Source organism: Metopolophium dirhodum, chromosome 9 (assembly GCF_019925205.1).
Source record: "Metopolophium dirhodum isolate CAU chromosome 9, ASM1992520v1, whole genome shotgun sequence".
Classification (NCBI taxonomy): Eukaryota; Metazoa; Arthropoda; class Insecta; order Hemiptera; family Aphididae; genus Metopolophium; species Metopolophium dirhodum.
Window position 1 is genome coordinate 19,704,308 of NC_083568.1, and position 51,331 is coordinate 19,755,638.

The window sequence follows — 51,331 nt, forward strand, 5'->3', positions numbered from 1 at the left end:
TTGAATTCAAGGACATGATATCATTGTATACGAAAAACGATTCTGAGCGGAGACGGTTTGTCAGTGTGGATATTTTATATATTATATTAATAATTTTGTTAATAACACTGTACGCGTATTGTAGGTGTTCATTAGTTACAGAATTTATAAAATACAAAAAACTGATCTAATTGGTTATATAACATGTTTTTATTGTTCTTTACAACAGGTTTTTTCAAATTGATTTTTACTATTTTAAACATGAGGAGGGTAGGGTATAGTATTTCTTGATTTTTAATTTTTGGAGAACTAACAAGTAACAACTATATTATTATGTAGGTATATTATATTTTATTACAATCGGATTAAACCAAATTGTACTTTAAGCATTGCCCTAAATAGAACATTTTCTAAACGAAAACATATTTTTAAGTTGGTAGGTACCTATACAATGTTATAGTGGTCCGTTTCTAAAATGTTAACTCTTTTTAAATACTTTAATTGTACTATTTTTATGGAACTCACCTCATACTTTTTAACCCTCTTAACATTTTAAACAAATTTTTGCTTTTGGTACCTACTTATAATCTTATATCTTCTTATCTACCCATCATGGGTATCCCTGGGGGGGACTGCCCCCTCCATAAGCCATTAGATGTTTTGTTTTTGCTAATAGATAAATACATTTTATAAATGTTGTTAAATTTGTTAAGCGGTATTCAAGACAAAAAATGTTTTCGCCCCCTCCCCCCCCCCCCTAGGAATTGAACTGAAGACGCCCATGTAACCCACGTATCTATGGGTGTGTGTGTGTTATTTTGTAGGTACAACCATGAACTAAAATATAGTATATCTTAGTTCGTGGGTACAAGTACAACATTAAAGGTCTGTAGAGAATGAAATATTAAAGATGAAGGAAGAAACTCTGATAGTCTTATATTTCTGCACTCCTAGCCAAAGATGATTCTAACAAGTACAAAACCCTAACCAACAAAATCTGTTTTCCAGTTTCAGAGATCTAGGAAGAAAAATTCTAGCAAAACTTTATATTTTTTTTTAATAGTTAAAAATCTAATAATTAATTATTATTCAAATTACAAATTTCACAGTTTGTAAAACTACTTGACAAGCCTTTTTTAATGAGTTTATAGTGTAAGATAAAAGTTAAAGAGTTGTCAGGCCTAAACACAACGAAGTTTTTCTAAATTCAAATCAAATTTATGCCTCTCGGGCATGATATTAGATTTATATTTTCATTACCTACTTATAGTCATTATATAGTCTCTTATGTAATACAATTTAAAGCTAACTTAATTATCTACCTACTCATTACTACTGAGTTACATTTTTATTATTTTATTATTTACCACAAACTCTTGAAGTTTTAAAAATTCTGTTTTTTTTCATTCCAATTCCCATACTTATAGGTAGGTATTTGATTATAAATCAAGTACCTAAGTAAAATTTATAATCTAATATAATATGAACTTAATGGAGTATACATTTATCAAATTATCTATAATATACTTGTAATTGTAAATGTATTGTTAAATTTTAGTTTTGTATTATTTTATCTTTACCTACCTATTTCATATATATATTATAACTATTATAAGACTGGGTTGTAAACTAAATGTTTACACTTAATTATAGTTTATAGTAAGTTATGAGTATTTCGTTGTTTTACTATAGAAAAGATTGAACTTATTAAATAGTACATATTAATTATTATTTATTTAGCAATAATAATATTGGACTAATTGTCTAGTTTATTTATAGAAATATACAGTGTTCTTAAATAAAATAAAATAAAGTACGTAGTTCAATAAATTAAAAATGTAATTCGAAATATTTTGCCGCGTCCGACATTTTTCCGAGGGTCATTGACCGTATGAATATTGCCATTTATAGTGTGATAATCAAACCATTAAGAATTCGTGCCTACCTTCTAAAAGTCTAAAACTTTGTAAAGATAAATTAAATAATATTATAACGCCATAATAACGGGTTAGATAACGCATGTATGTTATATAGATACTAATCGTGAAATTTTTTTTCAGAACACTTTCATTTGCGAGCAGTAAATTGACTTTAAAAAGTATGTACCTACCTAACAATGATTTGACTTTATGTCTTTATATATACGGTCGCTTCTAGACCGTTTTAGTATCCATCATAGTATAATGCACGGCTAAAAAAAATAGATATTAAAATCAATAAAATCTACTATACGCGTCTAATACGTATGGGTATGGTGTTTATTTATATTATTTTGTAAATTTTTACGACCGCTCGACATACGTCGCAACAACGGCGGCCATTCCGTCAAAATATTTCGTACTCTTTCCGGTTTTTTTTCAAGAAATAAAGTCTGTCGGCCCTACATAATATCTGCATAATAATATATGGCCAGATAAATATTATATACAACGACTCGTCGGAATTTTAATACCTATACCTACTTGTATTGTATATTTGTATTATTATCTACATATACGTTCGAATGTGCCGGGTAAATGTACCTAATATGCATATAAATGTATATAAATAAACACTGTGCGATCAGATGGTATACCTACGTATTATGTTCAATATTGTGTAACGCGTTGTCATCATCATCATCATCGCATCGCAACGGTTACCGAATAAAAAGAAGGCCGTACCCGTGTTGTGACCTTAAGGTGTGCGGAAACGGAGGAAAGTGTTTTTGTAGACGGAGAAATCTGCTCGTGTGTGCGCAGTGTATATATATATAGGTTTATACCGGCATCTACCTATATATATATATATATATATATTAATATATAATAGCAATAATAATATTATACACATTTATATATACGTCGTATCGTACTTGCACGCGTTACACAAGCGGTGGCAGTCGTGAAGTAGGTAGGTAGGTATTATTATTATAACAGCCGCGGTCGACGACGTGAACCTATATAATACCTGTATAATAATAATAATAATATAATGTACAGGAAGTTTTCATGACATGAACGTCGTTTTATAAAAACCGTCTGCGCATGCGGTTTTGTCGATGGTAATAATATTATTGTAGTTATTATTATTATTATTATTAGATATTAGCTAGTATATCTGTATATGAGGTCTGTGCGGGATAAACAGCAGTTGAAAAAAGTAACAACTGACAAATATATATGTAACTAACTGTATATTATGTTATCTATTAGCATAATATTGGTAATTGCATTAATTGTTGTCGGTGACTTCTGTTCCAGGTCTGTATGGCTGACGGCTATATATTATGGGCAGGGGTTAAAGTGGGAAAAATTTTGAGGGGGAACCTACCAAAAATTGAGGAGCGTTCTCGAGTTTTTTCAAAGTCTATATTTAACCGAACTTTTTAAAGAAACCCACTACTAACTAGGTATAATTTGTTTCTTTCACACACCTTTGTAATTTGTTCATAAAAAGTTTATGTTAATAGTATGTAATATCAATTTTTCTCTTAAGGAAAATGATTTAAAACATATAATGCCTGCTAAGTAAATAATAAATTGCAATTCATTGCCTAAAATTTAAATTTTAAACATTTCATTAAAAAAACAAATAAAAAATAATTTGTAGTAAATATAACTATTCATATTCTTTCAGTTTAATAATGTATTTAAATTTATTATAATAAATATTATATCACATACGTATAGGTAACCTTTTACCTTTATTAAAAAATTACTAAAATTTAGTAGCGTCCCCCCGGACTTTGGAGACTTAAATTAAAGGGGGGACGTATAATTTTACCATAACCCCCCACTTTAACCACTGATTATGGGTAAACAAGGTGTGATAAAATGATCTGAAAATGAAATAACTTTTATTCTAATCAATATCTTTCAAAAGAATTGTTACACCCTGTATATTTAGGTAAGTATTTTGAATTTTATCGGCTTTATAACTTATATTTATATTATATTATGTATATTGTGATAATATAGGTACCTACCTGATGCGCAGCAGCAGGTCCACCTTTATAATATTATATATATATAGGAAAATAATGATTTTTTAACGGAACTACTTGAGAGACTCGTTATTTTGAAAACCTACTAACATTTTTGCATTTTTTTTTTGTACATGGGTACCTAATATATTAAAATCACTGAAAAATAACATATAATATAGGTCATATAGGTACGCCACGCGAAGACTTGACGTATATAACAGATATTTTTTCGGTTTCTGATTCGGCGAACGAAAATTTAGGGGTGACATTCCAAAACGTACTATTGCCATATAAAGTTGATTGTTTTTGTTAAATATTACCTCCTATAGTGATACTGTGTAAATAAGTACGTTTTGGATGATTTATACATTTATGAACCGATTTTTTTCATGGAACAGATGATTAAAGTTTAATTCCGATAGCGTCAATCGACTTCCCGCTTTTTCTTCTATAAGAATCGATGCGTATCTCGTTGTGTATATTTTGGCAATAGTGCGTTTTGGAATGTCACCCCTAAATTTGCCATGCAATACGTGTGTAAGACGGAGACAGCATATGCGGCTACGACATCCTCTTATGTAGTTATTTGTTGACTCTGCATTCATTGACGTCTGCTTCAAATGTAATCATAATTTGTGTGTATAGTTCGATATTTTAGTATTTTATAATATGCGTTTTTTAAGTAATTTATACAACAATAGGTACTTATTGGCTATTGGCTATTACGATATTTTAAGTTTTTACTTTTTTGAATAAAAGAATACCTACATTTTAGATCCTGAGTGGAGTGCCGAGTGATGATTGTATTGTGATTGAATTGGTCCATTATATGTGAGTATTTTTGTCTGTCATCACATTTTGGGACAAATCATTTTTTACTGTGGATGGTTTTTGGTATTTGCCAGATTGGTAGGTAGGTACCTACTTTGGGGATCAAAAGTAAAATAGTTCAAGTAAGTATTATTCAAAATAATCTGGAAAAACACAAAACAAATTTGGCAAAAAGGGTGTTCTTGTGCAAAACTTGTTTTTGACTAACTTAATAAATTTAATAATTAATGCAGACATTTAAAATTTTCACCAAATATTTATACGACGAGTAGCATTTTTTAGACTTGTTATAATTTTCAAAATATGTTGGTTCTTTTTGTCATGCATTTGAAATGTTTGACTATTTCTTTCGATTTATGTATGATAAGTGATAACATTTTTAGTTTTGAGAATATATTATAGTATAGAATATTTATAATATTTAAAGTTCCTCATATTAAGTTTAACTTATACCAATTTTTAAATATCAAAAAATAAATACCGTCGCATTTTTTTATAATAAATGTTATTGAATAAAAAATGATCAATACATGACTCCCATACCTCGTAATATAATATTATGTACAGCAATTGAAATAAGTGTATTTTGGTTCTTTTGGATTGTTGTTTAGTACCTCCTTACTATCTACCTATAATATCGCATATTAGACCTCATTGTTAATGGTGAATATGGATACGTGTTAATATAGCTATATATTTTTATAACGGCGGTGCGCCTGTCTGCTTAAAATGGAAAGTATAATAATAATTGTACTAATTAGCAATTTGTATACACGACTATTATAATATACACATACACAGTCTTGTCGGGACTAGAAAGACGGGAGTTGGTACTTGAAGAATATTCGTGCGCCGAGCGTACTGGAGGTACATCACACGACGATAGGAGTATTTACAAAAAATACATTTTACTATTTTAGCGTGTCTCAACCTCAACACCAGTCCTCGTGAACTGATTTCCAATCATATTTTATATAACAAACAACGATTTTTAGCCTTAATTTTATTGAATAATTTATTATATATTATGTAGAATTTATATACCTAAATTATATTTAACCTTAATTTATTTACCTAGCTATCAGTAAATTATTGTTCTGTTAGTGACTAGGGAGTGTATTATACTTTATAGCAGCACTGTATTACTGTATAAGTATTATAAATATTAATTGATTCGCATAATATAATAGATAAGTACCTATGTGAAAATACTACAGGACTGTCATTATTCTTTGCGGTGTTAACTGTTAAAATAATGTATAATATTTAGAAGAGTATTTTCCTTTTGGTAGGATTTAATTTATTTTATATATACATTAAGTAGCATACCATAGTGACTAGTGAAGCATACTGCATGGTCAAATTTTGCCTCGAAATAATTAGTAGGTAATGGTAAAACTATAGTCTCGTGTTATGCATTCAATGATAATTTTTTTTTATAAATATTTAATAATATAATTATTATCAATTAGGTATCTTACTCATCTATACTTGGATAACATATTGGTTTGGTTATATCAAAAACTTGTGGACAATTTTGTATGGCTAAATTTGGCATGTGACAATCAGTTGACACAGAAAGTCGGATGACATAAGTTTAAAGAGCTCTAAAAATGAACTTATTATGATTTATATCTATCATCTAAATGGAATATTGCAAACGTCAGAGAAATTCCAATGATATTAAAAATAAGCTAACGATGACAGACGGACAAATCGTAAAACCTACGAGCCCAAGTGATTGTAAAATTAAAATATGTACTCGTGTAATTAGTTCCATTCGGGTTATATTCATAAAATATCTTAATTATAATATACTTTTAGTGCGGGGCGGCAAAGAGGACGCGCTGTAACGTTCCCTCGACGGCGGTGCACTGCACTCTATATAGGTATATTACAAGTTTCAACGGAAGATTCATTATTTTACGGAAGTTTAGTTTGTACGTAATCTGTTGTATTATTTAGATTCTTAATTTGAAAAGAGGATTATTAATAGTTCGTTTATTTATTATGAGTGTAAAATATGCAAATTATGTGCATTAATAATAAAATAGTATGATATAAGTATATATATTATATATATATTTATATATTATATACACCCTTAAGATTAAATCCATATTCAAAATAAAATTTGGTCTATGAAATCAATTTGATTTGAAACGCCCATATTTCAAACCCTCATGATCGTGCATACACTTAGTAGGTATGAACATGCAAATGCATAATATAATTCCCGGTATCTAATGATGAATAATGGTAATAAGTAATAACTAATAACTCAATAGGTTATATAAATAATAATAATAACAACAATTATTACATCTCATTATACATTTATTTAATGTATTCGGTATACAGTTGTATTACAAAGTAAGATCAGTTTAGTTAAACGCACCGCCAAGTGAACAACTTGCACGTTCAATCTATTTTTTAATGTGAATATTAAAAACACAGTGCAAATGAATGAACAACTGAAGAAGAAAATTCCATCATTATATTGGTATTACCATTATTTTAAATAATTATCAATGCTGTCATATTTCTATAGTCTTAAATCTTAATACTAACCAATCAAATATAATATAATATAATTGTATATATTTATGTTTTATATATACATCGATTATGATTTTTTTTTAATCTTTGTATTTGTGCAATATCATTGTTGGTAGGTACATTTACCTATTATTGTACACTTATATAGAATTTCACAGTTATATTTATTATTTATGAATAAATTATGTTTAAATATTGCATCTCAAAGTAGATACCTAATTTAAATAATGAGATACATCAATAATTACTCAATACTATAACCAAACAATCTAAAAATAATAAACACAATTTTTTTTATAGATATTTTAAGTTAAAATTTGGACGAAATTAGATAGGTAATTAAACGATTTCAGTCATTATGTTATAATTTAAAATATTATTCGTGGGCAATTAAAACTTTTAACGTATATTAATATATTTCACAAACAATAACATTTAAAAAAAAATCAACCTACTGCGTTACTAAATTAATTACTTACTTTAATAGCAATATATATGATATATATATCATAAAATATTACCATAAACTTAGACGATACATGGACAACCTTTACTCAGAAACGTTATTCAAATGCAAACTATTTATCATTGAATTCAAATTTGACTTATGCACCACAGTGACTTACTAAATGACGAGGTACACTCGACACCCACTGTACAGGCGTACAGCAGAGCAATTACCTACTTAGTACTTAGCCCGTTTTTATATTTTTACTAAAAAAATTAACCATACGTAGTAAAAAAATTTCTTTATTCAAAACCATGATAATAACTTATAATTTATTATAGTTAATTATATTATAACTTTTACATACTCGAATTTATTATTAAAATGAAAGTTAATTTCAAAAAAGATATACTACAGATATTTTTAAATATTTTATTACCATTATATCACATCAGCTAATAACACCAAGCCATGTACCCAATGGCTGCCATAGGAGGCAGTGGCCGCATCAAAACATTGAAACAATATAAAATTAAATTATTATTGTACATTTTTGAGTATTTTTCTTTAAATATTTTGGCTTTGCTCCCCTCTCTCCATTTTAAAATCCTGGATACGCCATTGCATGTGCATATTTAATTACTTATGTGTTTACTGTTTTGTTAACTGTGGTCAGTCACATTTGCATATAAATTTATAAATATAGAATCAGTAACATCAAACATGTAACTATACAATGAATGATATGTATATACTATATATGTCTATATATAATATATATATATATTGGATTTATGTTTAGGTACACTGTGGGTATAGGTCATTTAGTCTTCAGTTGTTTATTTACCCATGTACGTACAATGTATCAATCGTAATCGTAAACAACAATACGAAATGTAACCTTAACGTTGCGTATTATATATTATTATTTATTATGACCATGCGATACACCAATTCGTTCCTGGCTTAATATTTTTAATATAGGAAGTTTATCAACGATTATTTTGGGTAGGTACCTGTCTCATAGATCTCAAGGATAAACTTTCTAAAAGTATCTATTCATATACTCCAGTCTCCAATAGTCCAATGCATTTAAATAGTTCTGTTTGTTTCAAGGACAGCTGAGTGTCTTAGAACGGCCTACCTAATATTTTTACACATATTTATGCGATATATAAATATTTATCTCTACCCAAGGTTATAGGGTTCTTTACCCAATTGTTTAAGAATCATAAGTTATATAGGTAGTTATAGCAGGACATTCAGTCTAAAAAATCTGAAGTATCCTATAAGTATAATTATTTTTATATTATTATAAGGCACACCGTGCATACATTAATTACCTACATATGTGATCGTTTTTTTTTAGATTTTTTTTTGTAGATTAGTAGCTATTTTTCATATGCCTATATGTTATGTGTGTTTGTGTGTATGTGGGTTTTACAATAACATGACGTTTTGTTTTTATAATGCATCAGTGTATAGTTTTTGGGTAGGAATGCTCCAAGAGTTCAGTACAGATTGAAGATTCGACACAGATAATTTTAAGAGGTCACTTTTAAAATTGTCAGTAAATCACAAAGCCTTATAGGTAGGTATTTGCAATGTTTGTCTATTTATGTGTTTTTATACTTGGCCCGTATCATACTTAATGCTTAGCTGCCAAAAACAAGCATTTCAGAATATTCGAAGATTTTGAACCAATAGAGTTAATCTTGTACAAGTTGTACGATAATATGGTTGAACCATGACATAATTTATTTCATATAATATTTCTACACATGTAAGCAGTTGGACAACTTTCCCCTCTTCTGTTTTGTGGCTTTTTTGTATTATTTGTATACTTTTATATACATAAAAAATTCATTATATATATATTATGTGCGCAGTTACTTTTAATAATAAAAAAAAAAACTTTGAAGTACCCTATGATATCATCTCTTTTACAATATTACTATGTACCTATGTTTTACACGTATTAAATAGAATATATTATATACTATTTTAAAAACTGTAAACCTCTTATGTGTGTATTTTAATTCAGATATTTGTACGGTTATAAATCATAATTTATTTATTATATTTATTTTATTAGTTTAAACGGGCTAGAGACCGATAACAGTTTTAAACAAGCATAATAACAAGGTGCGTTTAAACAGATAGAGAATAATACAGATAAATAAATTTAACATTTAACAATTATTAATGAATATAATAATACAATATGGGTATAAGTGTATTACTGTATGACTGTGCATCTGTGTGTACCATATTATAAATATTTAATTGATTTTCGTATCATTATTAATTTTAATAGGCACATATTATTATGTTCCGTTGATTATATTTTGTTATCTTTCGACTAGGAGTTTTAAACTAGTTATCCTAAAACCTCTGTAGCTTTGTTGCGTGTACAGTATTGTTTGTGTAGTGTTTTAACTTCTAGTAGGTAGGACGTAGGTCCTTGCGGTAGTAAGTACCCACAGTGTTGTACTGTTGTGTCTTGTGCGCATTACAGTGTATAGTAAGTTAGTTGCCAACTTGCAAATGATATAACTATGTCAAAAGGAAAATGTCTAAGCACCGACGAAAATTATAATATTATAAACCACCTAGTAACTGATGAAAAACAATCAGATGTAGCTAATTATAGTGAATTAAGCTTAAGTAAATATACAGTTGTATATGTATCGACCATATTATACTGAGATCATAAACATGACGTTTTACATTTAACAAATCTTTAATTTTCGAAGTTCCAAGCAGTAGCTTTCGAGAAATACAAAAAATCGACGGAGAAACTCATCTCACAAGTGTCATCGACTTCTTTCAACATTTCGACCATTTTTGGGTAATATATTAACTACGTTGTATTGATTTTCGTATTCATTGCATACAATCGACTTTCGAGCGCTTTTTAATTTGAAGACACTAGCCGGTCGCCATACTGCAGAAGTAACCAATCTGTTAATATCTTAGTTTTTTTCTTTTATTATTATTTATTAATCAATGTATTTATCACATTTAAAAATGAATGATAAAAATGTAATTACTGTATCACAATGGTATTTATTGGATTACATAACTCTAAACAATTTTTGACATGACGTATAGTATTGTAGAATATTGTCTATTGTTACTTATTAATTGGTTATATTTAATATCCTCCAAAACAGTTTATTATTTTTTTAAATACTTAGATTTCTGTTAGTATTCGGGACCCGATGATCATTTGATGAGTGATGATAAGTGATGGTAAAAATGATTTGTTAAGACGTGAAAATGGTAAGCAATATGAAATATGTTATACACTAATAAATAATAATCAAAAAATAATTGATACATTTTATACGTAAACCCGTTAATTGATTGCAGATATTATAATTTTTTAATAATATATAATATGCACGGTAATAATGGTGAGATATTATATTTTGTTTATGTCATAAGAAAAATGATTAAATTTTCAGATATTTGTGCTTGTAGTATATAATTATAGTAAATTACAATTTATAATATTATAATTCTAAGGGTTAATTTATAAAGACACCCAATCCCTCCCCCTAAATTTCACTCATACACGTACAATTTGCACTCGCATATATTATGTATTTATGTATTGGTTTTTTTTTACTTACATTAAAAATAATTGATATTTTTACTTGTATAAAAAATAATTAATATTTGTATGATCTAAATCAAAATATTGACGGAGGGTCAACATTAAAGAAAATAAGATAATTGATCGGTATAATTTATTATTCGATATAAGATTTATCTGAAACGTAACTGAACTTAAGTCCATGGACTCTGTTAAGTTGTTAACTGACCATGTATCATTATTAATACCTATATTATGTTATCATAGTCCCCTGCAAATTGCAATGTCCTGATTGTAAATACTGCGCCTTTTGCGTTAAGACGAGAAATATTTCCTACTATCTCCCTTCCTTGTGTTTATAACAGAACTACCTTAAGAAGGACGCGGTAAAAGGGTTACGTCATTATTCCGAGCTACCATCAACAGTTGGTTATCCCGTCACATGTATCACAGTATACGTATTCTAGTCTTGTAAGACACACGTGTAATCCGGACGATCTTTCTTACTTGTTCCACCCTTTAATGGTACGTAAGTAATAATTTTAATTAACTTATTTTAAACCGTTAAAATTATATTTTGCAGGCTGTTTTTTCATGCTAAAATAATGATTATCGATAATAGTAATTTAATATTGAACTGTTTATAAAAAGTTTTACAATAATTTTGACGTCTGTTTTTGATAAGTAAATACAATGTTGTCTCTTATTATTTTTTTAGTGTTTTTACTTTGAATAAATTGAATTTCTTTTTGGCATTTGGAGTATCTATGAATAGTTTGTAAAATATAATGTTTTCTTTTTAGAGTTTTATAGTAGGTACTTTAAATTAATTAATTCACACATAAATGTATTATAATATATCAACAGATAATAAATACGATTAATTTATCCTAAATATATAAAAGTATAAAACAATGATGATAATCGTACAAAATCATGAATGGTTTCACATTAATTGTACACATTAGGAATTTATAGGTAGGTACTAGGTACTGTATATTATACAATTTATATTATGCTTGCAATATTTACTAGACGTCACTATACTTCGGTTCAGATCGCACTTGGATCTCATACACGTATTCTAAACCGTAAAGTCTTCCTAAACTTTAGCGAATACGTATACACTGAACGATTACTATAGTCTATCAAAATCATAATTAAAACATCTCGTTCATATTCAACTCGTGTATATTATAGATAGCAAAAAAATATTGTCACAATATCATAAATTCTTAAACATGAACGACGCTTCGGTAGATTGAATAACATAAATCTTGAACGTTTTCCAAATCAATCGAGTACCTATTCGTGCATTTTATCATTTATACGAATTCTACATTAGGTCTGCGTTTAACTTAATAATGATTAAGATATACGATAATCTTCTAAACACACGCTCATAGAGCTCGAATATGATATTATTATTCAATAACATAATATATAATAGTGCGGTAACAGCGTTTAAAATGTTTAATTATAGGTTGGCATATACACATATACTATAATAATAATTAAATAATATCGTGTATTAAAATCATAATCGGATACCGGAAATTCTCATCAAAAGTCGGAACCGCCGTGTGTTCAATAACCCGATCGAGTTTGTTAATATTAGGTCACTTGCTCTCTGGATATTTTGTACACAATTATGTAACGGACGTGGTTGTTATGAGCACCCAACTGGTTTCTTACGCGCTGACCACTTTCACTCAGAAATCATTCCGTATACCAGGATATATAATAATAATAATATAAAAAATACCATCGTGTGTGTGTATGTGTGTAGGTAGGTACCTACTCGTAATATTAAAACAAGATATAAAATACTAGTTTTTTTCCTTGAGTTATATGTCTCATTTTATTTTATTCCTGTACCTATATAATATTATGTGTATACCTACAGTTGTTGTGGTTTTATAGTTCAACAGTACAATAGGTAGTACATTATTGACATTCATCGTCACATTTGATGTATATCGAAACGAATAGAATAATATGTTGTATGTACGCGGAATATTATTATTATTCAATATTCAATAACGATTTGTGCGTATATTATAATAATAAATATAATAATTTTCAAATGTTTTTCTAATGTGCTGTATTATACGCGATCAAATTGCTGTTGGAATTATAATGATACACGGCAGATTAAACGATACTAAACAAAAAATGATTTATAGTAGGTACCTACCTAACTTACATAACACTAAATTGAATTAAAATTGATCTATAAAAATTAAAGTCTTATTTAGGTATAATATACGAGTAGTTATTTTAAAATGTATTTTGATTCATTCCCTATAATATAAAGAAAGAGGACTAAGTATGAAATTTTCAAACTTCTAAGTTCTTCACGGTTTTGTGATACCTATCGTCCGTGTAATTTATCGTATTTTGCTAAACTCTTCATTCCAAATGTCAATTAAATATCGATGGGTAGTATGGAGTGCGCAAATTAGATGAGAACATTTTAATTGAGAACGTATTTAAGATTCGTATACGGTAAATTATCTTTTAATTTTATGCATTTTTCCTATTCGTCAACTCGAAGAAGTTGAAAACATTAAACAATAAAGTAAATTTTTGTTTAGCAATGGATTTAGAGTCCTTTCGTTTGAGTCCTCGAAATGTATTTTAAGAACTTCAATACAGAACGATAATAATATGTCAGTGAATACTTATGTGAAATACAAAATGAAATAATAATAATAATAGTATTTTTTACATTCAAACTGACTTCGAGTTCGATTAACAAAATATGTATACAATGCTTTATGACGTCATACACGTATTGTACATGTGACATGCATAATTATTATAAATATCAATGTAAAAATCGACAACCTATCTAACGCATAGATTGTTTCATTCGGTAAAATCATAAAATTGCGAGTTTTTGTTCTCGTTGAGTCGTAAAACGTAATAATCAATAGAACAAAATATATTATACCAATATTCATAAATTAATATAAAAGCATTTTTTTAGTTTAATAAGTGAATCTATTCTAATAGTAGGATTTTTGGCATGCAAATATTGTTTAGGCACCTACGTGTTCAATGACGTTTTTATTAGGATAATCTTCGGATTCTAGGCCATTGGCTGATATTTTTTATTTATATGATTTTATATTAAAAATAAGTACTGCACATTAAATATCTACTAATCAACGATATTCAAATTAAATATTATTTTATTTCACATTCAGTTACGAATTATACATTTAGTTATTTAATATCATAATAATGTTTGTTTATGTTTAAAATACCTATCGTTAAAAAATAAACCATAAACCATCATTCATCACTATAATATTATATAATATATTAAAATCCAATAGGTATTTAATATTAAATTTAATATATCTAGGTAAATATGTCATTAGCAAACTCGTAATGTGGATGGGAAGGCGATGCGAATATTTAATGAAACAGGAAATTTATAGGGTCCACTTACTCTGGAGGGGTCCTGCAGTGGTAGTTTGATAAGTTTAATTTACATAGTAACACATCATAGAATAGGTACAGAGAAGGAGAATGTACAGTTTTTGGAAGACTTATGGTGTATCTTATTTGTATGTACTATATACTATATATTCATGTAGGTATATGCCGTATGTACCTATACTATCGTTTAGTCACTAAATAAGTAAAATTTATAAAATATTAACCGAATAGGTATAGGTATCAATAGTATATACTACAAAATAGGACGAATTATAGCAACAAAACAGTGAATATGTCTTTTATAAAAACTTAAATCTGAGTACCTACTTATATTAATTAAATTATATAAATAGGCGTGCATTTTTATTATTTGCAGATTAATAACTATTAGTGTAGATTTTTCCTCATAAATTATAATATGTAATTTGTGAATACACATTTAGGCAACACAGTAATAGATGTTAATATGTTCATAACGTAATATTTTTTTTTTCATTTAATAGGAGTAATCGCGTTTTTTAATTAAATTAGTACATAGTTTAACATACTTCATATTGAGGTAGGTAGGTACTTGGCATTTTTATTCAATTGAAATTTAGCATTATTTTATTGCAGTAAAATATTATTTTTATTTCGTAGTATGGTTTTATCGATTAAATCTATTTGAAAAATGCCTTTTTAATTCCGAAAAAAATGTTGAATAATTTCTAGATTCTTATTTTTGTCCACAAGCTTCTCCACTAACACTGCAGGACCCTCAGATAATAACATATTTACATTTAAAGCATTATATAGGTACTAAATATAGCCGGTAGCTGTTATAAATGTACAAAATAAAAAGGTTAATTGATATTGAATTTATTTTTAATAATTAGGTATATCAGGTATCAAATTAAAATATTACAAATTTACGCGTGCGTTGTTTTTGATAATATACAGCCTTGGATGTGTTTAAGAAATTTCAATTGAATTAATCCTAGTGATTACCTGTGCATAATGCGAACCTCCGGTGGAGTTTGCGCAACTATACTAACTGTAGAAATTCTGAAATTATACGTCATAATAATTCTCACGTCGTTTCTCAATGATTCGGCTTGAAGTGACAAAGAAAATTTTAAGAATATTAATGAAGTAAATGTTGTGAAAATGTACATATTAAAATATTTTATTAAAAATTGCTCATTAAAAGCTTTAGACTCTATAGATGTGTGTGTATATTAGAACTACGTAGATAATGCTCAACCATTAATTTAGATATTAAATTATGATTATTTAATATCTCGACGGGGAGCAGTAAATAAATATGAAATTTCTACTCCTCCCTACTACATGTTTGACTAATTCTTAAATAATTATATGATTGATAAACAATAAGTATTAAGCACTAAATTAGTACTTAACATCATAATGTGACGAACATTTTAAATTAATAATGAAGACGAAAATATTAGACGTTGAAGTCGCTCTATCTGGAGGTTTACTGAAAAGGGTACTGTTTAATAATACGAAAATAATATTGTAATATTGTGAATGTTTGTTTGTATCATAATTTTAATATTTATTTATATTTTTTAAACGCATACAAAAATTGAAAAATGTATACCTTTACGATTAATTTTATTTTAGGTGATGAGTTGATAGTATAATATTGTTTAAAAATGGAATCACCCGGAATGGCTCTAAGTGACAAGTATGGAAGCGATAACCCACCAGCTATTATGGTCAGAGGCGCATACAAGAGATACAATCCTCACAGTGTCGTTCTTAGAGGCCTCAACATGACTGTACCCGAAGGAACTATGTGAGTAAATAAATAATAAATAAAAAAGTTCAAAATACAAATATTATGAGATTACTAAACATTTTTATCGAATATTTTTATTTTTATGTTACCATACTTGCCATACACCTTATACTTAAAAAACTATTAGTTTCGATTTGTTTTAAATAACTTATTATGTAGCCATAATACCGGATATAGTTATAATTGTGACGAAACCGACGAACCTAGCTAAGAACTGAACTCATCTATATTATAGTGGATGTTGTATCTAAAACCTAGGTATTCTTAGGTATTATTTAAATATTCTGCAGTTATGTAAAAATTAAAACAAATAATGACAATGCACACACTACACATTTATTTTAATATTAAACTCTGAGTGAAATCAAAAAAAATACATTACCTGTTGCTATTTAAAAAAAGTACTTTGAATCTTACTTTCATAGTAATAATAATTAGTAGGTAATACAGAACGGTGTTCGCTGATTTGGGAACAAATCTCGTTACCTATCGTAATATATAAGTACCTATATAATATTATATTAATCAACAATTTTTGTGTTGTGTCGAACATATCTATATCTTATATCATAGCCGGAGAAAGGCGATTACTATTTAACCATACATCAGGGTCATTGATGCGATGCCATAATACAAATATATGTTGTACATCATAATGTCTTTACTAATTATGTAAACTTTCTATACCTATCAGTAACGTTTTATACTGTATACCATAAAATCTAAAAAGTAGGTATATTTAATAAAGTTGATACAAAGACAATGTAATTTAAAAAAATCTTAAACAATCTCATTTAACTTCAGATAATAAAACAATACACATTTGGAATAGCAGTTGATTAGAATAATTTTCAAGTGTAACAATTAAATATAACACTGATTGGTGGAAATATTATGTTTGATTTTTGGCTTGTATAATATGGTTAGGTTAGGTATTAGATTAGTATGATAAGGATATGATTATAATTTAACTTTAACCATCTAGGAGTTATATATAATATGTGTATAGTGTATATTGTATACGTAATAAATAAGTTATATATATGTATGGTAATATTAAATATTTTATTGCTAAACATAAATACCATATTTTAACCCATTAGGCAATCATTGAGATTACATAGAAAACTCTTAATGTTACACATCATCTGTGTGACTGTATGCAATGAGGATGATATTTAATATGGATAAAACTTAATTATATTATATTCATACGCCAACCAGAAAAACTGCCGAATTTTTGTAAATACAGACCAACATCTAGTAAAAATATTAAAAAAATAAAATATATAATTATCTGTATAATTAAAATTGAGAAAGTAGAAGGTTCCTAACTGTTTATGGCTGGATATTAGGCTCAAATCACTATACAAATACTTAAAAATTAATAAACAAATTACGGTCCTCAATTATATTTATAACAAAATGTTTGTAAATAAATTATACCCATATGAGTTGTATGATTTATTGGATTAATTTGGTTCATATAGATATGGTCTTCTCGGTCCCAGTGGTTGTGGTAAAACTACCTTACTCAGCTGCATGGTTGGACGGTGTCAGCTCGATGCTGGGGATATACAAGTCAAAGCTAGGACGAAGTCCAACATCGGATACATGCCTCAAGTAATTGTTGTTAAAATATTTTAGGCGTAGATATATTTATTAAAGTGTTTTGTTAATTTTTTTTTCAGGAACTCGCTCTGTACCAAGAGTTTAGTATTAAAGAAACAATGACCTATTATGGCCGTTTATTTGGTATGAGTCATAAACAAATAGAAACCAGAACATATGAACTATTGAAATTTTTAGAACTACCTCATGAAAATAATATTGTTAGTCGACTAAGGTAAATTTAAACATGTATTATATTGCTTATGCATATTGCTATCACAGTATTGAGTATTCAAATAATTATAATTTTAATTTTTAAGATTGATTATTATATCGCTATGTTTTTAAAAACCGATCAAAAAATTAAATCATATTGCATACGAGTCTTCAATGAAGTACAACATTTTATGTCTTTGTTGTCCTTGCTATCATAAGTAGCACATACCTAGGTAATATTTATATAGCAATTGATAAAAAAAAAAAATAATAAAGACTCGACTGCTATTGGTATACAATTAGCCAGTCGGCAACGATCGCCAACTTTGGTTGCTATAGTTACATCTGTTGTTATGTCAACTGGGGTTGCTATAGCAACATATCCGTTGCTATGGTAACGGTTGTTGCTATGCCAATATCGGTTGCTATGGAAACGGTGGTTGTTTTGGCAACAATGTTTGCTATGGCAATATCAGTTGCTATGGTAACGGTGGTTACGCAGTTCAAATCTCGTATGATAAAAATGATATTTAGCAATTTTTTTCGTAAAGTAACGTTTTTCGATTTCGATTCTATGTGCCAAAGCAGACATAAAATGTCAAAAAAATATATATAAATATGCATATTTAGGTATTTAAATAGAAACTTATTTATAGCTTTAGCACGTATTATACTTTATAGACAGCTATAGTATATATAATATTATTTTTTAGTGGTGGTCAAGAAAGAAGAGTGTCTTTCGCGGTTGCATTGCTTCACGACCCTCAACTTCTTATATTAGACGAACCTACCGTAGGTGTAGATCCAGTGCTGAGTGCTAGGTAAATACCTACAATCTACATAAATAAAATGTCAATAAAAATGCCATTTTCTTCATTTTTATTTAATTTGTATTTTATATTGTAATAAATTACCTATTGTATTCTTGTAGCATTTGGCAACATCTTCTAGACATGACAGCTAATGGAAATAAAACTGTTGTGATTACCACACATTATATTGAAGAAGCCAGACAAGCACATACGGTTGGTAAATCATTAATTATGCAAACGTTTAAACAAGTATGCAAACAGAATATGTATATTATGATATAATATACAGGGGGGTTATAACAAATATCGATTGATAATTTTAGATTCTGATGTGTGTTTTATATTTTTTATTTTTGTGTCTAAAGACACTAATATTTTAGTAAAAAAAATGCACTGATCATCAACTTTGAGAGCCGGGAGATTTATGGTAGAAAATTGTATCTAATTGGTACTTTTGGGAGGTCAAAATTGAAAATTCTCTGTAGTACATACCTACCTACTTTTTAAAATAATCGGAGGAGAAGAGGGGGACGAATATTTGTTAAAATTGTAATATTATTATTAAAATAATATATTAATAATAAATTTTTTTTTTTTTTTTTTTATGAGTATTTTTTATTTGTGTGTATAGATTCTAATATTTTACTTAATATTTAGTTTAACTTAATTGTTTGTTTACAGATTGGGTTAATGCGAGATGGTACGTTGTTAGCTGAAGAATCTCCCAATCAACTTCTTTTAAAACACAACTGCTCAACTTTGGAACAAGCTTTTCTGGAGCTTAGCAAACGCCAAACTAGAAGCACCATTATGGACAGAGAAGATGAAAATTGTGTATGTCAGAATTATTATGTTTAGTTATAACTATAGTAATTATTTATTAATAATTTATATTTATTTTTTAGAATATTGAAACATATCCTGTACCAAATAAAAAACCATTGACACCACTGAAACCAGATAATATTTGTTCAAAATCGAGAATTTTAGCACAATTATTAAAAAACTTTTACTGGATGAAAAGAAATATACCGTGAGTACTAAATATCTTAATAGGTACCTATATAGACGTATAGTTATCTTAATCACTCACCACAGTTCAATAATTGCAATTTTTATAGTAATCATAAACAAAATGTCTCTTGTGTTTTTACCATTCATATGATAAAACCATAAAATATTATTTATACCGTAACAGCGGTCGCAACGTTAGGCATACAACGTTAGTTATATAATTTACTGTTATATATAAAAGTAATTAAAAAATAACTAATACACATTAATATCGTTGTGTGTTAATTTTGTGTAGGATTATGTGTTTCCTAATGATCTTGCCTGTTGTGCAATGCTATTTATTTTGCACCTGCATTGGTCGTGATCCCCAAGGATTGAAACTAGGAGTGGTCAACGAAGAGCTTAAAAACGGTATGTCAAGTTGCAGTAATTATCCGTCAAGTGGATGCAATTTCAGTATACCGCTAAGTTGTCGATATTTACAAAACTTGAAGGATAAAAGTTACAAATTGGTTAGTATTAAAATTTAAAACTATAGTAATTTTTACTTATTAGTTAACTATTGCCAATGTTGATAAAAAAAAGCCAAATAACAATATGTATAATTGATAAATCAGATAGAGTACGATTCTCTGGACGAAGCGAAATTTGCCGTCAAGAAGAATAAGGTTTGGGGAGTGTTATATTTCGAAGAAGGTTATTCAGAATCGCTCGGCGCACGAATAAAAATGCCCGAAAATGTAACCGAAAGGACCTTAAATATCAGTGATGTCAATATATGGCAAGACATGTCCAGTAAGTACATACCTAGTATATTATTATTATTATTTTATTATTTATTAAAGCCGCAACAAAAATAGTTATTGGCTTATGAAATTATACATTAATAAGTTATCTACAATGGTTTACAGCACAATTATGATACAGTAAATATAATATTTTAAATTGGGTTGTACAATTTAGTTAATTTTAGATATTTGAGATTTTTTTGGGTTGTCTGGATCCGATTTAGTGCTTTATAAAGGTTTTCTGGAATTACAAGCTGGGCTCTAATGTTTCTGAAGTTACGGCAGTGTAAAATTATATGTTTGACCGTAATAATTTCTCTACAATATGTTTGGCATAAGTCTGGTTCATTTCCGTTCATAAGGTGTCTGTGAGTCAACCAGGCTGATTTGTAATCTGTTTAGGATTACTTCCTTTCATCTGGATAGTGGTATGGTTGGCCATGGGAGGACTGTATTTTTTATTTCGTTAAGTTTGGCGTGGCAGGTTGACCACATATAAGCTGCTACTGGTTTATAATGTGCTTTTCTGTAAGAAGTTTCGTTTTTTTCGTTGTATACCACCGCAGCTCCTACTCCGGCATCCATTTTGGATCCATCGGTGAAAAACTTAGTATAGGTACTAAGGGTACTCGTCGAGAATTGTTTGTATTTCGTTTCTATATACGATGGGTATAATTTCACCTTTGGGTAGTATTAACAGTGCGACATATATATTTATATCCATTATCCACGGAGGGTTGATGGGGAGTTTGTGTCTGATGATCCTGGAAAAATCAATACTGTTGATTTGAAGTATGCTTAGAAAACCTTGATGGAAAGCGAGGTTGTTCTGGGCCCATCTAGCGGATAAAAACATGGCGTTCTTTTTTCTTATTAGGCTTATAGGTGGTCAGGTGGAGTATGGGAAATATTGAGTAGGCTTCGGATTGGAATTCGATCGAAATGCTCCGGAGACTCACTTCATGAATAATTTGAGAATATTTGTACGTGTCGTGTCTTTTAGAAGTTCATACAAGTGCGTCTTCCTAATGCATCTAGTGTCGAATACGATTCCTAAGATTTTCATGATTTTCATAGTGTGTATTTGCGTTATTTATTTTTATAACTAGTGCATTATACTTTTTACGTTGTGTGGCGTTCTGTGATTTTGGTGCGGAGAAACAGTATCGAGTAATAGCTGATAAATTTACAAGTGATGATAGTGTATTTTGAAATTGGGTGTTGTATGTTGTTTGTGTTTTTTCCGCAGCACCAAATTTTTAAATCATCGGCATATAAGGTGGATTTTACGGGGAATTTAATTTCTTCACATAGGTTGTGGATGACGATGAGAAAGAGTGTAACTGAAATGGTGGAACCTTGAGGTACACTATTTTCTTGCTTGAATACTGATGAGAGGAAGCCGTTTATTTTTACTTGGAAGGTTCTATCCGATAGAAAATGTATTATAAAGTTAAACATGTTGCCATTACAAAGTATTTTAATTTTATATAATTTTAATTGTACGCAATTTGTTATTTATCAAAACGATAAATATCTTTCTACATCATTGTTACAGACCAGTACGTGAGTAACCTATTACGAAGGGATATGCTTTCGAGATATGTGATGTTCCTAGAAAGTGTATTCAGAGACTGTAAATGGCCCGTTGCGATGGCCGATATTCCGATTAAGGTAATATTTAATGTAAATAATTGTTAGACATTAAATAGTATAATAATATGTTTCTTCGCTGTACTGTTTAGTTGGAAGACGCAATTTACGGAGACAACAACCCGAGTTTTGGACATTTCACAGCTCCAGCTATCATATCGCTGTTGGTTTATTTTCATATTATTAAAAAATAAATACCTAATTAAACAGCAACGCACACTGATCAACGTGTTCTTACGATATATACAATATTACAGCAATATAGCCAATAATGTGCTTATGTACATTGTGTGGTATTATTCAACTAGCACGCTAATCCAAAATAATTAATGACTGGGTGTACAATAACCTTTTTAATATGGCAATATTTTGATCCACAGATTCGAGTTCTATCTCCCGATGGTGTTCACCGTGGGAGCGATACTTATGGAAAAGATGGGAGGATTGTTGGAGAGGAGTCTCGTTGCAGGTATAAGTTATTCAAAATAAAATCATATTATATCTAAATTGTAAACGGTCCGAACGCCGCCCTGTGCATCTAATATGACTTATCGAATCTTTATTGTTTTCAAGGCGTTACGGTGACGGAAGTGATATTGTCTCACATCGTGGTCCAGTACATAGTTTTGAGCGTTCAAACGGCGTTGATGATGTTGGTGTTATTTGTGTTTTTCGATAATCCTATGGTGGGGAGTTTAGTGTGGTCGCTATCGTTGCTATTCTTGACAGGGACCAGTGGCATGTGTTACGGTGAGTGAAAACTATATAACTGTACATAAAACGGCAGAACACCCGTACAGAAAAAAAGCGGTTACTGGTGATGGAAACGTACTTACGTAGCCGCATTCTACACGTTCTGGTCTCAATGACTCAGCATGATTATTGTTTTTTATTTTATAAAGGATTTATGGTCTCGGTGTTCTGCAATACCGACACGTCTGCCACGTTTATGGGCTTGGGAAGTTTCTTCCCTCTAGCCATGCTCAGTGGGATGATATGGCCGCTGGAAGGCATGCACTGGATATTGAGATCAGTTGGATGGATTTTGCCGATCACATTGTCGACAGAATCGTTCAGAGCCCTATCCGCCAGGGATTGGTCGATAACGCACCCGACAGTCTACAAGGGATTTTTGTCCGCATCCGGATGGATCGGCGTATTTATGTTGGTTACCATAATCGTGGTGAAGAAAAACAACGGTTTACGAAATGTAACCAAATAATATTTGTAAATAAAATGTAAATAAATGTATTATAAGCCATGTACCTACAAGTAGAGATTACGTCCGTTATATTATATTGTGTCAAAATGATGCAGGTTATGTTTAATACTGTTCAAAATTATGGTTACCGACATTTTTTCATCGTTTTTTATTAGTTTCTTGATTATTTAATAATTATAATGCATTATAACCTATAGGTATATTATACACGATACGTATATATATCATCATATAATATATTATAGATTATAGAACTACCAATAAGTATAAGTTTTGAACAAATTATACAACTTTATTGATGATTAATGATTATTAGTTTTACTTGATTTGAGTACACCTCAAAGCAGGGGGTCACCAGCCTTTTCCAACAAGTGAGCCACGTTAAACATTTTGAGTGTCTGGTGATCCATCACTATTTGTTTAGGTGTACCTACAATTTAATTTATTACATGTAGCATAATAATGGAGCAAATAATGCAGCATAACAATATTCCTTTAAAGATGATGAGCCCTGCCCTAAAGTATCTAAATTATAAATCTAATTATTTTATTATATTGGTTCTTATGTTGTTACGGATATAGATAGTTATGTCCCAATGAAAATGGACCGTATCTGCAGGAACACAATATATAAAATATCTCCCACTAAGTAGAAGGTAGGCAGTCACAAACACTAGTACACTATATATTCTATCTAGCAGAATTGGAACACAAGGAATTTTCAAGTTATGTGGATTAGAATTTAGAGTTATGGTTTATAATTTATAAATTATCGTGTGAAGATGAACCTGATGAGGTCGATCATACAGGGATTCCCATGATTTCTATCGAACACAACTAGGTGGATTGTCCAAGCCTATCCTTCTTGAGCTGGGCAGCCGGCATGTCGAACACGAGGCCCATAGGCCGAATTCGGCCTCAGCCGTTTTTTTATGGCCCTTGGGGCTGGGTACCAATATTAATGAAATTGAAGAAAAAAAAATTATAAAAAAATTTTACAATATTCCTTACATGTCAGTTGTCACAACTCCGTTAGTGAAAGGTGTATACTATACAATATAAATAATGTTACTTTTTTGTCTTAGCTTCTGATAAACTGAAATTGAACAAGTATTGTATAGTATTGAAAGTAATGAATAAAATAAAAAAATTTTATGAAATGTTTTTTTTCGATACATTTTTATATGCATAGTTAACTATTAAATATATTTGGACCAGTTAATACTTTGAGTTTGACATGCCTGCTCTTGAGTATGCACGCATGACTTTGCGGAAGAGCCAATGTGTAGAACGAGGAGCCGAACATTGCGTTAGACGGATGTTAAAGGGTGCACCGAGTGGTGGTAAGATCAAAGGTGTGGGCAATCTTCGTGGACATTGATGGTCGAGGTTGATACTTTCGGCTGTTGATAAAATGGATGGTCGTCGATGATCTGAGGTCATGGCAAATGGACGCCATCGATGAAAACGGTTGCTTAAGGGGAAGTAACCGAAAGTTAACTTGAATTTGATTCTACACGATGGCAGCAGTTCAGCTTGTAACTGGTGGTGACGGAGGTGATATCGACCATCGGCGTTGACGATATAAAGACCGAACTTAAGTACCTCAAGTTACGGTAACTTACCTAGTGACTATTAAAACGGCTATTTTGTAATATCAGTTCACGTTAACGGTCTGCTAATTGATATTTCAATCAGAGCGTCGCGTGTTGGCTGGTCATGGTCATTCTGTGGGTCTGCAGATACAGTCCTGTTTTTCGACTCCTCCAAAACGATGTTGATCGTTTGAAGGTTGTGAATGGAACGAAATACAAAATATGAATATTCGTTCGGAATCCCACCTCAATATAATATATTATACCCGTCCGTCGCTTAGAATACCTGACGGGCGTCCATTTTGTCAATCATAAACCACGCGCTCTTGGCTGGTTGTTGCTATCATCGAGGATGTATTTACTCATGATAGGTGTAACGGTTGTAGCGTTTCGGCATTGTCAAAAGGCATCTTGCTTCATTCGAATTTACAGTGGCTATTTCTATACGTAAGGCGTAGAGGCGTCCACGTTATATATCCACTCAAGTCACTACTGTTGTAGCAGAGGAGAATTGGAGAATTGCTGCAGTCTGCCTGTTTGGGTATCCTGAATCGATCCTACTGAACACTTCCTCATATTTATTATTTAACTAAAAACTTCATAATATACCAGCGTAATTATCAATAGGTAGGTCGGTAGGCGACAATTGACGAAGTTTATTATTTTCTTACGTGAGTCGAGAATCTGGATAATAGTGCTTCGTACAAGCACGCGCAACATTTCAAAGTTGGGAAACTTCTATTTTCAAATTAGATTTATTTTTATTTTGGATTATGAGTGAATATAACAAATATTCAAATTATTATGCCACATTTATTTGAATAAAAACAAATTTTAAAATAACTTAATAATACATTCATTACAAATGAAAATTTGAATTCATTTTTTCAATCATTTAAATTATATAATTTTGTTTAATATTTACTTATCTATTTTATATTTATTGCGCATCTAAAAGTAACATGATAACATCACATTATTCATTAAATTATTATGTTGAAGTATTTCGAGAATACAATTAATATTATCACGCAACAAGGATGGAAAGTTCAAGCATTACTCAACCGTAGTGTCGCGTAAAGCTGGCCTTGGTGTTCTCAAAATAGTGTAAATATATAAAAACAAAATTATATTATATGAATATATGATCACCCGGAGTTGTGGATAGACTATTTTAGGTACACCGCTGTCGTAATTTCTATTTTTTTTCCTCGTGTCAGGCGTACAACAGGAATGTGATAGCTGATAATATTATGTTAAATAATAATAAAATTTGACAACTAATAAATAAGTTAGGTAGGTATATCTAATAAATACATAAAAACACACCGTTATATCACCATATTCATATACCTATAATCAGTGGCGTGCTGAACATGTATAAGCCATAATGCCCAGCATATTATATTTCAGTACCTACCCGTTCTACCCACTCTTTATCAGCTTAATATAATATAATATAGTACATATAATTATTATGTGACTGTAAATATTTATTATTATATTAAATATAATTTTTGTTTTATGTTATTGTTTACCATAATGTATCCAACCACCCCACCCCCAAAAAAAATTCCACCATGATTATGCGCCTAGGCGTCATAAAACCCCGTTTAGCACGTTACTGCCTATAATATGTATTATATAATTAATAAAGTTATCAACAAAAAAATAACGGCAGATTATAAAAATAAAACAAATAACAATTACTATATTAATAAACATTAAAATGCATGTGTGTTTTAAGTTTTTTTTATGTACACAGTATAATACAATTTATACATACACTTAGGTACTATTACTATACTATACGGGGCGACCAAACCGCGACTCGCGTCTTACAATATTTTTGCTAATATAATTATAGTTATTATTCAATTTTCTGCTCTTCGTATTACTTGTCATTATACTCGCGACTCTTATCACTCGCCACTCCTGCTGGCTGCTATTGCTATATTGTTTAAGTATATGATTACCATGATTCTTTTGATTGCAGCGCCCACCTGGATAGCGTTCAGTTCTGGTCACTGCCAGTCCAAGCCAATTCTATTATTTTTTTTTTTTTTTGTTTGTTTAACAGGGTCTGATCCTTTAGAGCTTGGAATATTTTCATAATGTAACGTCCAAATATTTTTTTAAATAAAAATATTCATAGTCGTATAAAAGAAACCAAAATTGTAAAATACCAACCAATTATTTTCAAATCCTTGATTGCAAAAGTTTGTACCTGCATTTGTACCTATATCATTGTTAGCACACTGTATCACACATGATCGTTCTCGGCATTAAAAATGTATAGTATCTCCTTTACCACCACATTGATTTAAACGACTTACCTTGAATCTAAAAACAGTTCTATATCCATAAAATTAAAATTAATAAAATGTATATTCTTATAATGTACTATACGTGACAAAAGCTGGTAGCTGATATACCTTGTCAGCCATCCTGAAGTGTCTTCTGAATAATTTATGATTATTAAATATTTTATTTGGATTTAAAAATCAGATTAGACTGCTATCACAAGCTAAAATTACTCAATTCATAATTTGAATTTACTTTCTTTTTTTGCTTTTTAAAACAAATTTATCTGCGGGCACCCCAGACCTCTTCCTTTTTTATTTTGGTACAATGTAGTATTGTAGTTATAAAATAATATGATGTTTATTAATTATTTTTTTTAATTTTATCATTTTGAATATTTTTTTTTGATTTTTAAAATGGATTTACCTGTTGGTGCCTCAGACCTTTTCCCACTTTTTTTTGAAACTATATAGGTTTTTAATAAGTTCATTAATTATTTTTGCTTTTTACGTTGGTTAATTTGTTGTGCTATTTAAAATGCATTTATTTGCGATTGCTCCAGACCTCTCCCATTTTTATGTATAATATTCAAGTTAATTTAGCAGTTATCATCATAATAGTATTGAATGACTGAATACAGTTTTATATCATTGAGAATACAGTTTAGGTATCATTATTGGGGAAGTATTATAGTTTAAATAATAATTTATTGAAATAAACAGTTTGATATTTATAAAATAGTTTTATTAAAATTTATGAATTACCTAGCCATTTATTGTACTAAATATTATAATCATTCGTGTTCATATAACGTAGCTACTACCTATACAGTTACTACCTACTAACTGCACACATCATTTGGTCACGCTGTTAAATATAATACAAACTAGTGTGAACGAAGAACTGTAATGTACTAGTAACATAATATAGTGAGTAGCAGTGTTCTATCTTACTCTACGGTAGATTCAAAATTAAAATTCTGCAAATGTTATATGAAGATCTTATAAGCTACATAGATACCTATACGATAATTGCTTACATTAATCTGAATATTTTGTTACAGCAATTTTAGTATATAGGCATCGAATTTCAGTTTCACGAAAAAGTACATAATTATGATATTCACTAATTGTTGAAATCATTTATAAATACATTTTTATTTCGACTATATTATAATCAGTATAAATATACAAAATAAAATTAAACACATAAGAAGGCGGTTAAATACATATTATTGTGTAGGTATTTAATTTTTCAAACGCCCTGCCCTAGCATCTGTTATGACACCCCAGAGTTCAATGATGAAATCGTCCGTGAATCCTAATTCGTCTAAATCAGAGTTGTCGACGGCCTCCGCAAAGTCCATGCTGTTCAACTTATCTTCTCCTTTCTCCCAAATTTGTGTAGCTGTAGGCGAGAAAAAACAAAGAACATTAAGTATAGATAGATATTAATTGTTCAATACAGACATATTATGTTATACAGTTAAAAAAAATTACCAAGTTCAATGTCGCTAATTCCCAACAAGTTTTCCAGCAGTTGATTGATTTTATCAATACCTTTTTGTGACTCGTCAGTCTACAGACAAATTACACACAATTTTTTTTGTTACCGGTCAAGTCTTGGTCTAAATATGGATGCACGCAAAATATTGTATTACCTCTTTTTGAATTTCAGCCGCCCCGTTGGCTTTGAAACGTAACGTCTCTTTTCCATTTCCGTACGAAGCATTCTTCCCTCGTTTGGAACCCCTCGGCTCGATATTCGCTGGTAACATAAACAAACGAACACGTAATAAATTAATGAATTAAGTATATTTAATTTCGTTAGACTATATTATTAGACTTAATCCTTAAAAATTACATACAAAATCCCGCTTTGATTGGCTCTATTAGCCGCAACGTGAATACAGATCCTTTAGGAATGTCTTTTAACATTTTGGCCACTTCGTAGTGTCTTCTGCCCACCATTGTTTCATTGTCTATTTTTTCAATATGATCACCTACCTGTAAAATATGTAATATATTATATTAAATTGGTATATTCATAACAATCAAATTGTATTTATAAACCCTTCTTAGACTGCAGTTGGTAGTATAATTAATAAAACCTACCAACGTGGTAACGTATATATTTTTTCACGGTTATAGTTGAGAGTTTTACAGTTAAGTTTAATAATTTAAACAATGGTTTTTTTTTTTAACAATAATAAGTTTAAAATGTAACTATACCAAATAAATTAAACCCATTTTATAATATAATCTTACATATTTTATATAGTTAGAAAAGGATACGTCATGTCGTCATTTACAAGTTACATGAAATATATGATAAAAAAAAAGTACAATTTCGTTATTAAAAATATTTTTGCCAGAAAAAACTCACACTTATGTACGAAATGTTATCAATGATGCTATTTTCTTTAATACGTTTTATGAAACAATATCCAGATCCATTATCTGTGATTGTCAGACCAAGTGCCTCGTTTGTCTTGGCGATTTCGATTTCTTTTGGCCGTCCTTATGAAATCAAACATAATAATATATAGGTATAAAGAGATGATTAGTAGTAAATACATAATATTATTAAATTAAATACCGTGTTGACGATTTGTTTCTACGAATAACTATATATAGTTATTATATTATGTAACAATATAACATCATATACCTACTAGTCAGTAAAATGATCGATTTTTAAATTACCTTTACGATGTACGAAAATAAAATCATCCAGACCGATTTGACTGCCCAGAAGTTTAGTCATGTCCATTTTGTGAGTATTTAAAGTGCAAAACAGAATCTATAACAAAAGTTTAAATATAGTTTAGCATATTATTTATACAAATACCTATACTTTACAGTGGTGGATCCAGGGGAAGGCAAAGGAGGCATTTGCCACCCCCCCCCCCAAAAAAAAATTAAGCCCTAGATCTGCCACTGATACTTTATACCTATCATGTATAATGTGTTAAATAATAGGTATATTTCTTAAAAAAAATTAAAAATTTTGTAATATATAATATTATATTAGTCGCATGTTACTAAATATTTTTTTTCTACAAGAAAAACTGAGGAATCACAGATTTGTTTTTGGGTATAGTATAGTGGAAAAATATCTAGCAGCATGCAACATTTTTTAATTAAATTTTTTTTTCTTTTATTCGCAAAAATTGGTTGGAAAAAAAATTGTAACTAGCACAAAAACACATGTATGTTAAAATCTAAGTGAATTGATAACTATTGCCGTCCCCAAACACCTGTTGAAGAAGAAATCTCATCAATTTCGTACCTACTAAGTTCATCTGTGGCGTGAATACATTTTATTGTAACATATATAAAATATATACTTAATAAGCTTAAGTAATAGAAGACGTAATAGTAATATTGACTATTTATTTCTTGTATTATCGTTATTTATGCAATCGTTTTTTTGCCATAATAAATTCAATACTCAGCTGGTGTATAACTTCATGAAAATATGACGTGCTTATATTAGTGCGTTATGCTTTCAGTTTCGAGTCATTCGCGTTGGATACAGACTATTAAAAGTGTTTCATTACACCGCAATAATGAATTGCTCATTGATGGAACAGTTCCAAAGAAAATACACAGTATTAGCAGTTGAATATTGTTCCATTGGTTGAATCTCATAATAATGATAATAACTGTCGATGTCTTAACGCCACGACTATTTGACTGTGTACTACGTAATGAATAATGATCGACCACAATTCTACGGCCTCCAAAATAATGTTTACGCTGCAGTTATAATAATATTATTGTATAACGGATACTTATAATATATATATATATATATATTATATACAATAATAAGCGGTCGGATTAAGATACGAAAAACTAATGGACCAGTTTGAAACCGTAAAATATATTAATTTAATAATTATTATAAAGTCGTTGTACGAATACTTATTCATAAAAAATCATGACGATGTAAAATATACTACATAAATAACTATCACCGGAGCACCAGGAAAATTAATCAATGGTGAAAAATTAAAAAATCGCGCAATGTCATAAACCTACAACATTTTAGTGACCGGGCCAATATAATATAAATAATATCATATTATATTATGTTCGCTGTCCGGTGCAGTTTGCTATATGGACGTGAAGCCACGCGTAGGTATACATATTATGTTATATTTCTTGTCTTCTTCTTGACCGGCGACCGATATCTGATTTTAATAATTTAATGCTACTGCACATCTAGATATTATCCGGTTTATGTTATAATTGATTTTGCTACACGAAACTGCGTCTCTAATCGATACTCATATAACAACGACACCTATATAATATTTGCCCAATATTTGTGAATTGTGATACCTACCTGAGTTCAGACTTGAGTTTATTATGCAACGTCATAATATTTTGTTTTACTTCAGTAGTTAGGTATTTTATTCATTTATATATAGTTCAAAATTGTATTGATTCGCTGTGGATAAATACACTGTGCATACTATAGGTATATAATAATATAATATCGGGGGACGAGGTGGCCGAGTGGTCTAACGCGACGGATTCGGCACAGCCGGTCCGAGTTCGATCCTCGACCACTGGGCGGCATTTTTCTCCGTGCAAGTCACGGTGTCCGGAGAACAAGTGCCGCCATCCCCCCACCCCGGGGCACGGCAGAAACCTACGGGTGCCCCATTAGAAATTCTGCCAAACACAACACACACGTGTACCAACCTACCCAATATAAAACCTACCAAACCTACCCAATATAAAACCTACAGTGCCCTCCCCACACCCAATGGCCTATGTTGCCGCGGGTTACCCAATAAAAAAAAAAAAAAAAAAAAAAAAAATATAATATCAAATAAAAATAATATAACATAATTATTTAAGTGGCAAAATATATTTGTACCCATATATATTTACCCGAAAATAAAATATTATTTATCTCATTTTTTTAAAACAATAAGTTGTTAACGAAATATCTTAAATAGACACATTTAATTTCTATGTTTAATTTTAATGTAGAAGAAGTCAATACAAACTTTTACAATATTATTCTTGTGGAAGATTAAACATTTGATTAAATTGCGAGAGATCGGATTATTACATATTAAATAAATATGACTTATCACTTATCAGTTATGATCAATATTGAATATATATTAATATATTTAGGTATACCTCCTAAGTGATGATACAATGACATTGTAGTTTTTGATTACTCAACACATTTGTTCATGTATATTTATAATATATATACTCTTCTATTGAAGAAATGCGAAAAAATTGCCAACGATTTATTACTATTGGTTTTTAAATTAGTATTCAATTATTTTTTTCCGTAACCTTGAAATCAATTGAATGTACTGTATCGTGCCCTTCAGCTTTTTAGGTATTAAAAAATACAAGATTTGATATAGCGTAACTGATGTTAAGTAATTATTTGGTATTCCATATTATATACTTATATACTGATCTATGAGTAGAACTCAGTGTCTGGGCAGAGGTTACCGTATCAAAATATTTATACGTAGACAACGTTTATTTTTATTTTGCATATTATGATCTTACCTATGTGTATTAATGAACCATTTCGTCAAAAATATGTATTAATAAGTAATAAACAAGCGTATAACGTATAGCATTTACTCATCTATGATTTATAGGTACCTGCCTATTTTAAATATATGCGCGTCAGCCGTTAAGAGCTTAAATGTTTATTATATTTGAAAATTATTTTTAATTTTTAAAGATTTGAAGAATCCGCGTATACCTATAATACGAGTCACAACCCACGTTGTGATATTTGCAAAACAATAATAATAATAATAATGATGATTATTATTTACTAAAAACAATTACTTAGATATTATGCACGTGTTGCGTGACGTGTTAAAAAACGAGAAGGAAAAGATAACGTTTTCACATGAAATAGCTGCAGGTATATAGGCCCTCGAGACTACGGCGTATAAGTGGATTGTATAATTTTATTTACGATACCTATATGTATGAATATAATGTAATGTGTGTTCCTTGTTTTTTTTCTTATCACAGATGGCAGTTTTATTCGTCGAAAGCAGGCCATACAGCTGATTATATCGTTGAGATTTCCTTGCATCGTCGAAGATGACGTGTACCTATACCTACCTTTAAACACGCAGTATAATAGGTATGTATATTATTATTACAACTATTACGTCATTAAAAAAAAAAAACGGGGAAAAAATCATGTCGAATATTGTTTTTGTGTATTCAATAAGTATAATAACGTAAATATTGTTGTATGTCGTACTTATAATATATGTACGATGTATACATAGGTAACAAAGTTACTATACATAGTTGTTAGTATACTCGATAAATTTATGATTTTTAATATAGGTACGTTCATTTTCTAGACATTTTTAAACTGCACAGTTGGTTTTCATCCGCAATAAGTTTATAATATTATACGAGTCATCTAAGTTAAATTATGTGTAATGTGTAGGTTGTGAATATTATATTATATAGTTTATATATAAACGTGAATAGGCTTGGGACTAATGTCCGTGATAATTCATAATTAATATTGCGTGATTATTTTTTTGTATACCTGGCTCATTAGAAGCTCTTCTTGTTTTAATTAGTAGGTCGCGTCCATTATTATAACAATCTCTTATTTAATATTAAAAATATTTTAATTAAGTATATAAAACAAAGTTTGATTTCCGTGAATCTTTGAATGTCAAAAATAATTTTATATAATGAGTAATGGACCCAACACACCCACACACCCAAAGAAAGGCCTGTATTTTTGTCTTTCTTAACACTGTAATCGAAATTGACTTAAGTCACATAAATCATGTGAAAGTAATAATTGTTTTTTTAATATTACAATTATAACACATTATTGTACCACCATACTTGCTGTTATTATTGTATAATATAATCAGTTTTCTAGAGTTTTATAATCCGTTTTCCCAGTTTAAATGAATCATTTACCTGCTACAAATTGAGTTGGTAAATTCACATACCCATATTAATAGTGCCGATTTTGCTATATAGAGCTGCAGAATAACTAACTACATAAGTTAGAACCGTAGTGCATAATTATAATTAATTTGTTTATACTATTATATAGTTTATAGTTTTTTTAAACGCACTATTTGCATTATATTATTAATAGATATAATGAAATTTCTGTAGACATTCAGGGCAAGACAATTTTTATATTATACCACCTATTGGATTTGCCTGCCATAATCTTTGAATTTTTATTCGAGTATATTTCGTGATAATATGCTGATATTTTTCCATCAATGGTATTACATTTTATTATTCTACACAAAATTAATTCATTAATTATATTTTTAATCAAACGGAATAGGTACCAGGTACCTGCATAATAACACAACTACACAACTCTATATAGTATTCTGTTTTAAATCGATTTAATTTGTTAAGTTGAATTATATTTATTATTTATCATATAATATTGCTAATTTAATAATAATGAATATCGTTTAAGCACCTTTAACAAGTATTTTTATGGTACAGTAAAAAAAAAATTGTTTTAATTATAATATAAGTTTAATTATGTAGAAAAATATTTTCGAAAACCTTATACATTTTTCGAGATAATGAACAGTGTTAACTGTTAAAAAATATATCTGTATTTTTTTATCAATTGTTTCATTCAATGGTAATTGTTTTTTTTCTACAGATTCATTGTTTGGTGTATAATGTGTACGTACATAATTATTTATAATACAATTGGGTCACAATATATTATATTAAATTTAGCGCCGCTAAACAAGAACACACTTTGATTTCCATTGGCAATTGGCATCCTCTAATAATCCATCCTGTTATATCGTATAACGTCGAGTTTATTTTCGAAATGAAAATTAATATACGTTGTAATTAACTATTACTGGTCCTAACCAGTACAAAAGTATCCGGCGCATGTTGATAATGATCGGTCTGATTCTAAAAATCACTAACCGTGCACCATGGTCTATAACATTGTGCGTACCTATAGCTGTATTAAAAACACGAAATCATTATACAAATTTATTTTTAATCTCAGTTTTTTTTTATGGTTAGCTAATGTCTGATATAGATACATATATAGCCATATAGGTATACCGTGTACTTATTTATACTGAGTATAATATTATGGCCTTTTTTTTTTTTAAATTAGCATTTTTATTGAACAAAACTTATTTTTTAAAATGAAAACATTTTGTGCTCCGATAATATTTATAATATACGAGTGTACCTATTACCAGCTATCATGCAGAGCAGAAGTACTGAACACAATATAATAGAGGTACTAAACACATGCATTTTAAATTGTATCACACCGTCAATTTGAAACTCATATAGATACTTGCAGCTTTATTGTAAAAAACACTTGTGATCATCCGTAAAACTAATTTTGTACATATTTTCGTAGACAAACCATTAGTACACCAATAGAAAACACTTTCAACAAAGGTATAATTATTATATTCGTCTTTCAATTAAATTTAAAAAAAAAAAAAGTTATAATTATAATAGTATCCCATGCATTAAATGTCGAAATGTCCGAATGAAGAAACAGCTATAATAGATATAATTACACGCGTAATATAATGATATAATAATATTAAATATTAAATTATGATTTATCATGTTCTCAGATTAGTGTCTGAGCTGGTATACGGTAGCAGCCGGTAGGACGTTGGTCGGTAATCGGTATAGATCCATTAGATCCAATATATAATATTATATATTATAATGTATCCTCAATGTAAGTGTATAATTATTAATGTTTATCAGTTTATTTTTTTATACCTATTAGGTACCTAGGTACTTTGTACTTGAATCATTTTTGCTGATGTGTTTTATGCTTGGTTAATATAATTATTTACTTATTTATTTAATAATTAATATATTAAACTGATTAAATAATAATATATCCGATTCTCGTGCGAGGCTTTTAGGTACCAGCTGCTATCTAGTATCTACCAGTCTACTATCCTTTAAAATATGGTTTATTCACTTTGATATACTTGTTGATCGCAGCGTTTTACCGACCGCAAACGTCATCAAGCATACACCGTATAATACATTAGTACGTCTTATATATAGGTACGAAGTGTCCCCCGTTTATGATGAGTAGTGAAATTTACATTACTGCGTCAATTAAATCCGTTTGCGAAACATTCCGTGCATAGCACGTGATACATTTAACTACAAACTAGGTACAACTCGTCAACCCAAATATTTATTTTCTAAGCATTTTATTGAAGTAAGAAGGAACAATCAATTAGCATCCTAACCTAACATAAGCTAACTTGACCTAGGTTCTTAAAGGTAGGTACTGCATTTATTATTTTCTATAAGAAATTTTATTTTGTTTTATATTTTTTAGGTGCGATTATAGTGCAATAATAGGTTTTTTGCACGTCAACTGTACAATATTTTTATTTTATATTCTAAAACTGTCAATATTCGAACACCGAAAATATTTTAATCAATAGAAATTAAAGCAAACTATTTACCAGAAATAAATAACAAAAAACATTCTGAGAACAATATAACAATACTGATAACCGTACAAGTGTACAACCGATCATTTTGTAATCTATAGGTAAATCTATGTTATATTATACAATATACTGAGGGCTATAAGTTATATAAACTCTAATAATTATTATTTGGATACTAAAAAATATAACAGTAAATTGTTGAGGTTGCTTAGAAGTATTTAAAATGTTTTATTTAAATTTGAACTTGATAATCAAAATGAGTTTTTCTAATAAGCTAAATGTTTTAGAGAAAGTTAAAAATTAAAATATATAGCAATTTTAATTACAAATTAAATTAGCGCACTTTTTAGGGCATAATAATTACCTATGCTAGTAATACGTATTGACTTATTTATAAACACCATACATTTGAATATATTGCAGTCTATTATATAGTTTATAATCGATTATAATTATAATTTAATATTAATATTCCTGCGAATAAGTTTAAAAAAATGTATTTATTACTTTTACAGTTCAACAGTAAGTTGTTCTTATTTACACTTTTGTTAGAGTTTACAATATGATAATATATAAAACATAGAACCTTAGCATTACATATATTTATGATATTTCAAACAGGACAATATTGTTAACTGCATTAATCATTTTACTTTAAAGCTTAAACGCTAATGTTTGGAATATAATTACATTCTTTCTTCACTGAATTGTATTAAGTATTATGTTTGTACTCGAATAAAATGTCTGTTAACAAAGAAAACCTCCAAAACTTATATTATGCGTTTTATTATAACTAAAGATTGTGTAATATATTCTTTTTTTCTCAATTAAATACCTACGATAAGAATAGATAATATAATGCAAATTCCACGTTATTAATTATCTATGCAGACATTTGTTTTTATATGCGTACCCAAATGCAGGTATTAATAATATATAATAGATTTATTGAAAATGAGTTTTAGTTTTATATATTTAAATTTTAAATGTACCTACCTAATCAAAATTATGTGAATTCTAAAGTGTTCTTTAAAGTGAATTTTAAAGAAATAACATAACTAATTGAACTACTTATTTCGTCTACCCATAGTAGGTACCTATCTCCGACCTACCAAATGAATAATGGCTAATACTTTTTAGAATTAAATTTAAAAAAAACAAATTCAAGTGTGGCACAGCAAATATTTTTACTAGATACATATCACATATTATACATAAACCTTTGGTAGGTAATATACCTATTGATACATTGATTCTAATGTATTATTTTTAACTGTACCTATCACGAATTTTTAGGTACATTTACTTCGAATAAATCAAATGTATTTGTTGTGTATCTGAACTTACGAGCTCCAATTTTGGAGGAATACCAAAAAATATAATCTAAATAAAATTTAAACTTTCTAGTTTCTAGAACATGGTCTTGCTCAGAATTTCTCATAAACCTCCCTATACATATGTCTACCGTCTAATTATAGTCTATTAATCGCCATAGTGATTTTAAACTTAAATCCTTGTATGAAGAAACGAAAACATTTTGAAAAGATTTACAATAGACTAGTCTCCTAAAATATATTCACTGACAATTCCATGGATCCAGGAATGGATCCAGGAAATCTTCCAAGATGATTTGGATCACACATTTTCTGAAAATTTTAAAAAAATTTGTTGCTTAAACTTTTATATACCATTTTGAATTTGCTCTTACGAACCTATTTACTATATTATGTTTATTTCACTTGTAATATTTACTAAAACATTGGACATTAGAGTATTAGACTAACCTCCACTCAAAGCATACGAGATCGATAGGTAATTGCATAAATTAAATCAGTTCGCAACGGAAAAATGTCATTGAAAATCTTGAAAATAGAATAAAATCTATAAAAATCTTATTTTTTATGTAGGTACCTACAATAATTTATTATTTTTATTTTTCAGAGGATAAAAATATTAACATTACTATTTTAACTTTTAACTATTATTACCTCAGTAATTTATTGATAAAATTACTAAACATGCTGATAAATCCACCTACTTTACAATTATTTTTGTATCAAAAAAATAGTTAAAATATATTATTTTTATAAAGCTACGATGATAAATACCTAATGACAGTGAATGCCAAAAATAATAATAGATTAATAGACGTAAAAAAATGTTTCATTTGGAAATAGTTGCGTAAACATATTGTGTACCTACCAACGCGTATTTATGATAATTATTTTTTTTAAAAATGTATAACTCAGGTTTATAGGGTGTAAACGATAAATCATATATGATTTTAGTTTATTAAACTTAACATGATTAGGTGAATACTTAAGTCTTACAACCCAATAAGTAATAACAGTGGAGCCAATAGCCATTGTGCAGAATCTTCAGAGACAATAATAATTATTGGCTTACAATAAAGTGTACTATGTAGGTTGCAGTAATGCAGTGTGATATAGAGGTAGGTATGTATGCAAGATAATATGTCCACAATAAAATTACTAATGTATTAGTATGAAGTATTTTTAAATAGTATAATATAATACCTATTTAAAGATAGAACACAAACTAATTTACCATCCTGACTTAGAAAATGTCTCCGACAGAGTGAAATATACCTAATCTATTTAATTTAAAACTCTAAGCATGTGGAACATTCATGCAAATAATGGGAATGATACACTTGGTATTCTTTTTTAACTAATGTCAAATTCTCGAACTCAAACCATTTTGTAGATAAATATTATTAACGTTATCGAGTCTGATGTCCAAGGTGAACACCTTTATTATTTTTAACTTTGATACCTAAACCAAGTGTCTAGTAAATAAGAATACAATAGATTTTATTATCAGCAGATCAAGTTGAAACATTCAAACAAACTCGTCGTTTTTTTTTTTTTTTTTTTTATTAAAAAGCCGCTAGTATAGACTATGATAACTTAACAATTACATAGTAAGAATAAAACAATATAAAATTGAGATTAACAAAAAATTAAGTACTTATATATACTATATAATAAAGCCAGCCTCCTGTATGAAGGCAATTATTGTTTTGAAAACTCGTCGTTAAAATTATATTTTACTACTTATATGTTGTGCCTAACTATCATATTATTTAAACTAAATTATAGTGTTTTTTATATAATATAAACTGTATTTTAACTGCAGTCTTATTACATTGTAATATATAAATTTTAATTTATTCTGTAATAAAAGTTTATTTTTTTTTTACTATGACGTGACCTTTTAAATTATAAAACATGTATATAATATCGTTTTTAATTTGATTCATATTTATATAGCAAATGGTTTTTCATTTTTAGTTCAGAATAGAAAGGTCATTCCTATTATATAACGGTATAGTCGGTAATTGTATTTACTAAAGGTAGTTACTTACTTTTGATGCTAATTTTTAAATACCCCAACTTATCATTATTAATTATTATTATTCTTTATTTGTAAATACTTGAATATTTTTTTTTGCAATTTTGGTTTTAACTAATGAAACTAAAAGTTTTGTGTCTTATAAAATGCATATGCCTTTTAATTTTTATTGAGCATATAGGTGTGTCGCCAGGTGTCGGTGATATTTTAATTGAACTTTGAAACACAATTTACTATTTAATAAGGACAAACAATTTTTTTAATCGAATATTTCATATCTACTAAATATCATTAGCATTTTGCATTTTCGGTACCTAGCTATTACCTATATCAAGCCCCTTGTCTTTTAGCGTTATATATTAGTGAGATCGATGATGGAAAATAGGTCAGAATATAGGTCTATGATATAGTCCCCTTATATTCATACAACAGTTTGAAAATGTCCAAAAACAGTTTCTAATTTTTACTGGTTATGTTTTAAAAACTAAACATGACTACAAAAGTCTGGTTTATGAAAAATTTAATTAGGTAAACCTAGATGTTAGAAGGAAAGAATTGGACATAAGATTCATTAATAATTTAGTCAAAAATGAGATGGATGCTAATCGTCTATTTAATTATATATAGTGTCACATTTCATGATATAAATTCCGTATTATTAACTAATTATTTATGTAATGATCCTATTCAGAGAATAATGCGTTTAATTAATTCAGAACCATGCAATCTCTTAGACTATTAGTATTACTGATTACTATAAATTACTTAAAATCTTAAAAGGATGTCAGCGCATTATTTGTTTTCTCTATCTAACCCACGCGCAACATAATAAAACGCATTTGCTCAGAATCGTTTTTTCTGTTTTTAAATAATTTCAGGGTAAAATCACCCATTACAAAAAATATAGAGAATAATATTTTAGAGGGAATGACATATCGATTTTATATTTTATTGTTATTTGACTTTGTATTCAACTTTCAAAATAAACAAAAAAATTTTATAAATTTAAATCATGTTTTAATTATTTTGAAACAATATTTAGAGAAATCGATATGTGTCATTCACTCAAAAATATTATTCTCTGTCTTTTTTGTAATGAGTGATTTTACTCTAAGATTACTTAAAAACAGAAAAAACGATTCTGCGCAAATGCATTTTGTCTATGTTGCGCGTTGGCCAGAGACAGAAAACAAATGGTGCACTGACATCCTCTTAATCTTATGGACTACTATAATTGTTTGTTTTCATAACCTAGTACCTACTATTCATTTGCTTATTATGTATTTTAATTTTTAAGTTCCTAAATCTTTATTGTCGGGTGGCACTACTGAGTGCCCTCCCAATATCTGTTATTCTGTCAGTCTCGCTATGTATATATTATGTTTAATCAAAATTATTTATTGTACCAAATGTGTAAAGATTGTAATTATTTTTTAATAAAAAAAAAATCTTTATTATCTTATTAAATTTGTAAAAATAGTGTTATTAAAAAAAAAAAAATAGCTCATTAGATTTTATCCCAATTATTATTATTAATAATATTAATTTATAATGATTAACGTTAAGTAATTAAAATATAAGAAAGATAAAATATTGAAAAGCTTATAATAATTGTGTTAAAATACTAAAAGTCGTAATAAATTTTATTAAACCTACTTACATATAGACTTGGAAAAAAATTTTAATTGCGAGTTATCAAAAAAGTATGCCATATTAAGCAAAACATAAATTGTATAATATTTGGTAAACGCCATCCAATAGGCAACAATTAATATTTATTAACTACGTGGAGTGCAATTGCAATTTTGTGGATTTATTTTATATATCATACCAATATTCCAAATTAAGTCTCATCGGTCAACGTCTAACGAACATATTATTTAACGTTGTTATTGTACAATAATGTTTTGTCGCTTAAAAATTGTTTTATTTTTATCTATACGCTTTGACTTATCTTACGACTTACATAAATCATTTATCATGCAATAATCTGACACATAGGTAATATATGTATGATATATATATATATAGGTATAATCAAATATTTTAATCGATTTATCAGTTATTTATTTTACTTCTTATACTTAATTTCTAATTTCTTATATAGATTATAGATGATTTGAAAAATATAATATGTTATAGACTTATAATGTACGTTTACTATAAAATAATTTTGTACGTATAGTTTGCTTAAAAACCTATATGACGTGCTAAATATATTCGTTCGGATTATTGAAAAAATTATTAATTACTAATATCAATTAATGAATTGTTAAGAAAAATATTCGAAAAAAATCTTGTTAGAACTTATAAGTAGGTATGTAACTGAATATTTACGTTTGATTTATCTGAGTAATACAAAATAATTCATAACAGTTGTTCAGTCTCGTTTTAATACAACTGCCAAAATTCGTAAACATAAGTAATTGATATTGATGACTGATGTAATGTAATTTTTATACTACATATAAGTAGGTATATTATATTTATACACATCAATACAATCATGAATCGTGATTATATTATACACTCTGTATTTCCATGCCCATTATATAGTAATAAATTAGGTAAGTATACTGAAATACGATTTATGTTTTGTATAATATTTTTAAAAACTAATATGATCCATTAATCATTAGTAATTTCTTATTTAGTGCACATCTTCATGTTTCTAAAATTAAAACAAACAATTTAAAGTTTGATGAATATTGAATGTATATTTAGGTATTACATTAATAAATTAATTTTAATTACATTCAATAAAATACTGTACTTATTAAAATATTTTTCTTAATTTATTATGCCTTAATACAATCACAAGCTTTGTGTTAGTGTGTTACCGTTACGTAATCTTTAAACAATTATATTTATACTGCAATAAAAACTGCATAAATCAACATAATATTCAACAAGAATACATTTTTTTACAACTTTCTACGCCTTGAAAATATCTACAAACTCGACCTAGAATTCAACAACACCTTATCTTGTTTGACAGTAGCATCATTACACGGAGAGAATGTTTATAGCGAAGAGATCAAACAGCAAAGCAAAAAAAAAAAGTTACAGGTAGGTATAGTTACAGAAAGAAATGTGAAGATTTATATTGACTTTTACAAATAAGGTACGCAGTCACACAACTTTTAGAATATATTAATATAACCTATCATTGTTAATTATTTTAGAACTCGATTTCTAGACAAGTATAATTATTAATTATACTTGTTTAGAAACGAATTGGCTGGTTTCGATGTAACTCGAACAATAGTTAAAATAAAAAAAAATAATAATAATAATAACGATTAAATACGGTTTATAACTTTAATGTCGATTATTATTAATTAGCCGGTATAAAAATATATTTAATTGAAATCGCAACTTGAAGCTCTGCAAGTGCAATACCGTTCGATATCATAATAATAGGTACGCATACAAGTTTTCGAAATTGTATATAAAATATAACACAAGGTGCTTGGCCAGCGTCGTGTTATGCGAAGTTGTTTATTTTTCAAAACAGTTCAAGTATAAAACATAAAATTTCAGTCTTTCGAAAATCGTAAAAAATTTAACTGCGCGTTACTCTCTCGTATACTACTTAATACTATCTACTAATTTGAATAGGTAGGTACTATTTTTACGATACTTACGAATGATTATAAATTATATTAGACTAGAGACGACATATCTACACGCTAATAACATAATGCACCGTAACAGTTGATTTGAAACAAAACTATAAAGACTATAGTCCGCTACTCTGCAGTGCAAAATATGTGTAAGTAAAGTCATTCGGCGTGTGTATAGTTTATCGCGGCTGTTGATGACGCATACAAGTGATAAAAGTGTGACGAAAAGCTATTTTAAATTCTTAAATCTCCCAGCGTTTTCCAATTGGCGAAAATCGCGTTCACTATATTATATTGTTTGTGTATATACCTACAGTTGTAGTGCGTGGCTTGGGGATTACGCGTTATGGCCAATGATTTCGGTGTCCCTTTAACCGGAACGGTATTTGTTCTCTCCACCACAGCGCTGGAAGTACAGCGCATATAGCTGTCTTCCGGTCCGGAAACTCATAGACGCCAATTTTTAAAAAAAATTTACATGTACGCGTGTACGTATAAACCCAAATAGTTATATAATAGGTATGCTGAATACGTGGTGTGTGCGAATGAGATGACAAAATCAAAATAATAACAATGCAGTATCCGCAACCGACGATTAAAAAATTAAACCGGCATTATGTATCGGGGCGTACAATAATAATTAACGTAAGTATTTACGGGCGGGAGGGTATGGGTAGTGCTGTATCGGACTTACTTCGTCCGAAGGGAAGTCATAGCAGTCGGCCACCCTCTGGTACAGTTCGCGGACGTTGGAGAAGTTCGACACCAGTCCAGTCGGACTTCCTTGGGCCTGTTGGCAGTGGAACACCAAGTTTTGTTTCACTTGATCGTCGTGTTCGTTGTGCTTGTGCTGCACCGCTGCCGGGTCGTCCTTGATTTTTTGCACGGTTTTCCGGTTGAACAAAGGCATATTACGAATATATGTAATATATTATAGACAGTTCACCTGAATATTATGATAATGTAAAGCGTTATATAGAGGCGCGGCTGCAACGGCACGCGCACGTCAAAACTATACACAATACACACGAATCGAAACTATACGTCCGCGTCAAGTCATAATAACGATGAATTTCGTATCGAACACGACGTGTTATGGTTAACCGTAAATCATATTTACGACTAAATTATTGATAATTTTTTTCAAACGATATTAAATTATAACGACGACGGCAGTATTTTAGTGACTGCGGACACGCGTACGCCGTACAGACGGTCTGCCGCGCGACTGCGACTAGCTACTAGCTAGGTATATTAATATTATTTTTGTCGGCTGTCCGTCGGGCGATCGCTACCTATAGGTACCACCATACGCGCGGCAGGTGTTGAACCGAGTGGAACGCTCAGAACAATGTGTATATATTGGTACCTAGGTATATAATAATCCAGCTCCAGGTGCGTGTGCGTATTTATATTATACGTAGTAGGTGCCCATATGGTTATATTATATACCTATCTTGTACAATATTAAATGTAATAATATTGTTATATGTTTATTGAGTTGTAGTTTCGTCGTTTATGCATGCAATATATTAATATATTATAATATAATATATAGGTATTAGGTACGCTGCAGTTGTATACAAACCGATTATTGTTTCATTACGAATCCGTCGATACCTCGTCGTTGCGCCTCTACGAGTTCAAACGATTTAATTTTTAAACTTTTTTAATAAAAATGGCATGCGTGTTATAATATGACGGAACCGCGTGCAACGGTAATATAGATAACTGCATCATATACGATATATAATATATGCATATGTCCTATGACGTATACAAGTATAACTAAGTATGGAAGTATGGAACTTTCATATTTTATCATACAATATGATACATTCATACTAGTCCCAAAGTTTTTGCTTTTCATCACTTTTGAACTTATCTATGTATAAGTGTGTACTTTTGGTTTACAATCGATAGTTAACCGCAAAAATTACTTAACATTGTATTTGCGTAAATATTTACAAAGGTATTGAAAATTACATAATTTTTTAGTACCTAGCTGATATATTAGTGGCATTATACTATAAGCATTATTGTATAATATGATATTTATATTATATATTTTTTTGACGATTTCGTGTTGTGTATATTTTGACGAGAATATAAGGTATACACGAATAAAATAGAGGCACACGAATATTAATATTTTGGAACAACGACTGATTCGCCCTTCCATTTAATTATATACTATATAATGCACGTCGAGTGCACGATGTGATATTATTATGTACCTACGTACATCGGCGCACGCGCACACGTTCGTACTACGTACGTTATCTATAGGTACCTATTATATACTCACATATTATTTTTATCTTGTATATCTGCGTTTATGTGTAGAGGTATATAATACGCTAAAATAATAATAATATTTTCTAGTACACCGTACACGGCATACAGTATTTTATAGATATGTTTTGTTATATGATTTTTGACCTGCGCATAAATGACAGGACAGCACACAACTAAAGTCGCGATATAGAACTACTGCTGCACGCGATGTGATGATAACATACACCATTATCCAAATGTATATTGATATTTGATGTAGCCCATGAGTAATAGGTAGCTTTAATATACAGGGTTATTCACCAAACATGCTCAACCCCTTCCCCCCACCACTTTTCCCATTAAACTTAATCGAATTCTGTCTACAGGAATTTTTAAGTATAGTTGAGGACAGGGGTGCCTGGTTCATGACCATATTTTCAAACATTTCAACATTCTAAATGTTATAATTCGTAAATATTGTCCTGTAATAATATTATTGTACAATAAATAAAAGATCAAATATTACATCTACCTATATTATATTTTGTATACAACTAATTGTATGGACTATTATTCTTAGTAATAGTTAGTATGCACTATACGCATAGCATGATATGCCTACATTTTAACAACTCAGAAACTATTCTCGTTTGAATTTTGATTTAAATGTATCAATATTTTCAAAAAAATCATCAGCTTTACAATTTACAGAAAAAAAGTTGGTTCTCATTTAAAATATTATGTTTATATCGCCACCAAACACTCCTTAAATGGTATAAAAATCTGAATAATTTAATGTATGGTTCTGAAGTAAGGTTAGGTAAAGGTTAGGTATACCAAAAATTAAAAGTCAGAATTTGAATAAATTCATTATTAAAAGAAAAAAGGGGGGAAGAGCACGCTTGCCGGAAATCACCCTGTTTTAAGTATGATAAGAATGTTTTCGTTTATATCGAATATTCAAGTATAATAGGCGAGATATATTTGTATAGCCTATACAACATAGGTAATATATTTTTTTTTTTTTTTAATTGATCTTGAGCCCGGCAGCTGAGGCCATTAGCTATTTTTAGTTTTACTGTAGGTTATTAGGTTGGTAGGGGGAGGAACACGTGTGTGTTGGGTTTGGCAGAATTTTTGATTGGGCACCCGTAGGTATCTGCCATGCCCGGGTGGGGGATGGCGGCACTTGTTCTCCGGACACCGTGACTTGCACGGAGAAAAATGCCGCCCGGTGGTCGAGAATCGAACTCGGACCGGCTGTGCCGAATCCGTCGCGTTAGACCGCTCGGCCACCTCGTCCCCCGGTAATATATTTATATATAATATAACAGTCGATAAAAATCACTGTTGCTAATGGATGTAAGTGATGTAACATGTATGTTATGATATATTGATATATGTTATTATTTCTATATATTCTATCACATATACTCACACACATTATTGACCGTATCCGAATACCTACCCAAATACCTACCCAAATATAATAGCGGTTTGTTAATCGCTATTATTGTTACGATTAATAAGGGGATTCCACCCGGTAATTTTCAGTTTTTGTCTAACTCACGCACAAGTGCACGACATAGGATTTTAGAACAAAATATTCTGAAAACAGATTTGAATTTTTCATCAAGTCTATATTTTGAAATTGACTTTCTCACATTTTTGATATTATCCCCCAAATTCATAAAAATGATCTATTAAAAAAGAGTAATTAATAAAATCCACATATTCCTATTTTTGGAAAATTTAAAATCAAAAAACCAAAAATGTAGGAAAGTTGATTTCAAGTAAACTTGACGACAAATTCAAATCTGTTATTAGAATTCTTATCTTCATTAAATCAATTGGTATGTTTATTGTTTAGCAAAAAACAAGTCTAAAATCCTATGTCGAGCGTGTGTTAGACAAAAACAGAAAATCACGATATCGAATCCTCTTAATAAGAATATTACGATAGGGTACTCTATATCGAAGTTGATAAATTCATGATGTCAAATTAAAATATAAATATAATATAATTATCAATTTTTATTGTATAATAATATAATAAGTTTATCGTAGCTGTATCGTATTTGTATATTATACATTTAATGTATTTGTTTATTATACATTTAATGTATGTATGTATTATACATCAATGTATATAATATACTCAGTACTCACATATTGCCTATAACCGTTAACCGATAACCTTTTTTTATTGATGAATTATATTTTATGTTTTCTTCGATATGATCATTGATATCCAGATGAAAACAATTTATTTCTAATATGGTTAACTATTAAAATAATCAAAATTAATATTTTGTCATTTCATTTTTGGCGTGAAGAAAAAAAATTAGATCTATTTAAGCGTTACATAGGTATTGTGCAATTTATTAATCTCTGTTGTTATGTTGACACAATTGTCTTGGACTGCATAATTTGCAAGTACGTTACGGTACCGCATAAAAACATTGAGTTTCTGACTATAGAGTACCAATAGTACTTATATAAGTATATATTATTATATTATAGTACCTATACCTACATGACTATTGACTACATCATATACCGTACAGGTACCCACTCGTATGTGATTATGTTTTTTTATTTCAAAAAATACTATTTAGAGAAGTTAAATAATACTTTTAAATTTAAAAACATGTGTGTATCTAACGGCTAACTCGCATTTACATATTATATACACGCTAATAATCCATATTTATAAATTAATATCAATAAGATAAGCGTGCATGCAAAAAAAAAACAATGCGTTAGAGACATCAGCACATGAGAAGTGAGAATTAAAGATAAATTGTATAGCTATATATAGTTGTAATTTGTAAGTCAGAGACAACTCTCTGACCAACGTAGGTACCGAATAAAAAAGAGTTAGTTGAGAAAAATAGAATATTGTAGCTCTATATAATATTACGAGAAATGGAAGGATTATACAATCAATAAATTGCTGTGGTAGTGTGGTTGTGACATTATATGAGCAATTTTAATCGAGTTCAACACTCTATAATTCTGTATTTCTGCAATTCTGTTTTTGGAAAATTATAGAAAGTTAATTTCTTACACTTACACAAATATGTCTTATTTAATTTCTATGCTAATCGTAGCCCGTAGGATACCTAATATCACTTTTTTTTAGATATAATAATAAATGCCTTATTCTTCTCAGCCTTTATTTTTTGATATTTTGTGTTAAATAATCAATTTATTACAATCATTTTGTACGTATATATTTTGGAGAGATGATGACAATTTGAAAACTATTAACTTTGGTAGTTATTTACGTATGATATACAATATACCTATGGTATATACGCAAAAATAATAGTGGACGTCTTTTACGATGTATAAGAATATTTTAAGTCCTAACGGTCTACGATTTCTGAAGACGGTTTGTCAAAACATATGGTTTGACATTTTATTTCAACACAAAATAATTAATTGGTAGTAATATGGTAAGTTGATAAAAAAAAATTACACCAATTTTTTCACACATCTATTATTTCAGTTAGAAAATTAATACATTTTAGTTGCTTCTTTACATATTATAAAATGCTTTTTTACTATTTATTTTGCCTGAATTTATTAAACCCTAATAACGTATTTTCAACGCACATTTGCACACCACGGGCACGTGCCTCCCTGAAAATTTTATATTTAAATATACAACTATAAATTAAAATGTAATACAAGTTACTATGGTTGGGAAACTAATTTGATTATTTTTAAATATTTCCAATGTTGCAATAATTCTATAGGTAAACCATATGAAGTATGAACCCATCGGACATCATTACCAGTTCTATTTCAATAATTAGTACTCACAGAAAAAATATAAAACTAATTCCTATAGGCTATATTATATCATAATTGTTGAGACATAAATGTTATTGCTAGGCAATATTTTTTGAATTAAAACTTTTACAGCTGCTTTTGAGTTAGATATTTCAATTTAATATATTTAACAAAAATATAAATCAGAATATAACATTTAGTAATAAAATAGGTACCATAAGATATTATACTATAATGAGCCACAAAGAGATTTTTGATTTCCCATCATTTAATGGAGAACATCCATATATAGTATGATTAAATATAGCATAAATTATAATATATCTTTAATATTATTAATCGACATAATAATATAATATGATTGCGTTTTGTTTTACTTACAGGGTATTTTAATGGTTCCGTGGAATTATAGTCCGTGTGTTTTAGTGGCAGCAAGTTGGTGTTTGACTCACTTCACACCGATCACTAGACAATAGTAATATACCTATTTTTCTTTTATTTAAACCTTTTAAACCTTTTCTATTACTTTGATGTATACCTATATGGTAGGTTATATACATATATTTATACTCTCTTTTTTCTTCTATATAATATGATTGTAAAAGAGTTTATAAAATATTAAATAATAAATAAAAAGTAATACTGATACAGTACATGGTAGTCATTTAATTAAGTAGGTAGATACATAACTATAATTTATAACACATAGGAATATCATATATTATTGTGAACTGCCATTTGCGTAAAATATATTAAAAAATATTTATTTTGTTCTGTATACTCTATGCAGCATTATGAATGTATCAATTCAAAATCCATACAAAGTGATTGCAGGATATGTCACGACAGGCCATATACATGATTCACCTAAACATCAAATATGTTTAGCGATAGGAGCA

At 29.0% G+C, this 51,331-nt stretch overlaps 2 protein-coding genes across 6 annotated transcripts; one reads left to right on the forward strand and one right to left on the reverse strand.

Moving 5' to 3' along the window:
• The first annotated feature begins 7,160 nt into the window (after nucleotides 1-7,160).
• LOC132952446 (ABC transporter G family member 23-like) lies at nucleotides 7,161-24,261 on the forward strand. Of its 5 annotated transcripts, none has more exons than XM_061024749.1 (17): nucleotides 10,218-10,635; nucleotides 10,985-11,069; nucleotides 11,751-11,914; nucleotides 16,462-16,636; nucleotides 18,130-18,262; nucleotides 18,331-18,485; nucleotides 19,180-19,287; nucleotides 19,398-19,491; nucleotides 19,960-20,112; nucleotides 20,184-20,311; nucleotides 20,588-20,804; nucleotides 20,910-21,087; nucleotides 22,639-22,754; nucleotides 22,826-22,896; nucleotides 23,114-23,202; nucleotides 23,307-23,483; nucleotides 23,636-24,261. In XM_061024749.1, the coding sequence occupies exons 4-17, from the start codon at nucleotides 16,494-16,496 to the stop codon at nucleotides 23,953-23,955; spliced, it is 2,082 nt and encodes a 693-aa protein (XP_060880732.1). In that variant the 5' UTR covers nucleotides 10,218-10,635; nucleotides 10,985-11,069; nucleotides 11,751-11,914; nucleotides 16,462-16,493; the 3' UTR covers nucleotides 23,956-24,261. The 5 variants fall into 5 exon arrangements, with proteins under 5 accessions (XP_060880734.1, XP_060880732.1, XP_060880733.1 ...); XM_061024747.1 differs by having other exon boundaries at nucleotides 10,219-10,635; nucleotides 11,751-11,910; XM_061024750.1 differs by lacking the exon at nucleotides 11,751-11,914.
• Nucleotides 24,262-28,992: 4,731 nt separating this feature from the next.
• Nucleotides 28,993-45,626, reverse strand: LOC132952804 (PDZ domain-containing protein GIPC1). Its single transcript, XM_061025240.1, has 7 exons — nucleotides 45,049-45,626; nucleotides 30,560-30,656; nucleotides 30,240-30,373; nucleotides 29,722-29,860; nucleotides 29,515-29,621; nucleotides 29,354-29,432; nucleotides 28,993-29,261 (listed from the first exon to the last, which is right to left on the reverse strand). The coding sequence occupies exons 1-7, from the start codon at nucleotides 45,262-45,264 to the stop codon at nucleotides 29,101-29,103; spliced, it is 933 nt and encodes a 310-aa protein (XP_060881223.1). The 5' UTR covers nucleotides 45,265-45,626; the 3' UTR covers nucleotides 28,993-29,100.
• Between the last annotated feature and the right edge of the window lie 5,705 nt (nucleotides 45,627-51,331).

Coding starts and splice junctions, on each gene's coding strand:
- LOC132952804 (XM_061025240.1), bottom strand. CDS start 45,264: ATGCCTTTGTTCAACCGGAAAACCGTGCAAAAAATCAAGGACGACCCG. Junction 29,622..29,721: donor GCCAATCAAAGCGGGATTTT/GTATGTAATTTT, acceptor TTATGTTACCAG/CGAATATCGAGCCGAGGGGT. Junction 29,262..29,353: donor AATTAGCGACATTGAACTTG/GTAATTTTTTTT, acceptor TCTCGCCTACAG/CTACACAAATTTGGGAGAAA.
- LOC132952446 (XM_061024751.1), top strand. CDS start 16,494: ATGGAATCACCCGGAATGGCTCTAAGTGACAAGTATGGAAGCGATAAC. Junction 18,263..18,330: donor ACATCGGATACATGCCTCAA/GTAATTGTTGTT, acceptor TTTTTTTTTCAG/GAACTCGCTCTGTACCAAGA. Junction 22,897..23,113: donor GCTCCAGCTATCATATCGCT/GTTGGTTTATTT, acceptor TTTGATCCACAG/ATTCGAGTTCTATCTCCCGA.